Source organism: Triticum aestivum, chromosome 5B (genome assembly GCF_018294505.1).
Source record: "Triticum aestivum cultivar Chinese Spring chromosome 5B, IWGSC CS RefSeq v2.1, whole genome shotgun sequence".
In the NCBI taxonomy this organism is placed as follows: Eukaryota; Viridiplantae; Streptophyta; class Magnoliopsida; order Poales; family Poaceae; genus Triticum; species Triticum aestivum.
Window position 1 is genome coordinate 701,528,051 of NC_057807.1, and position 72,089 is coordinate 701,600,139.

The following is a 72,089-nucleotide window of genomic DNA, read 5'->3' on the forward strand; positions in this document are numbered from 1 at the left end:
AAAGTGCAAAAACGATTGCGGAATATGGACCATGATGATAGTAATTTCCAAATATAACAAAGTAAATTTAAATAAGCTAACCTATATATTAGGTAATAATTAGAAGAAGAGTGTATGACACTGAATAATATATAGTTTTATGTCTTGTTGGTTTTAATCTACATGTCATATTCAATGTGGATCAAAGGATGAAATGGCAATTATCCGGATTGTTAATGAGGCTGAAATGTACTTAGAGCCATCTGACATTTTGACATATCACTAGTAGAAAAGAGGGCTTTGGTCCAGGCCGGGTTAGCCCTTTAGTCCCGGTTCAGTCTAGAACCGGGACTAATGGGGGCATTAGTCTCGGTTCGTGCGCCCAGGGGCCACATGGGCCATTTGTCCCGGTTCGTCTGGACCTTTTAGTCCCGGTTGGTGCCACGAACCGGGACTAAAGGGTGCGATGCCCATTAGTCCCGGTTCGTGGCACCAACCGGGACTAAAAGGTTAGACTTTTAGTCCCGGTTCGAGCCACCAACCGGTACTAATGGGGTTTGAGGCATTAGTACCGGTTCATGGCACGAACCGATACTAAAGGTCCCGTTTTCAAACTCCACCCCCCCCCCCCACCCCTCCGGTGGATCACCTTTTCAGTTTAAAAAAATAAAAGAAAATGATGAAAATGTAAAAAAAAGTTTCATATGTGATATGTGGTCTAGTTGTTGGGAAAATTTGCAAATGTGAATTTCGACTTTATTTACAAAATCTCTCAAGAATTTAGTAAAATGGGCATAACTTTTGCATACTAACTCGAATGAAAAAGTTTTTTTATATGAAAAATCATCTACTCGAAAAGTTATATCCAAATTTAACTGGGGGAACCCCGTTAAACACTTTCAAAATCCTCAAAAACCTAACCGAAAAATGGTTACGGGGCTTTTAAGATCTAGACTGGAAAAAATCAGAAAAATTTCAAACTGTGGTCAAACAATGGTAAAACTAATTATTCTAGAATATTAGTGTTACTAAATAATTATTTCAGTTATTTTGAATTTTGGTCAAATTTGGTCAAACTGTGGTCAAACAATGGTCAAACTAATTATTCAAGAAATATTAGTGTTACTAAATAATTATTGTTTTTTAAAACAATAGTTTCAAACTCAAACAGTGAAATGTGTCACTTCATGCTCAAGCAAAATTCCTGAAGGTTAATAGGATTAACATCTTACTATTGTCAGGAAAAAAACGAGGGAGAATAGAACCCGGAAGTTAAGCGTGCTCAGGCTGGGGGAGTGGGAGGATGGGTGACCGTTCGGGAAGTTAGATGATTTGAAATGATGAGGGATGATTAGAGATTAGAGGATAAGTTGAGCAGTGATGAGAGGTGGTGATTAGAGATTAGAGGTTAAAATAATTCAGAAATTTAAAAATAAAAAAAATAAAAAAAATTCAAAAAAAAAACTCATAAAATTTCCTTTAGTCCCGGTTGGTGTTACCAACCGGGACTAAAGGTGGAGCTCCACGTGGCCGCGGCCTTTAGTCCCGGTTCGTTTAAGAACCGGGACTAAAGGGGAGAGGCATTAGTAACGACCCTTTAGTCCCGGTTCAAAAACCGAGACTAAAGGGCCTTACCAACCGGGACTAGTGGGGGTTTTTCTACTAGTGTATCAAGGCAAGCAAAAAAAAATACTTCATAATACTCCCTTTGTTTCTATTTACTTCGCATATTAGGTTTGTCTTAAGTCAAATTTAGTAAAGTTTGACCAACTTTTTATAAAAAAGTAGCAACATCTACAATACCAAATAGGTATAGTATGAAAATATATTCTATGAAGGATCTAATGACATTGATTTGGTATTCTAATTGTTGATGTCTTTTTTCCATAAACTTGACGAAACTTTTTTTTGACTTAAAACAAAATCTATATGCGAAGTTAATAAAAATAGAGGAATTACTTGTGATACCACAAGCGTAAAAGTTGTAGGCTTACACTACCACCAACTTGTGTGAATAATGCATACTCCTACTTACACTTCTATAAATCAGGACGGAAACCTGATAAATGTACATACATATATGTACTTAACAAACTGCTTACCTCAAACAAAATTTCGTAGTTTCAAATAATATCAACCATGGATGAATGAACTGAAGGGTTTTGCAGAACTAAGACCATTATAGATGAACCTGAAATAGACGGCCATGTGTGTAGAGCTAGATAGACATTATTCCGATTAAGTTGAATCTTCTAAAACACCTTTAGTAATTACTTGGATGGTTCAGGCAGATATATGAAGGTATTTCATGCAGCGCACCATCTATTTAGATAGGTTATTCAGATTGTCTAGTACATTTCTATACATGCCTGCATTGGTCAAAATTAGCTTGGTTTGATGATAACGGGTCTTCTTTAGGGAGTATATTTTGACAAGGAATAAAGAAGGATGATCCCAATCAATGTGAAGATGCAGATGGCAGGGAGATGTGCCGGTTGTAGAGCTGCATCAAGAAGCCAACCAAAAATTGTAGGCCATAACAAATAGATAGATAGTCAATATATACCCTCAACATATTTGGATTAAGCAAAGTGATGTGTGCAGAATGCAAAATAATATTCATGGAAGTCACCACAAATTGCAGGATATCAGTTCAGCAAGTGCCCATCTAAAAAAAAGTCCAGCAAGTACAGGCTGTAATGATATTAGTCCTAGAATCATCATATATAAGGAATTTTGTTACATTTCGTAAAAAGGACTACTGAAGAACAATGAAACAAAGTAAGACGTTCTCTTATCTGGAGTAAATGATACAGAACATACATGGTTCACTATTTCATATTACCAATTTCTTCTATTCTGCGAATGGAAGGTCTTAAAATCATAGTATAGTGGCTCCCAAATAATGCTTATTGTATCAACAAAAAAGAGTTCTTCAATCAAACATATGCAATATAACTACTATATAGATTATTGAATATTGCTAAATGATGATCGGCTCAGAAATTTATAATTCAAAAGATCAGTATGCTTGTACTATTACCTCTCTTGGCAGAAAGAAGTAAAACAGTTTCTGCACTTGTCTCTTCGTTGTTGGATACGTGCAATACTTCATCTCCCATAGTCCCATTGCTAGAACCATTATATGTACCCAAATGTTACAAAAACGCATCAGGGCACATCAAGCAGGGGAGAAAGACTTCCCTAGTGATGAGAACCTAGGGAAAGAACGACATCACCTTGCAGCCCGCCAAATAGGCAACATGGATCGGTAGAATATCCGAGTAAGTAGGAAGGGTAGATGGAACGTGAGATCTCACGGAATCCACAATCACAGACGTCGACGAGCGGGATGACGGGTGTCCTTGAAAAAGAAGTTGGAAGGTCAACGTAGAGAAGAGAGGATGTGGGACAAAGGAAGGACGTGCAAATCAATGTGTGGTGCGTCGACGACGGATGGCGGAGCTTCGAGCGCAGTTTGTCGACGGCGGGTTAACTGCGAACGACGTCACCTCCTATTTGCCACCCCGCATGCAAAGGCAAGCTGCCTGTCCGAACTTGGTCATCGGACGGATGGTCTTCCGCTCCGCGAGGAGTCCCGAGCAGGAGGGAATGGCGGCGACATCTAGGGTTCGCCTCGCTGCATCCTCACGCGTGCCGCTCCCCTCCGATCCCCTCGTGCGAACGGTTTTCAGCGCATCGTTGGACTGGCCTGTACCCTAAATGGGCTTGCACAGCAGCCTGCAGAAGCCCAATTAACCACATGCCTTCAAAAAGGTCTCCAGAATAGCGGCCTTTTAGAACAGCCAGCCCATATCGCGGTAATGCACTGCTTAGAGGATGATCTGACGGCCAGAAACTAATCAAGTGCGAAATCTGACGGCCAGAAATGTTGAGGGCGTGGGAGAGCTCGCTTTAGGCTCGGTTTTACACACCGGAACCTTATTCTGCACCCCTTAAGACCTTATTCTGCACACCGGAACCTTATTTTGCTAACACCTTCTTCCCTCGGCCAAACACCTCCCCCACCGCCAGGAACCAGGCGCCTCCCCCGCCACCCATCCCCCCGAAACCACCTTCTCTCCTTTGCCCCTTCCCACCCTAGCGCCGCCACACCCCCACCCCTAGTGCCGCCGCCCCCTAACCTACCTCCGCAGGCTCCCTCCCCGCACCTTGCCGGCAAACTGCCCATCCTCCCTGAGCCTTGGCGGTGCCCCGACCTTCCTCCCTGTCTGCCGCACCACGGGAACGAATCCCGTCGTCTGTGGTTCGAATCTTGCCCATCCTATCCCTCCACCTACAAGCTCTGTCGGACCGGCCCGCCGTCAGCCAGGGCGCCACATTCCCCGTCCGGATCTACGCGGACACCCCCGGCCAGCCCGACCTCCCTCCCCAGCTATTTCCTTCATCAAGGACGCACATGGTCGCGGCCGCAGTGCACCTCGAGGGCCGCTGCACTGGACTGCCAAACGCCGTGAGGTCAGGGTCCCCACCGCCACCGACTGTGTTGTGCAGCTCCTCGGTCATCGGGCGTACCACGTGTGACTGCAGTCCATTGAAGGGGCGCCTGCAGCTCTCTCTCCGCCTTGAGGAAGTACATCGCCAACAAAGGCAGCTGGAGGTGAGCTCGCCATCGACCCAGTGCAAGGACTGCTCTCCTCGCCATCGACCCAATGAAGGGGTGCCCGTGTGCAGTTCTGATAACCTCTTTTTGCTCCCCTTTTTTGTAGATTTTGGATTGTGCACTTCATATCATGCGGATTCAGTGTTGCAGTGCGGTGGTGCACGACTTGCGGCTCTTCTTTGTTTTATACACCTTTTTTCTAACATCATATACGAGCTTGCAGTCTGCCCACAACGGAGTGCAGCTCGACCAAACGGGGGTGTGCAGTTCGGCGACCTTCTCTTTTCCATGCTTTCTGCTCCCCAGTTTCTCCTCTGTATCCCACTGGTAGCCAAAAAACCTTCTGAATGTGATTAGGTAGCGGAGACAACAACACATTACCACTGGATCTGGAAAGTGAAGCCCTCCTTGTGCCATTCGCACAGAGCACGGGTGAATCCCCCCTTGCAGTGCACAACCGCTGCGTTGCAGCCCACCTCCCATGTGCTTGGGTCTCCCGGCGAGGGCCTCCATCGGCAGTGGTCGTAGTAGCTACGGGAGCACAGTTGTAGCTGCCGGTGTGGCATCATTGCTTCTGCTACTAACTGCAGCTTTGCCTCCTGCCCGTGACCAAGTGTTAGTTTTTTCCTCTGAACCGAATCCTCTCTGCTGTAGACCACTTCGTTGCAGCTTGCAGCCCACATCAGGGGAGTGAGCAGCTCCCATGGGGGAGTTCAGGGTCGGCAGTGCACTCTGGTCATGGTGCAGTGCACCCCGTTTCAGTATGCCATATCAACACATATTTGGCGTTGGGATTTCTATCAGCTAGTGAAAATAGCTTGCTTATGGCCAGCTGGTGTGTGCTTAAAGCAGTCGTGTGTGTGTGTGTGGATATGCAGTGCAGTCAAGCGATGTGTGCAGGTTGGGCGGGGGGGGGGGGGTGTTACAGTTTGGCAACCTGAAACGATGTAGTTTCAGAACGTGCATGCATGTCCGTGTGGTCTCTGTTGTTCACCGAGTCCAACCTTTCTTTTTTTTTGTACCGTAACAATATTGCAGTGCACTTCTCTCTTAATTTTTGTGAACCATAAATACTCTAAAATTCTCAATGTATATGCAAGTATGAGTAGTATACAACAAGTCAGTATATATAGTGTTATTGGTGTTTGATGCATCAGTAACATGTGTTTCTTCTCCTCTATGTGCTGGCATCAATTTGGTCAGCATGTTCTTTAATGTGAAGAAATCAATCACTTGGTGCACTTCCAGACTTCTCTTTCCTTCATACACTACTTACTACATATATCAGTACATGGTCAAAAATATCCAATACCTGTATGCGTGTCTCAGCCACAGTAATTTGTCCAAGGAAGCACCATCTATTTTTCCATGCAGTGCATTGCCATGTTTTTGCAGCTCTCTCCTCCACTCCTTGTTGTTCGCTCGTGAGAAGCAGGGGACAAGCGCACTGCACTAGGGGTGGCCGATGTCATACTTTTTTAAGTAGTTCATCTTGTTATGTCTTTTTTTAGTAGTCATCTTTCTGTATGTTTCAATTTGACCATGTTAATGCATGCAGCTCTTTGCTGGTTTGGATGGAGCTAGCAGGCATTTGTGTATGCAGTAAGCACTGAAACTTGTTCACTCATTAGCTATGGGGAGGTTCACTACACCACTCACCACAGGATACTGTTCGGTTTTGTTGTTTGCAGGAGGTTTTCTTGTCTAGAGGGAATCGGCAGTACCCGGATTTTGCGTGTGACTGCAGTCCACGGTACAGGGACCTACAGCTCTTCTCCCTCTCGTGGAAGTACATCACGAGCAAAAGGTGCCTGGAGGTGGGCGAGGTCCTGGCCTCCGAACTCCCTGCGCCTCCTCCCTTCTGCTAAAGTCGTTGGTCGCCGGTGTGACGCTGGACCAGGCGACGAGGGCGCTGGATGGGTCGTGCAGCGGTGCGGGGCGCGCATCGTGCTCTTCTGCAGTTGAGGGCATGTTGGGGGCATATGGATGGCCAGTTGGGGGCATGGTGTTTGGCCAAGATGGCTGCTGACAGTGGTCAGAGGTAGTCCATGGCGAAGTCTATGTCCAAACAGACCGAATAATATTCGTTTTCATTTTAGGTCCTTTTTTGCAATTCATCCTGGTATATAGAAGTTCATTTCAGTGGTCTTTGATGTACACACCCGTGAGAAAAAAAAGCAATGAAGTTTGTTAGGTGGGCCTTAGAGGTTCAACCCATAAAAAAATGCGCCTCAGTCTGTCCTAATACATAGTTTTTTGGTTTTTTTGAGAGGTTCGCTCCTCTGTCCTATGCAGTTTTTTTGTTTTGAACAAAATAAACAAGCGAAAAAATGCAGCTCCAGAAAAAAAATTAACATTGCAAGAAGTTCACTTCCTTTTATTTCTGCCTTGTGGTTCACTTTCTCCAACCGAAAAATGCAGTTCCTTAACATCGATCATGTAGTCCTCATGCAATTTTAAAAAGTTAGAAAAAGGAAAAAAAATCATGTCATTCACTTAGACTCGTGCTGTGCTTCACTTATCCCCTGATGTGGTTCACTTGCCTCGTCTTTGAGGTCCACTCGTTCGTAAAAAAGACGACAAAACTCACAAAAACTCGTTTGAGAAAATGTACGTCCGACAACAAAAATTGTGAAGTTCACTTGACTCTCTGATGCAGTGCGATTTTCAATTGAAGCAGTGTGGTTTTCTGTCGGATGAAGTTCACTCATCAATTTGGATGCCGCTTAAAACAGAGTGTCCGCGTGTCGGTAAATTTAAAACTGCTCTTAAACCGTAAAGAATTAGAGAGAGTGTTCTACATGAAAAAGTTGCGCCTCGTCGAAACCTTTCCAACGGCGTATCGTTTGAATCATTCCGAGCAGTGGTCTGTAAAAATTTCGAGAAAAACAGCAGCTGCCACTCGTTGTCCGCCACACGATTTTCAAAATTAACTTAAAACCGTAAGGAATCTCAAAAAGATTGCAACATATGAAAGTTGCGCCTCGTCCATAGCTTTTCAACGATATATTACACGCCTCGTTTCGACAAACGATTAAAAAATTAGAGCGAAAACAGTACCAAAAAATTGAAAATTTTTAAAAAACAGAATTCCGCGATTTAGTAAATTTGAAACTGCTCTTAAACCGTAAGGAAGTAGCGAAACATTTATATATGAGAAAGATGCGCCTCGACGATATCTATCCAACGGCGTATCGTTTGCTTCATTCCGACGAGCGGTTTAGAAGAAATCACGAAAAAACGCTCGCTGCCACTCGTCATGGGCCGCACCATTTTCAAAACTGCTCTTAAACCGTGTGGAATCTCGAAAAGTGTTCAACATGTCAAAGTTGCGGCTAATCCATAGATTTTCAACGGTATATTACACTCCTCATTCCGATAAACGGTTAAAAAATTAGAGCGAAAATAGTACCGAAAAAATAACGTGTGCAGTTTTATTCGACGAGAAGTTCACTCGTGTGAGTGCTGCAGCACACTTGGTTCAAAGAATGACGTGCACTTGCGTTCAGCATGCAGTGTGGAAGTGGTGTGCAGAATAGTTATTCTGCTAATATTAGCAGAATAAACCGTCTGTATATGTGTGTGTGTGTGCGTGCGTGCGTGAGTGCGTGCGTGTGCGTGTGTGTGTGTGTGTGTCTTACTGTGCGGCTTGGCCGCTTGTTTCTATTTCTATCAACCTTGTCTGTAATTTGTTTATTTCATATTTTCAAAGATCCGATGATAAACATGCAACTTGTGCGCCCTAGAATTTTCTACTTGCTTACAACTGTGATAGACAGTTCTACAAGCTCTAAAGACTGATCAATATATTTATTAGATGACAAACTATTATATCTCTTACTTGTGATATATAAGGAACCTAAAATTGAGTTTATAGCATACTTACACACTGTAAAAAATTTGAGTGGAAAAAATATAATTTCTATGTGCGTGCCATTGTTTATCATTCCAAATATATGGCTTGGGTTAGTGAATATGTTTTAAGCGATAGCGTCTAGAAGTAACATAAAATCTTTTGTAGGATAATGTCGGAATTCAATATAAGTGTTTTTATAATGATTGGCGTCGGAATTGTATGTGACTAATATTTTGGTGAAAGTAAATTGTAATTATTTTTTCTATTTTTCAATATTAAATATCTTGCTACAAAGTAAAAATGTTTAGCATAAACAATAATAACCACTTATTTTAATTTATCCATAGTCCAGGATTGTTTGATTCTTTGTGGATTTGTAATTAATTTATCTGGCAGAATGACTAGCCGATATCACCTTATTAAACTCACACTCATGAGTCGTATGAGATTTATTGCAATTTGTCAACTGAAGACCCAACCTACCAGCCATGGATCGGCGACAAGAAATCAGCGCACCGGTCGCATTCTGTCGTCTTGTCGAGCCCTGGACTAGCGTACAAGGCGCTGGAGGACTGTGTCGCATAGGCCACGCGAGAGTTACTTTGAGTGTATCAATAGCTACAGTGCGGGGTATGGCATAGATGGGTGTGGGTTTATCTTTTCTGTCAATATTCTTGAGTTCTACATCATCAATGTGTATAGCTAGATCAAGCCTACAACAAAGTTTTATTGATTTGCATAATAGACAGTGACCGATATAGTCTGTAGTTCACCCTCGGGGCTGAGGGTATGTACCAGTAGATATGTGCTTGATCTCTCTCTCTCTCTCTCTCTCTCTCGTGTTCTTGATTTGGCATGATCTTGATGTATCGCGAGCTTTGATATTATTGTTGGATCTTATGATGTTTCTCCCCCTCTACCTTCTCGTCATGGATTGAGTTTTCCCTTTGAAGTTATCTTATCAGAATGAGTCTTTAAGGATTTCAGAAGACTTGATGTATGTCTTGCGTGGGATACCCGTTGTGACAATGGGGTATTCTATTGATTCACTTGATGTATGTTTTGGTGATCAACTTGCGAGTTATGTGACCTTATTAACTTATTCATAGGGGTTGGCACACGTTTTTGTCTTGACTCTCCGGTAAAAACTTTGGGGCACTCTTTGAAGTTGTTTGTGTTGGTTGAATAGATGAATCTGGGATAGTGTGATGCATATCGTATAATCATACCCACGGATACTTGAGGTGACATTAGAGTATCTAGGTGACTTTAGGGTTTTGGTTGATATGTGTCTTAAGGTGTTATTTTACTATGAACTCTAGGGCTGTTTGTGACACTTATAGGAATAGCCCAATGGATTGACCGGAAAGAATAACTTTGAGGTGGTTTCGTACCCTACAATAATCTCTTTGTTTGTTCTCCGCTATTAGTGACTTTGGAGTGACTCTTTGTTGCATGTTGAGGGATTGTTATATGATCTAATTATGTTATCATTATTGAGAGAATTTGCACTAGTGAAAGTATGAACCCCTAGGCCTTGTTTTAAAGCATTGCAATACAGTTTTCGCTCACTTTTACCACTTGCTACCTTGCTGTTTTTATAATTTCAGATTACGAAAACCTATATCTACCATCCATATTGCACTTATATCACCATCTCTTCGCCAAACTAGTGCACCTATACAATTTACCATGGTATCGGGTGTGTTGGGGACACAAGAAACTCTTTGTTATTTGGTTGCAAGGTTGTTTGAGAGAGACCATCTTCATCATATGCCTTCCACGGATTGATAAACCTTAGGTCATCCACTTCAGGGAAATTTGCTACTGTCCTACAAACCTCTGCACTTGGAGGCCCAACAACGTCTACAGGAAGAAGGTTGCGTTGCAGACATCAAGCTCTTTTCTGGCGCCGTTGCCGGGGAGGTTAGTGCTTGAAGGTATATCTTTAGATCTTGCAATCGAATCTTTTAGTTTCTTGTTTTATTACTAGTTTATAAAAGAAAACTACAAAAAATTAAATTGAGGTTGCCTCATATGCTTCATCTATTTATGTCTTTCGTGAAAATGATGGAAAGGAAAATTGTGCTCAAATGTTATAAGAAGAAGTCTATAAAATCTTTGGCATAAAATGTTTGTATGATGAGCATGATTGCAATGTTGTTAGTATGAATTCTTTGAATATCCATGATGCTAATGATATGCAAAGCCACAAGCTTGAGGATGCTATGTTTTATGAAGATGATATTTTTTGTCCCCCAAGTTTTGATGAGCAAATTTATTATGATGATAGCATGCCTCCTAATTATGATAATTATATTGATGAAAGTGGATTTGGAGAGGTCGTGGCTTTATTTAGTGATGAATCCACTATTTCAGAAGAGGTTCCAATTGATTATGAGAACAAAGTTGCTATCTATGATGATTATTGTGATGACATGTATGCTATAAAAAATAATGATAACCATGAAACTTTTCATCATGATTTTAATTTTCAATTGGATTATGCCTCTCATGATAATTATTTTGTTGAGTTTGCTCCCACTATTATGAAGGAGAATAATTTTGCTTATGTGGAGAGTAATAAAATTTTGTATGCTTGTGGATCATGAAAAGAATGCTTTATGTGATGGTTATATTGTCAAATTCATTCATGATGCTACTGAAAATTATTATGAGGGAGGAATATATGCTTGTAGGAATTGCAATAATATCAGGTTTTTCCTCTCTATGTGTTGAAAATCTTGCTGGAAGAACATGATCGGCAACTGCGGTATCCCCCTCTCGACGGGCAAGGCCTAATCTGGCCATATGATGCGCTGGCATATTAGCCTCGCGCTTACAATGGGCAAACACACACGAGGAGAACCATAACCTGGATTGCACCTTAATGTCTTTAATCGCCTGTGCTTGATGCGAGCAGTCAGGGGTTCGCCTGTTTAGGGCTTGTTCAAGCATTAGGGCGTCCATCTCGACCGTCAGGCGCACCACCCCCAGCTCTGCAGCAAGGTCCAAAGCTTGCTCCACTGCTCTCAGCTCGGTACTGAGGGCATCGACGGCATGATCCATTCGCCCCACCCATGCGGCCACAACGTCGCCTGTGCTATCCCGAACAACCACTCCCCAGGCTCCCTGCCCGCCATCCTCGATGAAAGCACCATCAACATTCAATTTTAGCATATCCTGTGGTGGCGGGTTCCAGCGAGGCATGCAAACCGGCGACGGCGGGGGGCGGGGGGCGGGGCTCATTTTGCAGAAACACGCCTGGAATTCTTCGACTGTGCATGCAGCTCTAATAGCGAACTGCGCGTGCTCCATTGGTTTTTCTCCCTCTCTAACCTTGTTGCGTTGAGTCCACCACTGCCACCACATGATTATGATCATCATCCGTTCCTTTTCAGATAGCTGCCACAAATATTCCAAGGTTGTATGCACACTATCACACTCGGACAGCCGTTGTCTGGCATGCTCGAGCTCGAGGCCCCGCCACACCTGCTTAACTTGTGACATTCCACAAACAGGTGTTTTGCCGACTCGTTCCTCATGTTGCACAAGAAGCACTTGTGATCCTCAATTACCATTCCTCTTCGACACAGAGTGTCCTTAGTAGCTAGTGTGTTATGCGCTTCTTTACTTAGCAATGGATTGTTCTCGAACAGCAGTCGAACTAAAATCCGCACAACATTGGGAAGGTCAAACCGTAGACAGCACCAATCGGAAACCTGTCTGGTGTCGGCCGTCCCTCTCGTGGATGATGAATAAATACGAACCCAGCAGACGACGCACTGCAACCTGAAACCTTGGCGTGGATTCGATTGAACTGCAGATCAATCCATGCAGCCGGCCATGGCGAATCAGGGGCATACCGACGACGAGCATCCGTAAGTTTTCTATATGCATATATACTCCTGCAAATTTCGTCTCTTTCGAGCGCGCAGCCGCCGGTTCTGGCAAGGCAGGCGAGAGAGGCTCGCATGGCATGGCGCCCCCCCCCCCCCCTCGACCCGCTGCCTGCTATGCACGCGTCATCTCTGGCGATGGCTCCCGTTCCCTCTAGCTGTTCTGATATACGAATATGAATTTCCTCTAGCCCTGTTTGGTTGGGTTCGTTTCGAACTAGGCCATTACGTTTTGAACAACAAATTCTTTCTGTTCCAAAATTTGCTGAGATTACAAGTTTATCCGACAACAAATTCTTGGCACTGAAATTAGACAGATTCTACTTTCATTGTGTTGTTTGCTTATTTTGATGAATCTATGAGTAGTATAGGAGGGTATGAACCATGGAGAAGTTGGCATACTGTAGATATAACACCAATATGAATTTAGAATGAGTTCACAACAGTACAAAAGTGGTGATTTTATTTTCTTATACTAACGAAGTTTACGAGTTTTCTGTTGAGTTTTGTGTCGTGAAGTTTTCAAGTTTTGGGTGAAGTTTCGACGGACTATGTAATTGATAAGAGCCTAAGCTTGGGGATGCCCAAGGCACCACAAGGTAATATTCAAGGACAACCAAGAGCCTAAGCTTGGGGATGTCCCAGATGGCATCCCCTCTTTCGTCTTCGTTCATCGGTAACCTTACTTTGAGCTATATTTTTATTCACCACATGATATGTCTTTTGCTTGGAGTGTCATTTTTTTATTTGCTTGCTGTCATTCAGAGACATGTTTCATATCTTTTAGTTCAATAGAAAGTCAAGTATAGCCTTAACCATGCTTATTTTACAAATCTATATGTTGATGTTTTGAAATCAGTAAGTTTGTTGTTATGTTTTTAATATTTGTGAATAGGCAGAACCTGATAAAATCTTGAAATTTTGAAACAATAAGTAACAATAAATTTTCTACAGTGTGGTAATTTTTCAGAATTTTGGAGTTAGGGAAGTATGATTCCTCTCGCATTCTTTACAGACTGTCCTGTTTAGACATATTGCTGTTATGTTTGCATATGTTTGGGTGTTTAATGATTCTATTTGTGGATAGGGGTATTAAATATGCAGAGGAATTTAGTAGGCAATATCAAATAATAATTTTAGTGATTTGCTACTATAGAGAATGATAAGGTTATTGCGTTGATTTATACTAACCTATCTCACAAGTTCTTGTTAAGTTTTGTGTGGATGAAGTTCTTAATATTTAGGGAAACCGTGATATAAAAGGAATTAAGGAGACACAAAAGCTCAAGCTTGGGGATGCCCAAGGCATCCCTAATTAATATTTCAAGAATTCGCAAGCATCTAAGCTTGGGGATTCCCCGGTTGGCATCTCATCTTTCTTCTTCAATAACTATCGGTCAGTTTTGGTGGGCCTAAGTTTTTGCTTCTTCACATGATATGTGTTATCCTTGCAATGGCATTTTTTTTCTTGTTGTTTGAATAATATCTCAAGATCTGAAATTCTTAAATGTTAGAGAGTCTTCATATAGTTGCATAATTATTCAACTACTCATTGATCTTCACTTATATCTTTTGGAGTAGTTTGTCATTTGCTCTAGTGCTTCACTTATATATTTTTAGAGCATAGCGGTGGCTTTATTTTGAAGAAATAGATAAACTCTCATGCTTCACTCATATTATTTTGAGAGTCTTAAACAACATGGTAATTTGCTTTGGTTATGATTTTAGTCCTAATATGATGGGCAACCAAGAGGGATATAATAAAAACTTTCATATAAAGTGCATTGAAACTATGAGAAGTGTGATTCTTTATGATCGTTTTGAGATATGAAGATGGTGATATTAGAGTCATGCTAGTGGAGTGATTGTGAATTTGAGAAATACTTGTGTTGAGGTTTGTGATTCCCGTAGCATGCATGTATGGTGAACCGTTATGTGATAAAGTCGGAGCATGATTTATTTATTTATTGTCTTCCTTATGAGTGGCAGTCGGGGACGAGCGATTGTTTTTTCTTACCAACCTATCCCCCTAGGAGCATGCGCGTAGTACTTCGTTTTGATAACTAATAGATTTTTGCAACAAGGATGTGAGTTCTTTTTTACTAATGCTGAGTCCATGGATTATACGTATCCTCACCCTTCCACCATTGCTAGCCTCTCTAGTGCCGCGCAACTTTTGCCGGTACCATACACCCACCATGTACCTTCCTCAAAACAGTCATCATACCTACATATTATGGCATTTTCATAGTCATTCCGAGATATATTGACATGCAACTTTCCACTGTTCTGTTTATTATGACACACTTCATCATTGTCATATTGCTTTGCATGATCATGTAGTTGACATCGTATTTGTGGCAAAGCCACCGTTCATAATTCTTTCATACATGTCACTCTTGATTCATTGCACATCCCGGTACACCATCAGAGGCATTCATGTAGTGTCATATTTTGTTCTAAGCATTGAGTTGTAATTTTTAAGTTGTAAGTAAATAAAACTCGGGCGCTGGTCAAGGGCCCTTGTCATCCCCTTTGTTTGCCTCTTTTTTATTTTTTATTTTTCTCTCTCGGTGTTACAAAACTCACGGCTTGGATGTGAATATATATACACAGCCAACGCAGCCGACCCAAGCAAACCTAAACCTGTTCGTACAATGACTTTAAGTTGTAACCGGACTCTACAAATCCTAAACTACCTAGTACAGCTTAGTCAAACTAACACGGACACAACACGCATGGACAGCCAAGTAAACTCCTAGCCGATATTTAACTACTACTTGCTCCACACGTGCACAGACAAGAGACCCCCTAGCAGGACTAATCAATTTAGCTAGAAACTAACTAATCTACTAAACAAGATTATCTCTAACAACTAAGTTCATTCCAATAACCCTGAAGAACAATTATCTTTTGTAATTGAACTTTGGTTTTGCAAAATAGCGTATTCTTGAGAATCAATAAACTTAGCATGCCTAGAAATTTACCTTACTGGTTTAGATAGTAGTTGTGCATTTCTTACAAGCTAAAACTACAAAACTGGTAAAGAGAAATCCGTGTTTTAGTATTTGAGCGATTCCTTTCATATGCATGTTTCAGGAAAGTACAGTGTAGGATGACGTAATATGTTTTCACCAAACAAGACACACAAGCTTAAATTACAGAAGGGGTAAAGAGAAATCTACGTATTGGTACTTAGCAAATTCCTTCCATATGCATGATTCAGAAAAATACAATGTGGGATGCCATCTGCAGGGAAATGTCGGTTGATTCTATTGTTAACAAACAAGGTACTGGAGTAAGCAAGAGCAAGGAAGTTAAAAGATACTCCGTCTGTTTTTATTTACTCCGCATATTAGCTTTGACTGAAGTCAAACTTTATAATGTTTGACCAAGTTTATAGAAAACAATATGAACATTTACAGTAACAAATTTATATGATGTGAAAATATATGTAAAGAGAATTCCGTGTTTTAGTATTTGAGAGATTCCTTTAATATGCATGTTTCAGGAAAGTACAATGTAGGATGACGTAATATGTTTTCAGCAAACAAGACACACAAGCTTAAATTACAAAAGGGGTAAATCGAAATCTATGTATTAGTATTTAACAAATTCCTTCCATATGCATGATTCAGAAAAATACAGTGTGGGATGCCATCTACAGGGGAATGTCGGTTGATTCCATTGTTAACAAACAAGGTACTGGAGTAAGCAAGAGCAAGGAAGCTAAAAGATACTCCATTTGTTTTTATTTACTCCACATATTAGCTTTGATTGAAGTCAAACTTTATAATGTTTGACCAAGTTTGTAGAAAACAATATGAACATTTACAGTAAAATTTATATGATGTGAAAATATTTGCAATGATGAATCCAATGATATATTTGATGGTGTATATATGAGTTAATTGCATAAAACCACCACATCTTGAGCTTCTTCTGCAGAAAACCACATGGTCCCTAATCATTTGCAAAAATCATCGCGCATTCAGTAAACTTTTTGCAAAAAGCACTGATCAAGTGATTTAGTCCATTTAATCACTTTCTAACAAGTGGGGCCGGAATGTAAGGCGGATTTAGCAAAAAATTGACATATACCTCCCTGGATCTTAAGAAAAGCAACAGCAAAAACTTTACACACACACACCCCTGGATCTCAAATAGAAAAGCAATCAACCCCTCCTCCGCGCACGCAGACCCCACCACCTGGAGTTCGTCCCGACCTCGGCCAGGACAGAAGCTCGGTCCCTCATCACCGACGGTGAGGTGAGCGCGCGGCCGGCGACCAGGAGCTCGGCGGCGAGGTGCGTGTGCAGAACTGGCCAGCCAAGGCCGAGCCCTGCACCACCTGGGTCGGAGTCGCCTGGGCGTGCGCACGCGGGACTAGCAGGCTCCGGCCCCCTTTGCTCGTCGTCCAAGCCACGTGGCCGGCGCCGGCATGGGGAGACGACCATGGTGTCCCAGGCGACCAGGAGCGGGCGATGTCGATGCGCGCCGGAGGCTCGGGCTTGCACCTGGAGTTCGTTCCCGACTTCCACCCTCCTTGTCATGGATCAATGTAGCAAAGGAGACGGAGGTGGCGTGCACCTGTGAGTGGCGGGTAGCACGTTGGAGAGCGGTGGGGGCTGCGGACCGCCGCGGAATTCGTCGTCATGAACATGGTCGCGGTTGGAAGTAGCTAGGCTAGGCAGGGCCGAGGTGTGCGTCGTCCCAAAGGAGAAGGAAAGAAAAGGGAGGAGGAAGGAGATGGTACACGGGGCAGCGATGGTCGCTGGCTCTTCACCGAACCTGTCCTGGATGCCGAGCTCTTCACCGAAGCCGCTGGGACGTCAGAGCCGAGCGAGGAGCTGGACATGCAGGTGGCGGATCGACGCGCACTCGCTTTGACGTGGCCCGGCCATCTGCCGGAAGCAGTGCGGCTGCTGCCCGTGGCCTTGAAGTCTGGCGGCGCGCCCAGGCCCTGTCGTGGTATCCACAAGGGGAGGGCCTGATTGCATTTTTCTTTTAGATGTAGGGGTATGTGTGTTAATATGTTGCGAAATCAGCTCCTTACATCCCGGTCCCACTTATCAAAAAGTGATTAAACGAGCTAAATCATCTGATTAGTGCTTTTTGCAAAAAAAAAATAGTGAATGCGCGGTGATTTTATCAAATGATTAGGGACCATGTGGTTTTCTGCAGAAAAAGCCTGAAATGTGGCGGTTTTATGTAATTAACTCGTGTACATGTTAATATATTTTTCTACAAACTTGTTGGAAGTATATAAAATTTGACTTTAGACAAGCCTAATATGCAGAGTAAATAAAAACGAATGGCGTGACTCGTATATTACTTCCTCCTAGAAGTATTTTGTATAAAATTGACTCATACAAAAATCATAGATGCTTTGTCTTAGATGGGATTGCGTAGCAAGATAGCACTGGTCCTCCATGGGTCCAGGGTGAGACACGGCTCTGGAGGAAAACGAGGAGAAGGTCGGGCTGAGCTCCTCCACGGTTCCGGCAGCGACCACCTTGGCCACCTCTCACTGGCATCGTCGGTGGTGGCCGTGGAATCTACGTCGGTTGTTACCGTGGACAGATCCGTAGAGCACGACAACGGGAGGTCGGGGAGGGAGAAAAATGGCGACGATGGAGGTCCACCTCAGTCAATTTAGCGACGTAGACGGATCCATCCTGGAGGAGATCGTTGGAGGTTGAGAGACGACGACGTGGAGGTGAGGGCTGGCCGGTGCCGATGGATAGGAGGGCGTCGGTCATGGCCATGGCTAAATCATGAAGGAGGGGAGGCTACCGTAACGACTTTAGGAGGAGAACGGCATGGATTGGGGTGTGCTGGCGGCTACGGCTGGAGACGCGAGACGAGGTAGGGCAAGCGAGGGATCAAGGGAGGGAGTGTGGTTGGATTTTTCTTTGGATTTTGCTGTCATTATGTGTGCGGTGATAAAACCGCGTACGGGGTGATGGGAGGTGGGACGTGAAAAAATCGGTGCACTAGGCTACCAACTCCCTGTTTAGGAGTAGAGATGTACTTTTTAAGATGGTGAGAAGGAGTTCGAAGACGGCGGCATTGGAGAACTTCTTTGTTGGTGGTGCTCCTCGGAGTACCGATTCATGATTTTCAGGGTGAAAACCCAAGGCCTGGCCTTTATTGGTTGTGACTGGCAATGGCCTTGTCGAAATCATTGTTTTTTGGGAACAAGGTCTTTCTCCAGGGTGAAAACCAACTATCTTTGATCAGGAAACGACAATGCTTATGCATTATTTCCTTCCCGGAGGCGTTGTTTTTGGAGAACCTTCGTTGTACTCCGAGTGTTGTCTTTGATGGTGATTAGAGTGCTTCTACTGTGGATGATTGATCACCATGGCAGGGTCGTTTTTTCTCTTCTTCTTTTTTTTTTTTTGACTGTGTGCCTCCTGAATGTTTTTACGCATCTTGTTGGTGCAAAGGCTGGGTGTAATTGGTATCTACTTGATATTAATATATATTCCCCTTTAATTTTCAAAACAAAAAGGAATTTGTAGTCTCTTTGTATTGTAATTTTCCTATATTAGTTCTATCAGTCTCTTGCAGTTTGCTAAAATTTGTAGGCAGTAAGTATATATGGAGCATTTCTAATTTTAAAAGAGAAACACCACCACCCACAGTCAATAATCCTGAATTCCTGATCATGATGAACGTCATTCAGACGTTGGACGTACTAATATTGACAACTATAATGTCCCATTTAGGTGAGGTTACAACAAAAAACTATAGACATGTTAGTTAATGCGAGTTACATAGTTATTAAAAAACTATAGACATGTTAGTTCATGCAAGTACATATTTTTGTTATATACTCCATCATCGACGATGATGGCAAAGAGAAGTGGCATCACAGATGGGTCGCGTCACGATTTTTTTTTCTTCCGTTGCCATGCGCGGCCATTTTTTCCGCTCTTAAAAAAAATTCACACGTTTGTACTTCTGACAGTAGGAATCTGGAACCGATTTCTGCACTTCTTTACTTTTTTAATAATATAATATACGGGTCTGCACTTCTTTACTTTTTTTTAGGGCAAGCAATAAGCTTTATTACGAAACGAGCTGGGCAATATCGCCCATTACAAACTCAGCAACATTTGCTGGAAGAACATGATCGGCAACTGGGGTATCCCCCTCTCGACGGGCACGGCCTAATCTGGCCATATGATGCGCTGGCATATTAGCCTCGCGCTTACAATGGGCAAACACACACGAGGAGAACCATAACCTAGATTGCACCTTAATGTCTTTAATCGCCTATGCTTGACGCGAGCAGTCAGGGGTTCGCCTGTTTAGGGCTTGTTCAAGCATTAGGGCGTCCATCTCGACCGTCAGGCGCACCACCCCCAGCTCTGCAGCAAGGTCCAAAGCTTGCTCCACTGCTCTCAGCTCGGTACTGAGGGCATCGACGGCATGATCCATTCGCCCCGCCCGTGCGGCCACAACGTCGCCTGTGCTATCCCGAACAACCACTCCCCAGGCTCCCTGCCCGCCATCCTCGATGAAAGCACCATCAACATTGAATTTTAGCATATCCTGTGGTGGCGGGTTCCAGCGAGGCATGCAAACCGGCGGCGGCGGGGAGCGGGGGGGGGGGGGGGGGGGGGGGGCTCATTTTGCAGAAACACGCCTGGCATTCTTCGGCCGTGCATGCAGCTCTAATAGCGAACTGCGCGTGCTCCATTGGTTTTTCTCCCTCTCTAACCTTGTTGCGTTGAGTCCACCACTGCCACCACATGATTATGATCATCATCCGTTCCTTTTCAGATAGCTGCCACAAATATTCCAAGGTTGTATGCACACTATCACACTCGGACAGCCGCTGTCTGGCATGCTCGAGCTCGAGGCCCCGCCACACCTGCTTAACCTCGTGACATTCCACAAACAGGTGTTTTGCCGACTCGTTCCTCATGTTGCACAAGAAGCACTTGTGATCCTCAATTACCATTCCTCTTCGACACATAGTGTCCTTAGTAGCTAGTGTGTTATGCGCTTCTTTACTTAGCAATGGATTGTTCTCGAACAGCAGTCGAACTAAAATCCGCACAACATTGGGAAGGTCAAACCGTAGACAGCACCAATCGGAAACCTGTCTGGTGTCGGCCGTCCCTCTCATGGATGATGAATAAATACGAACCTAGCAGACGACGCACTGCAACCTGAAACCTTGGCGTGGATTCGATAGAACTGCAGATCAATCCATGCAGCCGGCCATGGCAAATCAGGGGCATACCGACGACGAGCATCCGTAAGTTTTCTATATGCATATATACTCCTGCAAATTCCGTCTCTTTCGAGAGCGCAGCCGCCGGTTCTGGCAAGGCAGGCGAAAGAGGGCTCGCATGGCATGGCGTCCCCCCTCGACCCGCTGCCTGCTATGCACGTCATCTCTGGCGATGGCTCCCGTTCCCTCTAGCTGTTCTGATATACGAATATGAATTTCCTCTAGCCCTGTTTGGTTGGGTTCGTTTCGAACTAGGCCATTATGTTTTGAACAACAGATTCTTTCTGTTCCAAAATTTGCTGAGATTACAAGTTTATCCAACAACAAATTCTTGGCACTGAAATTAGAAATTCTCGTGGTTCTAAAATTTGTGAAATTATATATGTGTATCTGAGAACATATTCTTCTGGTCCTAAAGTTTACTGAAAGTATAAATGTATCCTAGAAGAAATTCTTATGGTTCTGCATCTTGCTGAACTACATAAGGCGAGAGCAAATTATTACGATTCTGGAAGTTGCTGAAATTATAATGTCAAATATATTGTATTGACGACTCTGCTGAGTGTTACTATGATGCTGAATAACTAAATCATATGTTATGGTTCAAGGTATTATAAGGGGAATTCGCTGCCTGTCTTTCCGGAGGAGGCAAAGCAACACCAACTCACAGTTTCACTTGCCGCTTCAAAGGGGAGATATGCAAGGTAATAAAACTCCTATAATCAACACCACTGTCCACTGTGCATGTCCATTCCTCATTCTGAAATATAAAAACTCTGGTTTTCATTGTTAAGTTGTCCATTTTTTTTATAGTGCAAACTGTTAAATGTATCATATATAATTCCCCTGTATACGATTAGCTAATTCTTTTATTCTCGAAAAAAACTGAATTTCGTTGTAAAAAAATTCTACACTTGTAGTGAAAAGGGTAGCACAATGCTATCGGTTAAAAAATATTTTCTGGTTCTAAAATTTGCTGAAAATTTAGAATAATATTATCAGATTTGACAACTTACCTTCCTTTTACTATAATTATATTTAAGTCATATGTTCTGGTTCAGGTTCAAAGACAATTTGAATGCCAAGCCAGAGGAGACAGTGCAACACCACCATCAAGTTAGCGTCTCATGCGCCGCTTTAAAAGGGAGGTATGCAAGTTGAACACCCCTAACATCTTACTTTTTCTTATTGCTCTGTGTTCAACACCATTGTGCATGTTCCTTTGGCATTCTGAAATGTCATTGCAAGATGCCCAAATCCTCTGGTTCCAGTATTAAGTCGTCCCTATCGTCTGCTTATATCACAAAGAGAAAAGTATGTTTTTGGTCCCTCAAGTTTCCCGGAAGTGTAGACTTGGTCCCTTAAGATTTTTTGATACACATTTAGTCCTTCCAAGTCTCAAAACCGGGTAAGTTTAGTCCAAAACCAGATTTCGACCACTTTGACTGGTTTGACCGCCCAGATTTTGACCGGATGAACAGTACTTTGTTTTGTGTGTTTTTTTAATTTACTGTTCATACGGTCAAACCCTGTCAAAATCTACACGGTCAAACCTGTTCAAAGTGGTCAAAATCTGGTTTTGGACTAAACTTACTTGGTATTGAAACTTGAAGGACCAAATGTGTACCAGAAAATCTTGAGGGACCAAGTCTATACTTTTAGAAAACCCAAGGAACCAAAAACATACTTTTTTTCTATTACAAACTGTTTTTCCAGTTAAATGTTAACACAACTCCTCCCGTTAATACTCGACACAGCAAGTTGCATCTGCGATGGGCTTGGAACTTTGCTCAAACATTCATTAAAATTAATATCACAACCTAATGTTTTGCTTTCATTGTGTCATGTCATGTACTCCCTCCTCCCCACAATGTCAGACGTTTTTTGACAGATTGTGGGATTGAGGGAGTAGTTCTCAGCCCGTTTCTGCTATGTAATTGTTTATATCTGGCATCCCCATCTGACAACTCTTCATTCCATCATGGCAAATTTTAATTCCAAACAATCTTGACAAGTTTCAAGAACTCTGCATGCACCTTCATCATAAATGAAACTAAAATGGGTAAATCTGTCAAGTTTTAATTCTGAACAAACTCGATGAGTTTTTAATCATGTTTCGAGAACTCTGCATGCACCTTCATCACAAAATAAATAAATGACACACTTAATATTTTTCATATTATGGCATGGACATGTGATTTGTTTTTGTTTTTTGGCATAACAATTTGTTCACAATATTGAATCAGGAGTCGAGCTTGTTGGATGTCCAAGGAGAGGAGCACTCCTGAAGGTATCAACATGGAGGAACATGCTTGGAGGTTTCGGCCTCTGCCCCGACCCAAACCGCGTGGCTTTGACCGGGCTTCCATCGGAATTCCAGTTGTAATGCGAAAGAGAAAACCTCCGGAGGTGAGGAACGCACTACGGGAAAAAAGAGTCGCGGCCAAACAGGAGGATGCACGTTACTACGCGGAGGTGGCCCTGCGTAAATACAACAGAGCCAACAACACCAAGGTCTTTATCTATTTCTCTCTTATCTCCGTGTATGTGAGGTTGTGCTAATCAGGATGGCTTTTGCGACTGATTAATATCCATGTTAAATATGCATTTCCATTTTATTTTTCAGTTTGAGCTGGTGGAAGTAAAAGTGATATCTATATTTTACGAGTTTGGAGGGGGCGGCGCCCATTATAACTTCACAGCTAAGCAGCCTGAGGAGCAACATTCTGCTGATGCCGATAGTACCAAGCTATTCTTCTCTGAAGTCCAGCTCGATTTTCGGAGTGAGAATAATGTGATCATGTGCTGTATAGTTGGGGAAAATGACGCAGGTACCTTGTTGGTTTTCTTGACAGTTGTTCCTATTGCTTCTTTCCTGATTCTTGGCATGTTTCCTTGTTGTTCATGAGGTTTGCATCAGGTGCAATCAGTTGTGTTGTTAACACATGCCTTGTCTTTATTTGTTCTATTGACGTTGCAGGGCGTTGCTATGGCTGCGAAAACTACCAGCCTGTTGTTCACCAAACAGCCAAGCATACGGCGGTGGTAGTAGTACTTGTATTGACTATCCTGGTTCGGATGGCGATAGCGACAGTGACTAGCAACGTAGTACTTGAGGCCTGGTGGCTAGGGCTGGCTTGTGTGGCCAGTCTTCTCTGGTGTGTATTGACTTTCTTGACTTTTTGGGAGAATACCCATTGCATGGAGTAGATCGATGCACTTGAGAAATGTGTCATGTGGGATGGAGGTACTGAACGTTGTTGTGTGTTACCAATATCTGATAATGACATTTCCTGTGGTGGTTCGTGTCTTGGCTTGGAAAATATGCACTGCGGTGAGTAAATGGAGTCGAGTGATGTGCACATGGAATGAGAACCTCAAGAATGTTGTTTTATTAAATTGTTTTCTTATAATGTCATATTTGCTCTTGTAATTAGAGGAATTTATATGAGATTTTACATACTGGTTTGTGTTTGATTACTCGAGATAGTCTTGAAATTTGTCTTCCTTGCCGGCGCATTGCCCACTTCGTTGCCATATATAACCTGTTCGGGCATCAGTCAGCTAGCCCACCACCTCATCTTCGACCGATTATTTTTTGCTTCACCCTTCTCCTTTCTTGCCTGCTGAGCATGGAGCTAAAGTTTGGCGTCGAGGTTTTGTTTTCTGTGTCTATCATCCTTCTATTTCATCATATTTTTAGCCTATAAAAACCATTATGTTTTTTAAGTAGTCATGGCAACTTTATTGAGCTTAAACAAACTGTTACATGGACCGTGAGATAAAATATAAGATAGAATAAAACTAGCCAGGGGATTGTCCTGCCACACATCTGGCTGATGGATCGACACATACTTAATTATAGCAAACTCATGAACCACAACGTATGCCTCTCTCAGACAATGATCAACGATAATCTTTCCAAAATCCTTCAGAAGATCAATACAATTAATCTATGTGTAAAGATGAGACCAGTGCCGAGACATCATGGTTCATATCTTTGATCAAATCAACACGGTCTGAATGAACGAGTATCTAAAAAAAAACTACCACAGGGGTTTCGGTCTTGCAGAACTAACACTTTTTTTACCGTCAACAAAAAACCAGCACTTCAAGCTAATTGTGTGGCAAAAAACAACCACTTTCACGTAGTGACCGGTTTAGGTGATTTAAACATGTGTATGACAGGTGGGACCCACCTGTCAGGGTTGACATGGCGGAATGTCAACTTTGTTTACTTTGACCGTTATTTTTACCGTTACTACAGGTGGGACTCACACGTCAGCATCAACCTCCCCCCCCCCCTCTCTTTCTCTATTTGGTATTTCAACAAACAACTCATGTGCATCGCGCAACACCAGGTGCCGAGACCTAGCCGGAGCCAGCCCTTGGTGTTGATAAGCAACAGTGCAGTCGAATTCACTGTTATGACCCTTTTCGCATAGTTTAGCACGATCTGACCCCAGCTGGAATTTTTTTCAGATCGGATCATTTTCCTACCCCCACATATTCTTTCTTAGCACTTATGAGAACGTACCTCGGTGTGTGGATCCAATCCTTATAGTTTCCACCATTTGTAGCTAACTTTTCTTTCTCAATCAAAAGAGATAAATTCAAATTATTGCGAGCCATTGATCTACAACAATAAACACAATATTCACTTTAGACATTGTTCATAATTATGTTGCACTAGTGTTTAAACAAACTTGATATAAAGTGCGCTCCCACTCAAGTCAATATCTCTCATAATTGAAAGTGAGTGATTCAAGACCCTGATCTCATTCACAGTCATTGTGTGGACATCACGAATGACGTGAATTTTGACCGGTAGGCAATCTTTTGCCAATCGTATCTTCAGATGACTCTTGTTCATCTTTCTATGCTTCGTGCTCCATGCTCACAGTAGTAGAGAACGGGGCATCAGTCCCCGTTCCAGAGGCCTTTTATTCTCGGTTCAACATCCGGGACAAAACGGACGGGACTAATGCCCAGAACTTTTAGTCCTGGTTGGCTTATGAACCGGGACTAAAGGAGCTCCACGTGGTCCAAGGAAGGGCAGCACCCAAGCACCGGTCCACCCACATGTCAAACTATCAAAATAACGAACGTGAATCATATGTGCATGATGAAAACTAACTTGACAGTAATTCTCATGTGTCCTCCGGAGCGCTTTGCTTTATATAAAGAGTTTGTCCAGGCTTGTACTTTGCTACAAAAGGATTGGACCACCTTGTTGCTTTTGTTACTTGTTACCTGTTACGAATTATCTTATGACAAAACAATCTGTTACCGATAATTTCAGTGCTTGCAGAGAATACCTTGCTGAAAACCGCTTGTCATTTCCTTCTGCTCCTCGTTGGGTTCGTATTTCTTACTTATCGAAAGGACTACGATAGATCCCCTATACTTGTAGGTCATCAAGATGCCCTTAGAGAAATAAAATAAAATCGGTTTTGCTCCTCTAAGTCGCACTCTGCTGATCCCTTACAACGTTAGAGGAGTAAGAAAATTAATCTGTGGCCGCCCCGACTCTCAAATATACTCGGATGTCCACCTGTAAAGTAAAACTTTTTCCCTACACCCCACATGCACCCACTCCGCCCCTTGTCACATCGTCGCCAACGTTGCCTCCGGCGATCACCATTTTCCTTCACAGCCATCCCTCTGACTCCACCGCACGCTTGCTCCGCTCTAAGACACTTGCCAGTTGCTGCCGTCGTCGAAATCAAGCTCTATCGCCGTCGCCATTGTGTTGATCCCGTCGCCGAAAGCACGCACCACACCTTCTACATCTGAGCCCCTCCGTTAGCTGCCAACCATCTCGAAGCTTCGCTAAGCACTAGCAGCTTGGGCATCGGCTCAACGTCATCGGCCAACCGTGACACCTCATTTGCCCTTCAAGTGTTTCACGGATTGCCTAGTGAGTTTCTTTGTGCTTTTCATCTCATTTTTTCTTTTGGCAATTGAATTGAACCTAGTCATTTCTAGTGTAGATGAAGAGGCTGAGGGAGATGATCTTTGATGACTCTTTGTCGTCGGAGGATGAAGAAGACGATGACGGTTGGGAAATGACCATTGCCATGATCTTCAATGAGGATTTTTAGTGGCCAAGAGTAGAATCACATTTCACCCTTATGCAGATCAATCGAGATAGAGCGGAGGACCATGCCAAGACATGAGAGATTACTTCAATCCCAATGCAACCTATCAGGAGAAGTATTTTTGCCAGCGATTCTGGATGCACACAGGTCTCTTCCGCACCATTGCAAAAGTTTTGGAGAATCATGATGAATAGTTCAAACTCAGGAGGAGTTCATCATGGAATATAAGCGCGGACCCTTTAATGAAGTCTATTGCAGCTGCTCGAGTGCTTTCCTATGGGGCTGACACCATTGGCCCATAGGCGACTATGTCCACAATGGAGAAGATATAATCTTGGAGGTCATTTGAAGGTACACAAAAATCATGATTGAGATCTTTGGGCCAGAGTATTTGAGGGCACCCACCAATGAAAGACACCGAGAGGTTCTTGGATTGAATGAAGAACTAGGATGGCATGGTATGTTTGGATCAATTGATTGCACCCACTGGACATGGACGAATTGTCCCATGGGATGGAAAGGTCAGTACAAAAGCCATTGCAAAGATTCAACAATCATTTTTTAGGCCGTTGCATTGGAGGATCTATGGATTTAACATTCATTCTTTGGATTGGGTCTATGGATTTAACATTCTTCATTCTTTGGATTGTCTGACTCTCATAATTAATGACATGAATGTGTTCTCGAGCACTGTTCGCAAGAGGCTTGTTGCAATTGATGCTCCTCCTTGCAACTATGTTATCAATGGTCATCAGTACATGTTGGGTTACTAGCTTGCATATGCCATCTATCCTTCATGGCCCACATTTGTCAAGACAATCCAGCGTCCTGAAGGGAACAAGAGATCTCACGTTGCAATGCGCCAAGCGTCGATGAGGAAGGATGTGGAGAGAGCTTTCGGTGTGCTTTAAAAGAACTTTGGCATTATTAGGGGCCCTGCTGAGTATTGGAACCCCAAGGTCCTATCGAAAATAATGACATGTTGCATCATCTTGCATTACATGATCATTGGACATGAGAGAGACATGGCAGAGAACTTTCAATACATCTCCAATGAGGATTCTATTGACCCGGAGCAAGATGCTCCAAGATGATCTTGTTGAGCATTAGTGGCTACTCTATAGCACTTCATAGTTGTGCTTTTATCATGCTCTTTACTTCATTTGAACCCTTTCGTGTGTTTGACTTTGAATAATTTGGTTTGTAAACTTAATTCTTTTAATATTCACGAGTTTTGTGAACTTTAAATATTATCTTTGGATTTAATATGTGTGCAAATATGTAGTTGAAATATAGTATGTAAACTATAAATTTAGAAAGATTTGATGAAAAAAATTAGAGTTAAATTTAGGGGTTCGGTTAAGAACTGTTTTTATTTAGTAGAGAAAATATAAGGTCACTAAAGGATAAAAGACCAGGTGAGGGCCTATGCTCTTACTCATAAGGTCGCGTCAAGTGGGCAAATAATATGTACGAGGCGACAGAAAAACGACCTCCAGTAAAAGCGGATCATAGCAGGGCAAGAAGGAGGCGACCGCGGCTTCCCTTTGTGCTCCATCAGTGCCTCCGTTGGTTCCATCTCCCTCCGGCGGGTGCTCCGGTGGTGGAAGGGAAGGGGAGTCTCGGATCTGTGCGTCTATTGTGTTCGTGGTAAGGTTAGGGCTGATGGAGGCATTGCCGAGTCCGTTGCGGCGACATCGCGTATGAATAAGTTTCTTCAGGCCTCGTACACGGTCAGGCGGGGCTCTTGCCTCCGTCTAGGAGGGGATCCCTAGATTTCATTGCGGTCGCGGGCTATGGTGTCTCAAGATCGACCGACACTGGTTGGGGAAGTCCTCGGGGGGTTGGTGTTTTTGCTGAGATGGAACTTCTTCTTCCTCCTCGTCGGGATGATCTAATGTTGTTGTTTATCCTTTTTTTTTCCTTTGTGTTGCTGCTGAAGAGATGTCCTACTTTGCCCAAGCGGTTGGCCCAGCTGCGGCGTCGAAACCGGATCCTAGTTCTCTTCCAACTGGAAAGGACACATATGGCAGCACTCAAAGTCACAAATGGTGAAGGCTGGTGCAATCTTGTTGGATACACAAGTGTGCCCTTGTTCTTTGGGCGCCGGCGCAAAGGAAAGACGGGGCAGTGTGGGTGTGGCGTGATGATGCCGTGGTTGAAGATGATGTTTTGTTTAGGTCTAGTTATAGATTCTTTTGTTGCAGGGTCTTTCGCAAGATTCGCAGGTGATGACACAGAGCATGCATGCTGATCCTCTAGCATTTAGCACTGCTTATACGAGGTGAATCGGTACGTGTCAATGGTAGGTGGTCGATCGGTGAGTTCTTCCGCATTGCAGCGCGTGAACGTTTGCGCCCGACAGTCTTTGTATGGATGAGGTCGGTTCCCAGGAGAGGTCGGCACGAGTCAGTAATGTAGCAGGGCGGCGGTAGCAATAATAAGGGTACTCAAAATAAGCAAGATAACGTGTAGCGCGACCAGTCTGGGTTAGCATCGAATCCGTACGTGTTACGCGTGCGTGTACGTACGTGTCATTTCTTCGTTGTTCTCTTTCTACGTACCATATACACCCATGACTGTCCATCCATCATGCACATCAACAAGGCGTTGTGGAAGGCTCTACTATACACATCAACGTCTGGCTCTTCTAGACATCGACGATGTAGCACTTACGGATGCTGTCGCCGAAGATGAAACCGCAGCCATCGACGCCGTGCCCGGAGCTGTAGCTGTTTAGGTACTTGAAGTACCTCTCGGGTGTGCTCAACTCGGCCTCCGTGTCGCACTCCTCCGGCGCCTTGTAGGCTAGGCCAGGCCCCGTCAGCACGACGCAGTGGGACACGTGCGAAGGCTTCTTGTCGCCCGTCCACGGCTGGCAAGCTGGATCCTCAGATGGCACGTATCGGTAGATCTCGTGCGGCAACAGGACCCTGTATCTAGGAGTAACTCGAAAGCTTGTGAGCACCATCTTCGCGTCATCCTGCAACATACAAGGGATGCTCCGCATCTGATCCGCCGACAGCTCCGTGTAAGAGAGAATATAATAGCGAATTGCCTACAAAGCATTAAATGACCGTTATTAATACTAGTATTATTTCGCATCTTCTGAAAAACTGCTAAGGCTGGTCATAGTGGGAGTAACATAGGTAGTAACATAGATGCCACATAAGCAAAAATATTGATGTGGCAAGTAGTTAATGAGGAGAGAGGCAAATAGAGTAACATAATATGTTACCATCACATAGCGCTTTTCAATGCAAAATGAGTCTACAAGACAATAAATGAACATGTGTATGTTACTACACATATGACACTTCCCACTATAAGGGTAGTAACATAGAGTAGTAACATATGTATGTTACTACTCTAAGTTACTCCCCACTATGACCAGCCTAATAATACTTATACCCCATGTACAATATTTGTATCTTAATTACCTTTTCTAAGCGCCCGTTGTCGTAGTCCTTCTCACTGATCACACCGTGCCGCATGGCCATCCGAAGGCAAATGAGCAGAAGATCTCGAGGCTTAGATCCTTTCCCTTCTTTGGATGTGAGATAGTCATGCACCAGCAACTTTAAATGCTTATGTGACAGCTTGATGTTGAACTCTCGAGGTCCGACAAGACGATTGGCGTACATGACCTTGAACCCACACTCTATAAGAGCGAGTGTCGCATGATACGCACAATCATCTGTATATTACTTAAACTAGTCAGTTTTTATTTATTACAAACCCATAAAGAAAATCCAAAGATGGGGGAAAAGAACCACCATTCAGTGGACCAGAGAATGTGAGGGCATACTCTAACCTCTAAGATATGAATTCGGACGGAGGCACTTTTTGTTTATCCAAAAGACCAAATGGTCATACAACTTGTGTATGTGTGGTGTGTGTGCCAATAAAAAGACATTATTTTTTGAGTAGAAACTATATATCAACTAAAATAAAACATGGAGCAGTCAACATTACTAGAGTGCATTCAGAATAAATATATAAAGAAAAATACAATAAATATATTACAAACGTGTAAAAAGTAAAAACAATGTGCAGAAAACTAATGTCAAATTAAAATAATACATGGAGCAGTATCTAGAGAATGCAATCATGTACTATAGAAAAGTGTAAAATTAGGTAGAAAGGATTAGTAAAAAGTAAACATCATGTGAAATAAATGCATGGAACAGTACAAGGGTTCAAAACAAAATGTTTCATGGGGTCCAGCGAATACAGAGTTTGGAATGGTCCTGCATGCCTCCTTTTCTAGCCGCATGCATGCCTCCTTTTCTAGCCGCATGCATGCATGCCTTTTACTCGTAGCAATTGTCGTGCAAGATTCATTGGCCCGCAATGCCAATATTTGCATATGCAAGAGCTATCTAGTAGTGTAATTAGATAGGTTGTAAGGTTGGCTAGAAGATTAGTTTTTTTTAGGCTATAAGATTGACTAGAAGATTGTTATAGGAATTTTGGAGGATTAGACTGCTTAGGATTTTGAATACATTGTTGTTTGACATATACTTGCTCTTAAGGGTATATATTGTATATCCAAATGGAGAGATTATACAAAATCCTAGTCCTCTTGTCTCTCCCATGACAAAGATAGTTAAAAGATCAAGTAAATAAAACATAATAAAAAGACAAAATAGTGAAGGAGATAGTACAAGTACGTAAGATCAAAAAGAACAATTACATAACTACAAAAATAATTTAGAATAATATGAATAGGGTGAAATAAATGGAATGATTTATTACAATCTGTAATGTCATATTATTACAGGCACATTACCATGCTGGTAATGAGTAAAAATAGAATAAACTTAAAATTGCTTAAATTATTACAACCCGAACTGTTACAACTTTCACTGCATTGCACTAATCAAACCTATTAATCTAACTTCTCCCAACTTGCATGTAGCCTCACTGCCTTGTGAAAGTGGGCACTTCAATTTAAGACGCTAGTGGACTGCATTCCCAAATAACCGTCACAGTTAGCTTTGCCACATTGTAGAAACCAAAGCAAATATCATGAGTGATACTCGCTTGCACCACCAATAAAGGTGTGATGAGGCGCGGTTGGCTAGAAGGTGGCTTATCAGAAGAGGCAAACGAGGCTGGAAGGTGGCTTAAGCATCAGTGAGCTAGTGGTGAGCAGGGGATCTGACATGGTGCCTTGTCTGTTCATGTTGGTTAAGTCGTTGATGAGGCGTGGTTGCAAGAGTCTACATAGGTTGTACGGACATCTCTTTGCGGCAAGTGGCCTAGGCAAGAAGCTGGGTGGCGGCATAGGAATGCGATATAGAGACGACTCTATATGGCAGGGTCATGGTTCAGCATGGCAGGCAACACAATCTTGTGAAGTGAGGGTGGCAGCTTTTGTTGGCCCAGATGAGGTGAACTAATGACGTCGGTTTAGCTAGCATTGTAGCATCGGTGTTTGTGGGATGGCTGTGAGCTACGGCGGTCGTCCTGCATGGTGGCCGTGAGCTATGACATCACATATGATTACAGGTAGTAACATGATAGCATTGTTAGTGCATAAGGCTTACCTGGTTCCTGCCTCCGGGGCGGCGGCAGAATATGCAAGCCACGGAAAAACCTTTTGCGCCAGCTCACTATGAAATTGAACGGGGCTCGCTCAAAATTCTTGTATACTACACAAGTGTTTGCAATGTATGTGTTAGGAACATATTAACAACATTTACAATAACAAGCAAAGTTAAAATAAAAGAACCATACTGTATGATCCTATGTTGCTTAAGGTATCATATATGCAGTCCAAATCAGCTCCCAGAAATTCCTAAAGGTGTCATAAAAATATCGGTCAATAAGAATAACATACTCAGCAGGAACTTGGCCAGTGCTCAATGCCTTATCACAGTGACAAACAAGATTATAGGGTGCTTCAAACTGTACAATGTGCACACGGCATGTTACCTTTTCAAGCCTGGTAAGTTCATCGAGTGGCTGAGAGTTCACGATAGCAGCCTACAAATGAAAGAACTTGTTAAACACAAATTCACAGCCAGATATATAAAGGAAAACAGAGGATACTGACATTTTCGACATGACCTAAGATACAGAATTGAGAACAAAGGATGCATCAGTAACTGGGATGAGCATGAACATCATGGTGAAACTAAAAGATATAAATATCAAGTCCACACCAAACATGCCAGTAAATGATCTGACCATATTTATTCCCTGAATGCAACAGTCAAGTAATAGGGGTTCAACTCAACTTGCAATAACGACATGAACAGGCTGTGCCCATATTAGCGACGGGATTTCTGTGCATATCCACAACTTCTAAAAAACTTCATGATAAAATAATTATGGCATGGTATAAATCAATAACTCCTAGTTTCAATCAAATAAGGAGGAACACACTGCAAATATCAGTACCTCTTGAATCAGGGCGCTTTCATCAGTTTGCTTCTGCTCATCAGCCCCATCCTCCTGGTCCTGACCGTCTGTCTCCATCTTCTCAGCTTCAGCTTCCTCGGACGCTTGGGCCATGTTGGTGTCAGGCTTGGGGAGCGCAAATTGAGCAGGAACTTGGCCAGTGCTCAACGCCTGATCACGGTGACAAACAAGAGTATGCCAGTACATAGCATAGGGTGCCTCAAACTGCACAAAGCGCAAGAGATAATCACACGGCTTGTTACCTTTTCGAGCCTTGCAACTTCATCAAGTGTCTGAGAATTCAAGATAATAGCCTACAGATGAAAAACTTGTTAAACACAAATTCACGGCCAGATGTATTACAAAGGAGAATAGAAGATGCTGACATGAACATCATGGTAACACTAAAACAAGTGCATATCAAGCCCATACCAAACATGCCAGTAAAAGACCTTGCCACATTTTTGTTCCTGAATGCAACAGTCAAATAATAGGGGTTCTACTCAACTTGCAATAATGACATGAACAGGTTGTGTCCAAAACAGAAAGAGGGAGTCAAGTACCTTGATAGCTGTGATTTGTGCAGGCGTTGGAGCAACTACTTTAGCGCCCTGGTCCTTCGTAGTACCATGAGAATCCACCACCTGTCCTAGAGTATAAGCTTTTGTAGCAGCCCTCTTTGCCCCCTCCTCTGTTTCCTTTGAGTGGAATTTTTGTGCTGCTTCACATTTCTCCTGCAGAAACAAAAAATCTCATACAAAATTTCAGAAACATACACAAAACCAGGCACAGCAAATAATGCTACTGAACATGCCAGCCAAAAAACAGTCAATGGCATTCATGCATCTAATTCACAGATAATCAGTTAAAAAACTTGCTCCTTTCCCCCTTTATCTGCCAGCACTACTGTGGTCAATTGCAAAATCATTTTAGGAATCATTCCGAAGGAAATGAATTAACCTGTAGGGAATAAATCAACAAATCAAGCAGTGAGGGGATTTCTGTGCATATCCACAACTTCTAAAAAACTTCATGATAAAATGACTATGGCATGGTATAAATCAAAAACTCCTAGCTCCATTCAAAAAAGAAATCGAGAAAATGATTAGAAGAAAAGCGTATTAACTGCTGACAGTACTCATAAACTGCCAATTAATGGCAGTTACCCTTTTCTTTAAGAATTACCCCTTTAATTAAAATAAATATGACTTAAAAGCAGACATAGTTTATTCATTAGCTTAAAGCCGTAAACCACATAAGCCTGCAATGCTGCTAATCGTTTGAACTAACTCATATCTTAGATAAGCAAAACATATATTGACAGATGTATGTGGGCCATAGATGCAAGAAATATGTTATGTACGGACATTATATCACTAGATTTTGGGTTCACTAACAAAGAAAATTCATAAACAGTTGGTTTCCCAACAAAGAAAAAAAAAGCATATGAAGAACCAAGCGAAGTTTAATACAGCACAGTGGCACACAAATGGTAAATGATGTTTCATCATTAAAGAAAATGCAAACATAGGATGTTGACTTTAGAAACTATGATTAGCTATCAAATGAGAGAAAACTGCAGCGAAATTAAACAGATGTCATTCAGAACAAAATATAATTGGCACTATGAAGAAGTATATTTGGACAACATGACAATCAAGAAATCAAGCCTGACTACAGATGATTCAAATATCAAACAAAATTGTACTATCAAGAATTTGGTGGTTGCTAACCTGCTGTTTCACTATCTTGAAGTCCAGCAAACGCAGATGCTTCAGCTTGTGGATCACATATAACCGGTAATCTAGTTGCTTAGTTACGGTATTATCCAGTAAGCTGAGAAATTGCAGCTTTGGAAGAGAGGCCAGGGGGTCAATCTCCGCAAGACTTGTGAGGCGATTGTTCGTCAGCACCAAAGTATGCATCTTGTGTAAAAACTCTACATGACAGCAAAGCAAAGAGAATTGAAGAAACAGACAAGCTATGGAGCAAATTATGCAAGTGACAGAAGCACATGGCAACAAGACAAGATGTTGTTCATCTTACCACCAAGGTTGGGATTGATACGTGTAATTCTGTTGTTATTGATTAACAGGGTGCCAAGGCGATTCATGAAAGGGAAGTTCTCAAGCTTGACAATCTCATCGTCCGACAAATCAATCATGTCAAACTTGTCCTGTTATCAAACAAAGGAACAGAGAGTTACACAGCTAGAGAAGGAACTGGAGCAACTACAAACAATTCAAAATGAGATAAAGAAAACCCTATGATTTCAATTTCAAATCAAGCTAAACATTTCAAATATTAAGTCATTGCTAATATAAAAAACGTCAAGAGGTGTGTCACTCATGGTAGCGTCATTCCAGAAAGTAGGCTGGTAACACAACAACAAGCCTCATATAGAACGGTTATGTCCTGGACAACCACATAGAAGAAAGCAAAAGTAACCAAAACACTAGAGCTGAGGTGATCAAGTATATAAACACTCCTAGCAGCAAATTCTACAAGGGCGCTGCTCATAGTGAAGAGTAAATTATTTTTATGGGGAAGGAAAGGCCTCCAGCTTCACCACCCCTTCAATATGCACGTTTAATAAAATTACTACACAATGCACTCCAATACTTCATTCCTATCAACTTTAGCTGGTATAGCAGTGCATGAAAAGACTATTCTGAACCGTAACAACAAAATCACCACTCTTGGGTGGGGACACTACACAAAATATGCTCAAACAGTACTCACATCACGCCTTGCCCCCAGCATAACATTACATAGTATGGACTGATACAGGTAAAACTCCCTGCTTATAACATGGTCAAGTATTATGAACCCACCAGCAGAGATGTTAATCGGCTAGCATCGAATGACCAATAGAAACATTCCCATCACTAACTCCTGCTAACTTGACAGGGCACCAACAGCATAACATTACATAGGTGATCAGGTATATAAACACTCGTAACAGCAATTTCTACATGCACACTGCTCCACAGTGAAGAGCACTTTATTTTTATGGAGAAAGGTCTCCAACTTCACCACTCCTGTAATTGTACATCTTCTAAAATTACCACAATACAGTCCAATACTTCATTACTCTCAATCTTAGCTGATATAGCAGTGTATAAAACCAACTATTCTGAACTGTAACGGCAAGATAACCAGTCATTGGCGGACACAACACAAAAAAGGGTCAAACAGTACCCACGTCACGCCTTGCAACCCCAGCATAACATTGCATAGCATGCACTAATAAAGGTAAAACTGCATGCTTATTGCATGGCCAAGGATTATGAACCCACCAGCAGAAATGTTACTCGGCTAGCATCGAATGACCAACAGAAACATTCCCATCACTAGCGTCAGCTAACTTGATATGGCAACCACAACTTTACCCCTCCCAGCCTCTGTGGCCACATCAATTGCAGCGAAGCATATCGGTAACCAAAGCACTAAAGGTGTGGTGATCAAGTATATAAACACTCCTAGCAGCAACTTCTACATGCACCACTCCTAATATATGTATCTCTTGTAAAATTACTATTCTGAACAATAACCAGAGCACTAAAGGCTTCATTCCTCTCAACCTTAGCTGGTATATCAGGGTATAAAAAACACTATTCTGAACAATAACAACAAAATCATCACTCTTAGGCGCAACACGGATAGCAACCCCAGCATAACATTGCATAATACGCACTCATAAAGGTTGAATTTCCTACTTACATGGCCAAGGATTACAAATCCATGAGAACAGATGCCACTCGCTAGCATCAAACTTGAAATAGACTGCAGCATTATTAACTGGACTGGAAAAGGGACGCCAAGCAAATCGATAGGCGTGCATACTAAATTTTCCTGCATCACTAACTATCTAGCGCATAACAGCTTCTGCCTCTGCACCCGTTCTAAGTAAGTAGTACCAATTTTTCCAGATGCAGATTCCGCCGGGGAGGTGGAGCTCACCTCGGTGGCGCCGATGTTCTCGATGAAGGCGATCTTGTTGCCTGCCGCCGCGAAGGAGGAGAAGACCAAACGAACCGCCGGTTAGACACGGAGGGGGAAGGCAGAACCCTAGATCTGCCTGACGGGCGAAGGGAAGGGAAAGGGGATGGGGAAGGGGGCAGGGACCTCGGAGGTCGAGCTCGCGCTCCTTGACGGCGTTGAAGAAGTGCCATATCAGGTCAGCGCTGAGCCTCACCATGTCGCGGCGGCGGCGGCGGCGGCGGCGGGGGACGGCGGCGGGGGCTTGGGGTTTGAAGCGGGAAGCGGAGCGGAGGGAGAAGACGGCGGGCGGCTTCTCGCTATGGAGCTGCCGGCCGTCCTCCTGACCGTTAAACCGGCGCGTTGCCCGTCGTCGTATGGATGTGTGGGTGGGCGGGCGCTTTGTCTCGCCTACCGCGAGACAGAGCGTGCGCTCGCCTCAGCGCAGCCTGCGCCGGCCCAGCGGGGGCTTCGTTGATGTTCGTTTTTTTTTCTTTGTTTGTATTTTCGAAATATTCTGAATACATATATTTCAGAAAATAAACTAATTAAATTTGTGAAGCATCGTTGTAAAAAATTTTAAAAATCATGTGGTGTAAAAAACTATTTGCACAGCTTTAAAAAAATGTGGATAGCATTCAAAAAAAAAGTTGCTGACATTTAACAAATGTTTACGTGTTTCATAAAAATGTTTCAAACAACCTATTTACAAAGAAGTTACCAGAGCAATATTCCTTTTTCCTCGGATCAAAGTTACCGTGATGTTTGTACGTAATTTATCAGATATGCAGTGTGAAAATTACCGTTTATACTGAAGTTACCGAGGCTTTTTCAACAACTTTCCACAATGAACGATCAAAGATAAATGACCTGGTATCATGAATTCACGATGGTCGGTGGGCTCGGTGCTGGAGGATTTGACCTTGAGGGCAAAGAATGTCCACCCAACGACATACAAGATACTAACACAAGAATATAATGTCTTAAACATAGCATCTATGGTAAAAAAAAATATGACAGTGTACAAAATTATTGGTGCCTTTCTGTTTTTTTTTTGAAGCATGTTCTTTTGAAAGAAAATATATATTACTTCCACTTAATATCTTGATTTTGCCTTACTCAACTTTACGACAGTATGAAAACCAAAATATAGGTTGTATGCCTAAAAGAAATTTCTCAGACTGGCACACAATCACCATTTGTGCCTTGATAATCGATGGCAGTATTATTTCATGGTGTTAATCTTTTCTTCCTGGTGGGAAAAGATTTTATATTGTTGGTCTGGCGGCCATCGCATGGGCTATTTGGAATGCTCGAAATCGAGCTACCTCTGAACACAAATTGTTCTTTTCTTATTTACTGGCGAGGTATTGAGAAGGTGAGTGACGCTAAGGTGCTAAAGATTGGAGCTGAGCTTCTTCACTCCAACACGGTGAATTTGACGAGGATCTGCGGGGTGGCTCGAAGGTCGCCCGAGGGGGAGTGAAGTTTGGCATCTCATGATGCAGATCTATTGTCTGTTTTGTCCTCTGATTTTTTAAGGGTCTCCGTTTGGTTTATTGGACTCGCTCGGGGGCTTGCTTTAGTCTGAGAACATTGTTGAGAACTATCATGTGGCTTGTAATTAGGACCAATAGAGTACGGGCTCCATGGAGCCCGTTTTCAAAATATCATACAACATGTTCAAGAAAAGTTTCGTAACAATATACTTTCATATATGGTGTAGGCAAAAAAAAAACGTCCTGATGACGGGCATATGCAGCAGGTTTCTCAGCAGTGCATTGAACTCGGCTTCGCTTCTTTCCCATCTCCTGTTATTTTTTTGGAACTGTTATATTTCCGTTATGCTTAATGGAACGGTCTTAAAACAAATCCCAAGCCAAGACGCAAACCACAATAGCAAATGTCATTATCGGATATTGGTAACACACAAGAACATTCAGTTGAGACTCAGGTCCTCCATCCCACATGACACATTTCTCAAGTTGATCAACTCCATGCCATGATTGTTCTCGCCAGAGAAGACTGGCCACACAAGCCAGCACTAGCCTCCAGGGTTCGAGTACTAGTCGCTGTCGCTATCGCCGTCCGAACCAGGATAGTCAATACAGGTACTACTACCACCGCCATATGCTTCGCTGCTTGGGTGAACAACAGGCTGGCGGTTTTCGCAGCCATAGCAACGCCCTGCAACGTCGATAGAACAAATAAAAAGTTAGACAAATATCAATATGAGATTGCGATTAAGGCATATGTGTGATGCAAACCTCACGAACAAGAAAACAGGCCAAGAATTAGGAGGAGGAACTGTCAAGAAAACCAACAAGGTACCTGCATCATTTTCTCCAACTATACAACACATGATCACATCATTCTCACTCCGGAAATAGAGGTCGACTTCAGAGAAGAATAGCTTGGTACTGTCGGCATCAGCATTCTGCTGGTCCTCAGGCTGCTTAGCTGTGAAGTTATAATGGGCGCCGCCCCCTCCAAACTCGTAAAATATAGATATCACTTTTACCTCCACCAGCTCAAACTGAAAAATGAAAATGGAAAGACAAGACAAGTTTAAATGGACAATCAGCCTTAAAAGCAATCCCAACTGTCACAGCCTCACACATACACGGAGAGAGAGAGAGAGAGAGACCTTGGTGTTGTTCGCTCGGTTGTATTTACGCAGGGCCACCTCTGCGTGGTAGCGCGCATCCTTTTGCTTGGCAGCGACTCTTCTTTCGCGGAGTGCATTCCTCACCTCCGGAGGTTTCCTCTTTCGAATTACAGGTGGAATTCCGATGGAGGCCAGGTCAAAGTCACCCGTCCATCTGGCTGGGGGCAGAGGCTGAAACCTCAAAGCATGTTCCTCCATATTGATACCTTCAGGAGTGCTCCTCTCATGGGACATCCAACCATTTCGATTCCTGATTCATTATTGCGAATTGATTGTTATGCCCCGCCCAAAAAAATCCACATATATCATGCCGTAATGTGAGAAATGTTAAGTGCATCATTTACCCAGATGCTTTTCTTTCATGATGAAGGTGCATGCAGAGTTCTCAAAACATGATTAAAAACTCATCGCATTTGTTCAGAATTAAAATTTGACAGATTTACCGATTTGATTTTCTTTTATGATGAAGGTGCATGCAGAGTTGTTGAAACATGTTTAAAAACTTGTCAAGATTGTTTAGAATTAAAATTTGACATGGTAAATTGAACAGCTGTCAGGTAGGGATGCCGGAAAGAAACAGCAGCATCGCAGAAACGGGCCAAGAACTACATGACTGACACAACACAATGAGAGCAAAACATGAGGTTGTGATAATTTATTTTTAACGGATTGCTGAGTGTTTCAGCACAGTTCTAAGCCCGTCACAGATGCAGCTTGCATGTAGAATGTTAACGGGAGGGGTTGTGTTAACCAATTTCGTGGAAAAACTGTTTGTAATATAAGCAAAAAATGGACGACTTAATACTGGGAACCAGAGGATTTGGGTTATTGATCTTGCAATGACATTTCAGAATGCCAAGTGAAGATGCACAATGGTGTTGTGCAAAGAGCAATCCAAAATAAATAAATAAGAGGTTAGGAGTGTTCAACTTGCATACCTCCCTTTTGAAGCGGCACATGAGACAGCAACTTGATGGTGGTGTTGCTTCGTCTCCTGTGGCTTGGCATTCAAATTCTCTTTAAACCTGAACCAGGACACATGTGTTAAATAGAATATAGTGAAGGGAACAGAGTTATCGACACATTCTGTATATTTTATTGTAATTTCAGTAAATTTTAGAATCAGAGAATGTTTTTGGAACGGATAGCACTGCTCTGTTTTCAGTACAATTCTTAGCCCATCACTGATGCACTCTGCAGTGTAGAATGTTCATTTTTTAAGAACAAAATCAGGCTAACCATATGGGAACAGGAGAACATAAACAAAAATGGACAAGTTAACACTGGGAACCAGAGTATTTGAGCTATAGATCTGGAAATCACATTTCAGAATGCAAAATGACCATGCACACTGGTGTTGAACAGAGAGCAGCCCAGAAAAAAAAAACTGAAGATGTTAGGAGTTTTATTACCTTGCATATCTCCCCTTTGAAGCGGCGCGTGAAACTGCGACTTGGTGTTGCTTTGGCTCCTCCTCTGGGAAGGCATGCAGCGAACCCCCCTTGTACCTTGAACCATAACATATCGTTTAATCAGCATCACAGTAAAATGAAGCAGAGTCGTCAACACAGTCTATTAGTATTCTCAAATTTCAGCAACCCCTAGAATTCTATTAATAATTTGTTCTCAGACACATTTGCAATTTCAGGAAATTTAGAACCACAAGAATTTGTTGCCGTAAACGTTTATAATTTCAGCCCTAAGGAATTGTTCTTAGATTCATTTCCAATTTCAGCACATTTTAGAAGGGATATAATTTGTTCTTCAAAACAGACACGCCTGGTGGCCTAGTTTAGAAACGACATATCAGAACAGCTAGACGGAACGGGGTCCTTGACGTACTTAGGCAGCGGGTCGAGGGGAGGAGGGGGGCGCCTCGGGGGGACGGCGAGTGGGCGGTTAGGGCTCCGCAGGATGCGCCTGGGGACGCCATGCGAGGCAGAACCGGCGGCCGCGCGGTCGTCCAGATCTAGCTGGGAGAGGCAGGGGTGAGAGCCGCACCGCCAGCGGTCATGGAGTGGGGAGGGGAGCGGGATGAAGCAGTCGTCCATGGACATGGTGGGTCACGGCGTGCCGGCGAGGTGACGCCGGAGGCGGAGGAGGGCGGCGAGCGAGGGTTTAATTTGGGGAATTTTGGAGGGGTCCGCCGGAGTCCGTGCACTACTGCTCCGTTTTTTTTTTTTTTGAGGCGGCCGAGGAGAGGGTTTAATTTGGGAATCGATTTGTACCCCTTCTTTCTTTTTGGATTTTTCGAGTATCACGCCACAAATCGATTTATAGTTCTATTCTACAATAAAACGACCATCTGTATAAAGAAATACAAGATCGTTTGGATCACTACATTAGAATAAAACGGTACTATCTTTGTAAAGAAATATAAGATCGTTTAGATCACTACATTAGGAAGATAAAATAGGGTATCGACCCATTTTTCTAACTGTGAAATGTGAAGGAGCCAAAGACGATAAGGAGCACAGAAGTGGCGTGATGGGCAAAAATCGCGGCAAAATCGGAGCAAAACTAGGGTCAGTGGGCAAAGTTGGATAGATGGAGTGATGAGTTAGCTGAGGAGTGCAATAAAGAGGAACATAGCTAAAAATGTGCACGGGCGCCATTATCACAAAGGAGAAGACATGGGACAAGCATTAATCAGTCATACCTTATCTAATCTTCCTTTTCCTCCTCTGCATCCCCTTTACCCCCCCCCCCACCCCCCATACATACGGTTATGAGTACATTGTGGTTGTTTATGACCTCTTATCTTTAAATAAAAATGTAATCACTTGTGTTAAGAGGTTTGGGGTTCAACGTGATCTCTCTGCATTGCACTATGCAAGGGACTCTATAGGTGTGGGAGCTTCTAACACCAGGTTCGATAAGGGCACGCAGTGATTCAAATTTAAAAGCCAGAAGAAATATGATCGGTGGTCCAATATATCCTTCATCCCACAATATAAGACGTTATTAATCCAATATACATGGTGGATGTAATAACGCCTTATATTATGGGACGGAAGAAGTATCTTATAGGACGGCACTTAATGCAATAGGAAAACACTATTTACACAACATTTTATATCTCGAGTCTTGCCTATTTTCACTAATGAGTCGGGCGTGTCCTTCATGAATTAAACAAAATGCAAGAGTTTAACGTCATATCTTGTGAATATAGACAAAAACTAAAACCACAAGAATACATAGTTGTTTCGATGATTCACACAAATTCGCAGAAATTTACCTTTAGAGAGAGAGGGGGGGGGGGGGGGGGGGCTTCAATAAGACTTTCTAAAACCAATCCTTCACTAAAAATATCATTAGATATTTTTTTCTCCAAATGTACACCGATGGAGGGGGAGTTTCCGCAGCCAGAATTTCAATGGAAAAGTGGGCAAGCCCAAGGATTACAGCACCAGTTACGGTAGGGGACAACTGTCCATATTACAGCAATTTGGGAGAGACTAGACTAGGCGGCAGATCACCAAGGGGAAAGGACAACACAGCAGACAACGTATCGGACGATGTGATCATCGACTACGCATACATACAAGAGATAAATTTGCACGAGTGCAGAAAAACTTACGAGTCCTCCTGCTGGTCAGTAGGGCCCTGATCCGCCATGGCCGGCTGCGTGGTCTGATCCTATCCAATCCGCGCGCGCCAAGGGGTGAGGTCGCAGTGCGTAGTGATCTGCTGGGCGAAAGATTGGTGCGGTCGTGTGTATTTATATATCAGCAATCGAGAGAGAGAGAGAGGGGCGGCCAACGCGTTTCCGATTGGTGCGGTCGACGGACTGACCTTCCTAATGTTCTGCGGATTTTAATTCGACTGCCGTTCCAAAACAAGCCATTGCCATTGCTAAGGAAACAGACGCACAAATCGGGTACCAGCTTCTAACTGTCACAAGTATAAACGTGTGTGTTAGGGCATCTTCGAGGCTGACCCGCAAATCTCCCGCATGCGTCTGGGCCGCGGAAGTCATCTATCGCGGTCTTGTATTGGTCTGTCAGGCTGTTCGGACAAGCTTTCTTCCGCAAATCAGAGACAAAGGCCGGGATCATCATCTCCTCCGGTGACGAGGAGGATCAGCTGCCGCCACAGCAATAGCAGTCCGCGTCGGCGATGGCGGGCCAGGTGTACGCCACCACTGATGCGGAGTACGAGGAGCAGATGGAGCTTATGTTCCATCGCCCCGTGCTCCACCTCAACGGCCTGGCTCCGCCACCGGGGACGATGCGTGAAGGAGGAGCAGCTCTCTCCGCTGCCCCGACGCGTCAAGGAGGAGCGGCTCTCTCTGCTCTGATACATCTCCAACGTATGTATAATTTTTTATTATTTCATGCTATTGTAGTATATAAGCAATTATATATTATTTCTAGGACTAACCTATTAACCCGTATCAAGTAACTTATTGTCTTCATAATCAATCATGAACTTACTGTAGCAACATGAACACTCAATAAATATTAGTAGGTTTTTTTCTCTCGATAAAGGGCGATTTTATTAATTCAAAATGTAGCATCAAGTGGATACAAAGCATTATGAGTAACACCCGGCCTCTGCATAACTAGGATGCACACAGCCAAATCTGAAAGTCCAACCAAAAAAACATCAAACAAAAACCGACAAAACGGCAATAGTAGAGTCCTATAGACCGACACTATGCCTATGTCGAAGGAGGTGGTGGGTCGATCCGAAGATTATGCTGCCACCCATGTCGGGAAAAAACCTCCATAGCCACCTGCTCCAATCGCGTACACACCGCCTTGAACAGCGGTTGGTACTCCGGTCGTTGTAGAATAGACCACGGACGTAGCGAGTGCGTACACCAGAAAATAACCTGCAAAGAAGAAGCATTTTTTCATTGAAAATCAAATCATTTCTACATAGCCAAAGCGACCAAATTAAGGCATACGCTCCCACCCTTATTAGCGTTTTGAAACTATTTGGAATACCGTCCAACCAATGACCAAAAATATTGGCAACACTTGAGGGTGGATGCAAATTTGACGTTGTTTGGATGACTGACCACGTAGAACGTGCAAACTTGCATTGAAAAAAGAGGTGTTTGATTGTCTCGTCATGAGTACAAAAACAACACTTCTTACTCCCTTGCCAGTTGTGTCGTGCGAGGTTGTCTTTAGTTAACACAACCCCCCTATGAAGATACCACATGAAAATTTTCACTTTTAGTGGAATCTTGGATTTCCAAATTTTCTTATTATTACTAACAGGTACCTCAGAATGTGTGAGCGCACGGTACATAGAGTCTACAGTGAAAGACCCAGATGTAGTAAGGTTCCAGCTACACATCACGGCCTTCTGTTAGGTTAATTGAATCCAACCTGGATAAAAGATTATGCCATGACACAAGTCGAGGGCCAATCAAATCCCGCCTAACCAAAATATTCGGTGGGGATGAATTGAGCACCTGCGCAAATAGTATTATTCTTATCGCGAGCAATGTTGTATAAGGCTGGATATTGTTCTTATCGCGAGCAATAAATATTAGTAGTGCACACAGAAATACATATCACATACACTTGCCATCTCACACACACATGATGATCACGTATTGTTGCTTCTGATCACAGACAGTCCTCTCCCTCAAACAAATGCCTCTTTATATATGAATTTGGCTGCACGTAGCAAAATGAATAGTCAATACATCTTAGTAGTGCACACAGAAATACATATCACATACTCTTGTCATCTCTCACACACATGATGATCACATATTGTTGCTTCTAATCATAGACAGTCCTCTCCCTCAAACAAATACATCTTTACCGGTTTGGGCTTCATATAATTAGGAGAACGTTATGGACCTCAAGGTGGATGTAGACATTTATGAGCTCAGTCTACCTTCCATCATTGGTAAGACAGAAGAAAAAATTGCTTAGCTGTGAATTTCATGGAGCATCTACCAAATAATTCAGAGTAAAACTTGAGAACGCAACATCATGTAATCAAATCGTACAGGGGACCAAGATGACAATCGTGGATCAGGAATATAGTAGTGAGGGGACCAAGATGACATTTGTGGCCTCACACGGCCGGTGATGGTGATATTTGAACCCCACTCATGGGGGCGTGCAATGCAACCACAACACTGCAGCCAGCGTGTTCAGCACGATCGGATCAGGTCGGAACATATGGAATCGAATCGAATTGAAGTGTGGGGATGGATTAGCAAACGTGCAAAAGAAATAATGTGGTCTTTCAAGGCGGATAAAGAAAGAGGTCTGTGTTGCGTCACTGCCATGTGCCGTTGCAGATTAGAGAGAGGGAGCAGGATCGAGAGACAGGAGAAGAACATGGTCAAGTGTCGCGTAGCACATGGTCTACACAGTACAATTTCGGCCAAAATATTCTCTTTTTAATTATTATTTTTGCAGACTCAAGTGTTTTTAAAAAATATTCATATCTTTCAAACCCCGACTCTAAATTTAGCATGCTATATATGAAAATCACTCAGAAAAATTTGTAGATTCTAAATATGATATTATCTTGCATATTAAATATTTTAGAACTAATTTTATGTTGCACCCTTAATTAGTACTTTCCTTTTTCTATTAAAGGCACGAACATCTCTTACTCCCGTTTTTTCGTACGTCCCTTATTACCAGATTTCCGTCCATCATTTGGTGCGTCCATTTGCATATAAAATAAAATAAGGAAATAAAAACACATCCGTCAATCGACTTCGATTTTTGTGGCTCATCGGTCGCATGGTTTGCACGTGGGCAATGGGCCCGGCACTCCGTCCCAGTGCGATTAAGTATTTTCCTGTAGGGGCCGGCCCAAGGTTATTGTCTGATAAAGAATTCCACCGCATAAAAAATTAATTTATTCATGTGGTCTTGAACCCGAGTTCTCCACCACCGTTTAGAAGGTGGCAACCAATGGAGCTGGGAAATGCTAGTGCGAGAACCTCGGGTTCACTATCCAATAAAATAGTCTCACCTTGGTTTTTTGCATCAAATTCCACAAGTTTTACGTACGTGTATGAGTTGTCTGGAAAATAAGCAAGCCGGTCCTCTAAAAAGAAAAACACCTCGAGAATAAGAAAACAAAGGTGGGCTTACATGTGCCTTATATTAATTTCATGTGAGGTTTTGGCGCTAAATTAAGTATGAATGATCGGTTTCAATGGACATATATAATAAAGCTAAACTGCGCGCATGCCTGGCAGGCCTTTATATCGGTATCACTCTTCACCAGTCCATTATTTTGGAGACCGATTGTGCTTTTGTTCTTTTTTCCTTGCAAATGAGAAACTTGACAGGTATCCTCTCGTTGATCTGAAGAAAGAAGCCTTAAGTATTTCTAGGATGATCAAGAATTTTAAAATTGCGAAAAGCAATCGGCTAGCCAATGGGGTGGCTCACGAAACTGCGAAGTTTAGCTTTATTAGTAGATCTGATGGGATTCTTCTTAATAGTGTTCCGCCCTGCATGGCCAATTTTGTAATGAACGATTATAATAACCTTTTACTTAATTAATATATTGGGGTTTTTCAGAAAAATGATGAAGAGAATAACACGAAGGAATTGGTACTAATACCAAGGGCGTGGCATGCATCAAATAACAAAAAGGAATTGGTACCGAGGGACATGGGAGGTACACACATATAAGTGTTGCTGCGGAGCGTGCGGCCGTGATGTGCAGCAAAAATAATGCAACCACGAAGGTGAGAGGCACCACGTAAGCGTCGAGTTGCATGCAACAAACTCAGGTTGTTTCCCTCATACGCAAACAATTTTTTTATTGATCTTCAAGCGTTTGTAGAGATGGCCTAAAACACATTTTACAGAACTCTTTTATTGCGATTTTTTCATGACTTGACGCAAAATTCAAACATTGCTTCAACTTACAAATAATATCTTTGGTATAAAATATTTTAAAATTAGGCTCTTTAAGATCAGAATCATCGTACAAAGCTCATACCAAAAGTATTGTATGTGTAGCATGCTTCTTAATGTATAATTTATAAGAATTTATATTAGACCTCAGTGTGCACCTCTCTACCGTAGGCGGTGACATCATTGGAATGTTGTTGGGTTGTGCTCATGAATATTATAATGGACGCATCATCTCTCCCGTTACAATGCACAGGCATATGTGCTAGTAATAATAAAGCACATAACGCTTCTGTTCGTCCGTCGCGTCTTTTTGTAGAAAACCCCCTACCTTTTTTCATTAATTGACCAACAGTCCATACTTAAGAGAGAATGAATCATTTTTCACATTTTACACAAAAACCCATGCCTTTTACGCTAATTAACCGCAGTCCATATTTAAGTCACAATGAATCGCTATTTTGCAGTTTTACATAAACCCCCTGATATATGTGTTGATCACCCCGCAGTCTATTGAAAATAAATATATATTTTTAAATAATCATATCTTTTAAACCGTAACTCCAATTTTAACATGTTATATATGAAATTTGATTAGAAAAATGTGTAGATTTTGAATATGATGTTATTGTACATGTTAGATATATTTAAAATGCTATTTAGGGTGCAATGTTAATCAATGACGCACAATCTGTGTTTATTTCGTACTGGCGATCTGTATTGCAACATGTAAAATAAAACGTTAATATTTGGGAAAGGTTATAATCCTTGGGTATGTTGTACTTGCACCAGGTTCTCTCTTTGTACATGTTCCATGGTCTAAGATCCTATGTACGTACCTTTTCTTGGCGAAATCCACACGTGTACTTACCAACGAACTATACAATTTTTTTTGTAGTGAATACACAAACAATTTTATAGGATGTACATACACTTATAAAATTCATGAACATCAAAAGTACATGAAGGTTTATTTTGAAAACATCTCAACTTTCCGTGTGATAGTCATGAATATTATTATGGAATCCGAAGGTTTTGGGCTACAATGTGGATTGTAGAGGGGACTGTGCGGCACGGTGCACCCACTCTTGGGTTAGGTTTTAGTGTGTTGTTCTGCATTATTACCGTGAACAACTAAAGAAGTTCAGACAACACACTGTTTTTTTTGCATCGGTTATTCAAAACCGAGCAGATTTGTATAGATGGATGTAATCCCTCTTGGCGTGTTACAAGGCTCAATGACCGAGTTTATCATGAAAAATGTACATCTACAACATCGTATAAATCCAGTATGAAATGCACTTCATGACTCATCTAGTGATATTGATTTTCTACTATAGATGTTAATATTTCCCCCAAAAAACTCAGTCAAACTTAATTAATGTTTGGGTTTACTTCTAGTATAAATAAAAGATAATTGCTAGAATTGTACCAGTTGATAATTAATGACAACTAATAATTTAAAAGTAGATGAAATGGTATAATCATAATCACTCCCGGCACACGGCACAAATAGCTCAAGTAAAGAAGATCAAACAGACCCAGGATACCGCATGAGTCATGGTCTATTACAATCCACTCGCTAGGTACCATGATTCTTTTCTAGTAGTGCCATCCCAGAGCTAGAATCGGGCACGACGCAAGCGGCTGCAACACTAGGACACCGCCTAGTGCCAGCATGCTCGACACCGGGCATGCACTCGACAAGGCGCGACGTGCACAGCTCGCACGCTGACGCTCTTTTATTGAACCAAAGCACACAAGTTTAGAAACCAATATCACACTCAACTCAAAAATAGGAAAAGGAGTGAAGTGAAAATCAACACAGCAGGAACAGGAGGACACACCAGTTGATTTGAGCAATCAACCGAAATACTCGCTCTGTTCCATATAAAATATAATGTGTATAGATTTTTTGAAAAGCCAAACATTGCAAACTTTGACCAAGTTTATAAAGAGAAACTATTTATATCTACAATACCAAATATATAAAATATGGAACTGCTTATAGTAAATCTAATAATATGTGTTTTGTTTTCTAGATAAAAATGTTTTCTCCAAAAAATTGGTCAAATTTTGTAAGGTTTAATTCTTGTAAAATATCTATGTGCGCTACATTATGGAATGGAGAATTAAACCAGGAGAACTCGGTTACGCGTGCCTGTGCAACAAGTCTTTTATTTCAAAGACCTCGGCGCCGGGGGGCCTGCGCGACGCGGGGGCTTGCGCACCGCCGGAGAGTAATCCATCCCGAGCATGTCTTGCATCACGGTGGCCGTGTCGCCCCGGTGCCTTGACGCCACACACGCCTCAGCCGTTCCCGGCCAGAAGCCGCCACTGTCGCTCGTGACAGGGCCAGCCTTCCCCGCGTCAGTGACCACCACATGATGTAGTCCTCCGGTGTCGTTGAGGCCATCTTTTGCGTTAAGCACCGCAGCTGCTGGAGCTGCATGCCAATGGGACTCGGGGTAAGTAACAACACAAACTAGGACACATGATCTATATAGATCGGAGAGGAACTCACCATGGCGAGCACAGGCAGCAGTGGGAAGCAGAAGCGTGAGCACCAAGGAGAAGAGCAAGACAACAAGGATAATAATGTTGGCACTAGCCATGTTGCAGCTCGTGGGTGAACTTATCTTTTGTGTGCTATATATGATCAAGCACGCAGAAGTAGGGTTGATGAAGTAAGAACTACGAGGGGCCGTGCTTTTATAGGCAACATGATGGTAGCTGGATCAAGGTTGTTGTTTGGTCGCATCACCTTTTTCACAGAAAACAAATACACACAGCAAAATGTGCTCGCACCTACCGAGCGCCAGCCCATGGTCGGCGAACCCACGGTGGCATTTCTATCATCCAACAGCACCCAGAGGGGAACATCGGTTCTCTCCGTACCAGCCTGCTAGCTTTCTTTGAGAAACCAAGCCTTGGAATTGTTTATGGTTGATCTAGTATGTCCTGATTGTGAGTGGAGAGTACCAACCCAAGCATCCACAGAGTAGATGACTGGAGGAGAGTGGATTTATGGCACGCAGGGTCAGGGGGCACGCTGACTGTGTGCGCAGATCTGCGCCAAGATTCAGAAATCTATTTATGTACGTAGTGTTTTCGTTTTGTAAAAGATTTGGTATATGTGTGTAATGCCATTGTATATCGAAGCCGTATACCTGTTCTTGTAGGGTCGTATCTCTCCCTAATAATAAAGTACGGATTGAGTCTCCGGGTTCACCGTCGCAGCGTTTTTGCAGAAAAGCCCCTTGAAGTTTTAGGCAATTAACCGCAGTTCTTTTTTAAGTGGATAATGGTAGAACATGTAACGATTCGTTTCTTTCCTCCCCCGTCCATAGCCTCGAACGCACATCGGTCATCCCCATCGAGAAACACACCCCGTCCCGACTCCACAAATCAGTCTCCGGCGAGATCCCATCGATCTCCGGCGTGCGGCGCCGTCTCCCTCGTCCGGGGGAGGAAAGGAATCGTTCGCTGCCCCCGCACGCACCAGTCGTCTTGTAGGGTCGTATAACTGTTCGTGTGGGGTAGCGTAATATACGATAAGTGAATCTAAGATCCAGTGACAAGCAAAACGATTCATTCGGACAATTCATTCTGCTTTGCTTCTTGCTTTCTGTTTGTCCTCCTAGTTCGCTCTTATCCTAGAAGAAATATATTCCATCTACCGACTGAGAGAGATGCCTGAACTAAGTTTAAACTGGTAATCAAAACCGGCATTGCATTAGTATATGCTGGAATATTCTATATATGAGGTGCAGTTTGGTTTGTTCATATTAGGAAATTGCTACTCATGTCCCAACATCCAAATAATTCATTATATTTTTTTTGGATCGTTGTGGGCTTGTGGTTAGTGGGTCTTGGTGGACGCGCAAACATAGCCATGGAGTACTCTTTTTTTTTTTTTGCGGGGTATAGCTATGGAGTACTTAATTTCATATTCAAACGGGGCAGATAACTATCAGTACGTCACATCTGACTTGGACTGGTAACAGACAAAAGTAAAGGTGTAGTTTGCGCTCCCGGTCCACATGGGAAACCCATCGATGGCATGCATGCACCGCCGCATATTGATTCCCTTTAAAATTTGGAAGGTGGGTGTAGCCGTGAAGGAGATATTGAATTCAACGATGATCCACACAAATGAATTTGTCTATCTGAAGTTGCAAAGTTCTTCAAGGGAACGGCAAAACATCCCTACATGGTCTTGATTCTATGTCATCCATTTCCCACCCACCTAAAGAAGATATTATGCAACTGTAAGTACTACATTTGTGAACCATAAAAAAATCACAATAAATCGAAAGTCAAACAACCAATAGTTCCAACACAATACGATCGGCAATTCGGCACACATAATTTGATAACAAAAAGAAACTTAAAATGAATACGGCAGCTAATAGCTTTACTTGACAGCTGGAACCATGAGCAAAAGTCTAGGCATCCAAATGCTCACTCAGAACAGTCAAAAGAGACCCTACAGGATTTAAAACAACAAGAATCAGTAATTCATAGTTGTAAATTTTCTCATAGAGTTTTAAACAGTTATTTGCATTAGAAATCATGGAACATACCAATAAAACTCTAATGATGCCTGAGCTTGTCCTATATATGTATTGTTTGAACCCCAAAAGTGTTGTTTAGTATTAATATGGATGTCAAGGTTTGTGAGCCCTTATACATGAAAGCGATAGCCTATGGTTTTATGATGAAGTCTGAGCATGATTTATTTTTGATTGACTACCTTATGTGTGTCGCTCGGGAATGAGGAATGGTGTATTCCTCCCAATCTATTTCCCTAGGGGCATGCGAGTTATGCTTTGCTTCAAGGGCTACTGAAAATTTAACAATAAGTATTTGAGTTTTTTATCACTAGTGTGAGTATATTGGAATGACTTGGCTACAGTATTATGACTAGCCAAAATATAAGTTGATTATCCTTTCTCATATTTTAGGTGGGAAGTGGGCAAATAAACCTTTTGGCTTGCGGGCTGCAGCGAGTCGTCGGCGATCGCTCCTGGCTCCTGCTGCTTCTGGATTGTGCTCGTCGTCAGCATTCGTGTCGCTGCAAACGGTAGCAATGCAGAAATCAGATTTGTGGCTTCCCGCGAACTCCCTGTGGCTTCTGACCTTCTATGGGTCTGTGCGACCGCAGAGCCGAAGGCCCAGGGAGCAGCTTAATGTGAAAAATGATGAAAATTGGCCCTTTTGGCAAAGTTCAGCACAAAATGAACCCATTTTCAAAAACAAAACAAAAAATCATGACCCTTCCTGCATGACGCCTGCCCCCGGGGCGCCAAGCTAGACTACATAACGCCTTGGTCAAGGGCGCCATACTAGTCAGCGCTGACTGCCACGTCAGGTTGGTCTTCGATGTATGACGCCCCGGTCTAGTGCGCCATGGTCAGAAGCACGACGACCTGACATAGGGCGCCATACCTTTTTTTTAGAACGAAGGCGCCGGAGGCGTCCGGCTTTAAATTAATAAAGCCCACAAACAGGCATAATCCAACAAGTTCAACACAGAACAACAGAAAGTAAAGCGGCTGTAGCCAAGGTATATTACATGCCACATGCCAAAGCCTCCAAGATAAGGGAAATAAGCAGCAGCTCGCAAACGGCCAATCCAAAAGATTGCATCCAGCGGCAAGCTAGTGGCGGGCGCCAACTGGATCAAACGGATCCGCTCCATAGCCTCCGTCATCCGGTCCGCATCACGCCGTTTCCCCAATGGTGTGTCCATGTCTGAAAGAACAAGTGGCATTTGAAAATAATGTCAGCCGGATGAGAAGGAAATTTGTGCTCAATAGTCATCTTGTTGCGTGTAGTCCAGATGGCCCACAGCAAGGCACCCACGCATCTCCACAGCACATGCCCAAAACCGCCCCTATGAGCGACAAGAATAACACGAAGATCCGAAGCCGAGAGCAGGTTCCAATTCTGATCAAAAGCCTCCCCAACCGCACTCCAAGCAACCCTTTCCCATAAGGCCACCACTAGCCAGCCCGAGCGGACTATTCTTCTTCATCCTCTCCATTTCTTTCCCCATCCAAGGCACCCCTCATTTCACCCCTCCCTCTCCCCACTCAAATATTACGGATCTGAGCCGAAGACCGGTGGATTATGTTCTCCTCTGAATCCCCAAATAACAGTTTTTAAAAAATGTTCACGAAAAAATCAATAAATTAAAAAATAATAAAAGAAAAAGAAGGAAATAAGATAGCCAAAAAACCGAAAGAAAAATATATAGAAAAGAAAAAATAATTTAGGGAAGGTTCTAAAACCATCCCAAAACCGCGGGAGGACACAAGAAAAGCGCATATGGGCCGGCCCATATGCTATGCTATACGGCTGGGGGAGCGCTCGAGGGGTGTGCATTTGCATGCTATCACCCGACCTGCACAGGGACTAGGAACCACCGAGGGTGATGTGAGTCTGGCTGTTAGTAGCACACCTCTCACAGGGATCTATTGCTCATCAATTGGGATTACAAGCAATGGATTCACCAAGTTCTAGCCATTACAGGAGAGGAGAGGAGCACGAGAGGAAGAAGAGACATGAGCACTGGAGGCTGAAGCCATACGGTTCCTAGTCAAGTTGTTCGTTGACACATCCTGTGTATTTGTAGTTGCTCCCTCTCGAGGCCTCAGTTCAGCCCATGGCCAAGCCCAGACGAGAATAGTGTAGAACTGCAGGCACCAGCCAGTGCTTCGGATGCACAAGGGCTTGTGGAAGGCTGCACGGCCTCAACAACCACCTCTGCAGCCTGCAGATGATGTGAGCCTGGGTCTGTGCCATGGACGAACAAAGGCTTGTCGAAGGCTGCACGGACTCAATCACCATGGACGTTGCATTAGTCTGGTCAAGAACCGACGGGCTGCAGCACCGTCGGGATGAGCCACCATGCCAGCCGCTGACCTGTAAGAAATAGCAACATCAGCCTACCGCAAGCACAGAAAATTGGAAAAGAGATGACACTCACTGACAACTTTACCTATTCTGAATTTGAAAAGCAAATATTTGCGCCGTAGCGGTGCTCCATATCAAAACAACAACGGCCAAGATGAGTGAATTGCAAAAAACATCGACACTTCAGGCAAGGTTTACAGGAACCACACATTTACGGAATTGTGCCAAAAAACACTAATTTTTTCATAATGTTTTTGCAAAAAACACTGGTTGCTCGTGTGGACCGTTTTAAGTGCGTTTATGGCATGGGGGGCCCGCATCCGTCGACGTGGCAGCACTGTTCAGACGGCGTTACACGGCGCGCGCTCACCGGTTCGAGCCGGACCACTAGTCTTCGAGTCGTTCCCCGCCCGGTCCGCTCCTTTCCCTCTCTTTTCCTCCCCCGCACTCTCTCCTCTCAGTCATGGCGACGGCTGGCGGCGCAGGCGGCGACTGCGGCGGGTCTGCCGGCGTTGGAGACGATGGTCCACCGGTGGGAGATATATGCGGGAGCTCAAACCCTAGCGGGCCGTCGGATACGAGCAGCCCCAGCCACAGCCCCCAGCACTGTCTCGAATATGCGGCGGCAAGATCTTGGGCCAGGGCAGTGAAGGAGAATCCGACGGAGAGCCACCGGATTGCCTCGTCATTTGGCGGCGTTTAGTGAGTTCCCTCTTCCCTCTTCCCTCTTCCTGTAGATCGATAATAGGGTTAGGGTTAGGTTTTTTGGCACTGTTAATTGGTGCTCTCTTAATTGTGATTTAGTTGTGGTTGATTTGTCGTCACTATTAATGATGTAGTTTAGTGATCTGTTGATTACACTATTTGAGTGCTCCGTTTTAGGAATTAGGCATTTTTATTTATAGTACATTGGTGCTCTGTTATTTACAGTACTTAGTGCTCTATTAATTAAAGCTATTATAATTATTTGTGTGTAGTTTGAATGATGATGTTTGGGAAGTTAGAATGCACTTCCATGACAGAGACAACTTGGAGAGATCAGTATGCATTTCAGACATAACATATTATAATTTAGTAGCCCTAATAGAGACAGAGGGGTAAGGTAGATAAAATGCTTGACCATATTGCTAACAAAGATCAGAATGTAGTGAACTTGACAGTGGTTAGGGGCACTGATCCAAGACCTGCATATTTGAACTCAGGCTATTTGTATGTGGAGCAGGTTCCTTTGAGCCAATTAGGAGAGAAACCTGTGTATGTAGTAAATCCTTCTGGTGTTCTCTTAAGATCACCACCAAAAAGTAAAATACAGAGTCAGGCAGAGCCACTGCAATTCTACCCCACACAACAGAGCACAAATCATGGTATGGATACAGATGCTGCCATGGATCAATGCAATGCAGCAGATCAGGATGAACTGGAGACATTAATGGAGGTGAAGAGGAGAACAAAGATTGCCAAATTTAGGAAACATAAGATTGCAGCTGAGCATGTAAATAAGGTTAAGCAGAAGCTACCAATTCTTCTAACTGAAGATGATTCAGATCTGGATGCAGATGAGGACTATCTTCATAGGTTTAATGAGATGAAGAGGCAAAGATAGGATCCACTCATTCATTTTGATGGAGACATTGATGTGGATGAAGTGTATGAGGAAGATGAGGAAGGGCAACATGTGGAGGTGGAGCAAGAGGAGCAGGTGCACCAAGAGGAGCAGGTGGAGCAAGATGAGCAGGTGGGGCAGCAAGAGGAGCCTACAAAGAAGAAGAAAGCTAGAAAAGGGCCAGCATAGAGGTCACATTCTAGCTTGGAACAGAGATTTGAGGATGTTTGGGCACCATCATCAGATGAGGAGGCCGATCTTGGTATTTTGAAGCAGGAATATGATGATGGAGCTGTGGAACTATATTTTGTTCTGCCCAATGGAAGGAAGAGCAGATCAGTGAGATCTTTGCCAAGGAACTGGTACAATGAGGAGAGAGAGAACCCAGAGGAGCAGTTTTGCAGAAAACTTTGTTTCTCAATGTGTATCAGTTTAGGAGAGCAATTCAGACATTGCACATAACTCAAAATAGGAATTATGAGTTCCACAGAAAGTGCAATGACAGCATCATAGTTTTGTGCACAAATGCAAAATGCCCTTTCTTTATTGCAGCTTCTGTTGTTGCAAATGAGACTACTTTTTGCATAAGGAAGGAAAAATTTGTGCACACATGCCCAGCAGTAGGAGAGAACACCAGTGCAAGGCAATGATGAGAGTTGATATTGGCACACCAGTTATCACAATAATGCAGACACTGAAGAAGAAATATGGAGTAGAGATCTCCACCCATATGGCCTACAGGGCTAGGAAGCAAGCATTGAAGGTTGTCCAAGGAGATCAGAGAGGACAATACACTAGAATAAGAGATTATTTGCAGGCTGTGTTGGATACAAACCCAGGCTCTAGATGTGTTGTGACTACTAGGCATCTACCAGAGCACCCAAGAAAAAAACCCTAGGTTTCATGGCCTCTTTTTCTGTCTAAGTGCTTGCAAAGAAGGGTTTTTGAATGGATGCAGGCCATTTATAGGTACATTGTATTTACTAACTTGTGAATTGTTTATGTGCTCACATTACATACACTATCTTCTCACAATTGTAAGCTTTGCAGGGGTAGATGGTTGTTTTATCAAGCTATCAACAGGTCAACAAGATCCTTGCTGCAACAAGAAGGGATGGAAACAATAATATCTACCCTATAGCATTTGGAGTTGTTGACAAAGAGGACAAAGACAGCTGGACCTGGTTCTTAACACAGCTTAAAGATGCACTTGGTGGAGAAAGTGGGAAGTTTGGTTATTATACCATCATCTCTGATAGGCAGAAGGTAAACTTCTCTTCTCATAGTTATACACTATTGCCATTGTTTCATATGCACATTGCTCTAGCTTTATTTCATAGGACCACTACTTAGCTTTATTTCCTATTGATTCAAACAGGGGCTTTTAAGTGCAATAAACCATGTTTTCCCCTATTGTCCACAAAGATTCTGCCTTAGACATATCTATCAGAATTTCCAAACTGCTGGTTTTAGAGGTGATGAATTAAAGAAACACATGGATGCAGCTAGCTACTCTTATACTGAGAATGAATACCTTGATGCAATGAATGCTTTGAAAAGAGATTGTAAGGCTGCTTGGACATGGCTTCACAAAATACCTGTTCATATTTGGGCTAGGCATGCTATGGATTTTACTTGCAAAACTGACCTGGTTGTGAACAACATCAGTGAGGTATTTAACAAAATGATATTAGATGTCAGAGGCAAGCCAATAGTGACCATGATAGAAGGAATTAGGACAAAACTGATGGTTAAATTTAACAAGAATAGAAGTAAGACAGAGACAGCAAATTGGGAGATTGTCCTACCTATGCTGAAATGTTAGAGGAGACAAAGTACTACTAAAGGTGGTGCCAGACTTTGATGGCTGGTCCTAACATTTACCAAGTTACTAGTGGATAAAACACCTACTCAGTGAACTTGCTGGACATAACATGTGGATGCAGGAAATGGGATATGACTGCTATGCCTTGCAATCATGCAGTTTCTGCAATAGCGAAAGCTAAGATGCAGCCTGAGGACTTTGTGGCTGATTTCTTCAAAAAGAAAATGTATAAAAAAGCATTTGCACATATCATATTTCTTGTTCCTGGTCCAAACCTGTGGCCAAGGACAAGAACTCAGGACATAGAGCCTCTAGTATTCAAAGACAAGGTTGGGAAGCAACAAACAAAAAGGAGGAAAAACCAATTTGAGAAGCCAGCACTAAGAGACACATCTAGGATGGCATCTATTACTTGCAACAACTGCAAACTTGTAGGGCATAGATACAATGTTTGCTCCAAGCCCCTCAAGCCAGCTCTTGCTATGAGAATAAACCAGCATCAGGTTAGTTAGTGTAGCACCTCAATTCATTTTATCTCCATTGTAACTCACAATCCATAATTGTTTTTGAAATGCAGCCAAATAGGTCACAGGCTTCTACTTCAACAACAAATGCATCTACAGCTGCTGCACCACCAAGGAAGAGGTCATCTTCATCTACTGCTGCACCACCAAGGAAGAGGCCATCTCCATCAACTACTGCTCCTACACCTGCTGCCACTACACCTTCTGTTCCTCCAAGGAGGTCTCCTAGGAAGAAAGCTACACCTGTTGCCACTACACCTGCTGCTCCTCCAAGGAGGTCTCCCAGGAAGAAAGCTACCACTGCTGGTACAACCTCTACCTCTACTGCAGGAAACAGGTCAACTTTTCAAGCTCCAAGACAGAGTGGAAGAAAAAGGACTGTTTCATACAAGTTGAAAGAGTACTTCTATGCTTATGGTAACTAGATGCATTTGTCTTTGTTGGCTTTTTTGGAAATATGCCCTAGAGGCAATAATAAATTAGTTATTATTATTATATTTCCTTGTTCATGATAATCGTTTATTATCCATGCTATAATTGTATTGATAGGAAACTCAGATACATGTGTGGGTACATAGACAACACCAAGTCCCTAGTAAGCCTCTAGATGACTAGCTCGTTGATCAATAGATGGTTACGGTTTCCTGACCATGGACGTTGGATGTCGTTGATAACGGGATCACATCATTAGGAGAATGATGTGATGGACAAGACCCAATCCTAAGCCTAGCACAAAGATCGTATAGTTCGTATGCTAAAGCTTTTCTAATGTCAAGTATCATTTCCTTAGACCATGAGATTGTGCAACTCCCGGATACTGTAGGAATGCTTTGGGTGTACCAAACATCACAACATAACTGGGTGGCTATAAAGGTGCACTACAGGTATCTCCGAAAGTGTCTGTTGGGTTGGCACGAATCGAGACTGGAATTTGTCACTCCGGTTGACGGAAAGGTATCTCTGGGCCCACTCGGTAGGACATCATCATAATGTGCACAATGTGACCAAGGGGTTGATCACGGGATGATGTGTTACGGAACGAGTAAAGAGACTTGCCGGTAACGAGATTGAACAAGGTATTGGCATACCGACGATCGAATCTCGGGCAAGTACAATACCGCTAGACAAAGGGAATTGTATACGGGATTGCTTGAATCCTTGACATCGCGGTTCATCCGATGAGATCATCGTGGAACATGTGGGGAGCCAACATGGGTATCCAGATCCCGCTGTTGGTTATTGGCCAGAGAGCTGTCTCGGTCATGTCTGCATGATTCCCGAACCCGTAGGGTCTACACACTTAAGGTTCGGTGACGCTAGAGTTGTTATGGGAATTGGTGTGCAGTTACCGAATGTTGTTAGGAGTCCCGGATGAGATCCTGGACGTCACGAGCAGTTCCGGAATGGTCCGGAGGTAAAGATTTATATATGAGAAGTCCTATTTTGGCCACCGGAAAATGTTCATGATTTTTCGGTATTATACCGGGAAGGTTCTAGAAGGTTCCGAAGTGGGGCCCACCAGCATGGGGGGACCCACATGAACGTGGGTAGTGGGGGCAAGGCCCCACACCCTTGGTCAAGGCGCATCAAGATCCCCCCTTAGAAGGAATAAGATCATATCCCGAAGGGATAAGATCAAGATCCCTAAAAAGGGGGATAACAATCGGTGGGGAAGGAAATGATGGGATTTCTTTCCTCCCACCTTTGCCAACGCCCCAATGGACTTGGAGGGCAAGAAACCAGCCCCCTCCACCCCTATATATAGTGGGAGGCGCATGGGAGCTTCACCCTTGCCCCTGGCGCAGCCCTCTCCCTCCCCAACACCTCCTCCTCCTCCGTAGTGCTTGGCGAAGCCCTGCCGGAGAACTGCAAGCTCCACCACCACGCCGTCATGCTGCCGGAGCTCTCCCTCAACTTCTCCTCTCCCCTTGCTGGATCAAGAAGGAGGAGACGTCCCCGGGCTGTACGTGTGTTGAACGCGAAGGTGACGTCCGTCCGTCACTAGGATCTCCGGTGATTTGGATCACGATGAGTACGACTCCTTCAACCCCGTTCTCTTGAACACTTCCGCTTAGCGATCTACAAGGGTATGTAGATGCACTCCCCTCTCTCTCGTTGCTAGTTTCTCCATAGATAGATCTTGGTGACTCGTAGGAAAATTTTGAATTTCTGCTACGTTCCCCAACAGTGGCATCATGAGCTAGGTCTATTGCGTAGATTCTTTGCACGAGTAGAACACAAAGTAGTTGTGGGCGTTGATTTTGTTCAATATGCTTACCGTTACTAGTCCAATCTTGTTTCGACGGTATTGTGGGATGAAGCGGCCCGGACCGACCTTACACGTACACTTACGTGAGACAGGTTCCACCGACTGACATGCACTTGTTGCATAAGGTGGCTAGCGGGTGCCAGTCTCTCCCACTTTAGTCGGATCGGATTCGATGAAAAGGGTCCTTATGAAGGGTAAATAGCAATTGACATATCACGTTGTGGTTTTTGCGTAGGTAAGAAACGTTCTTGCTAGAAACCCATAGCAGCCACGTAAAACATGCAAACAACAATTAGAGGACGTCTAACTTGTTTTTGCAGGGTATGCTATGTGATGTGATATGGCCAAAAAGAATGTGATGAATGATATGTGATGTATGAGATTGATCATGTTCTTGTAATAGGAATCACGACTTGCATGTCGATGAGTATGACAACCGGCAGGAGCCATAGGAGTTGTCTTAATTTATTGTATGACCTGCGTGTCATTGAACAACGCCATGTAATTACTTTACTTTATTGCTAAACCGGTAGCCATAGTAGTAGAAGTAATAGTTGGCGAGACAACTTCATGGAGACACGATGATGGAGATCATGGTGTCATGCCGGTGACGATGATGATCGTGGAGCCCCGAAGATGGAGATCAAAAGGAGCAAAATGATATTGGCCATATCATGTCACTTTTTGATTGCATGTGATGTTTATCATGTTTATGCATCTTATTTGCTTAGAACGACGGTAGTAAATAAGATGATCCCTCATTAAAATTTCAAGAAAGTGTTCCCCCTAACTGTGCACCGTTGCGAAAGTTCGTCGTTTCGAAGCACCACGTGATGATCGGGTGTGATAGATTCTAACGTTCACATACAACGGGTGTAAGCCAGATTTACACACGCAAAACACTTAGGTTGACTTGACGAGCCTAGCATGTACAGACATGGCCTCGGAACACAAGAGACCGAAAGGTCGAGCATGAGTCGTATAGTAGATACGATCAACATGAAGATGTTCACCGATGATGACTAGTCCGTCTCACGTGATGATCGGACACGGCCTAGTTGACTCGGATCATGTAATCACTTAGATGACTAGAGGGATGTCTATCTGAGTGGGAGTTCATAAGATGAACTTGTTTATCCTGAACATAGTCAAAAGGTTTTTGCAAATTATGTCGTAGCTCACGCTTTAGTTGTACTGTTTTAGATATGTTCCTAGAGAAAATATAGTTGAAAGTTGACAGTAGCAATTATGCGGACAGTAGAAGGCTTATGTCCTTAATGCACCGCTCGGTGTGCTGGACCTCGAACGTGGTCTGTGGATGTTGCGAACATCTGACATACACGTTTTGATGACTACATGATAGTTCGGTAATGTTAAATGGTTTAGAATTGAGGCACCGAAGACATTTTTGAAATGTCGCAGAACATATGAGATGTTTCGAGGGCTGAAATTGGGATTTCAGGCTCGTGCCCACGTCAAGAGGTATAAGACCTCCGACGATTTTCTTAGCCTGCATAATAAGGGAGAAAAGCTCAATCTTGAGCTTGTGCTCAGATTGTCTGAGTACAACAATCACTTGAATCGAGTGGGAGTTGATCTTCCAGATGAGATAGTGATGTTTCTCCAAAGACATTGCCACCAAGCTACTAGAGCTTCGTGATGAACTATAACATAACAGGGATAGATATAATGATCCTTGATCTATTCGCAATGTTCGACACCGCGAATGTAGAAATCAAGAAGGAGCATCAATTGTTGATGGTTAGTGAAACCACTAGTTTTAAGAAGGGCAAGGGCAAGAAGGGGTACTTCATGAAACGGCAAATCAGTTGCTGCTCCAGTGAAGAAACCCAAGGTTGAACCCAAACCCGAGACTAAGTGCTTCTGTAATAAGGGGAACAACCACTGGAGCAGAATTACCCTAGATACTTGGTAGATGAGAAGGCTGGCGAGGTCGATAGAAGTATATTGGATATACATTATGTTAATGTGTACTTTACTAGTACTCCTAGTAGCACCAGGGTATTAGATACCGGTTCGGTTGCTAAGTGTTAGTAACTCGAAATAAAAGAGCTACGGAATAAACGGAGACTAGCTAAAGGTGAGATGACGATGTGTGTTGGAAGTGTTTCCAAGGTTGATGTGATCAAGCATCGCCTGCTCCGTCTACCATCGAGATTGGTGTTAAACCTAAATAATTGTTATTTGGTGTTTGCGTTGAGCATAGACATGATTGGATTATGTCTATCGCAATACGGTTATTCATGTAAGGAGAATAATGGTTACTCTATTTATTTGAATAATACCTTCAATGGTCTTGCACCTAAAAGAATGGTTCATTGAATCTCGATCGTAGTGATACACATTTTCATGCCAAAAGATATAAGATAGTAATGATAGTACCACTTACTTGTGGCACTGCCATGTAAGTCATATTGGTATAAAACGCATGAAGAAGCTCCATGTTGATGGATCTTTGGACTCACTCGTTTTTGAAAAGTTTGAGACATGCGAGCCATGTCTATTGGTGTATACGCATGAAGAAACTCCATGCAGATGGATCGTTTGGACTCACTTGATTTTGAATCGCTTGAGAAATGCAAATCATACCACATGGGCAAGATGACTGAAAAGCCTCGTTTTCAGTAAAATGGAACAAGATAGCAACTTGTTGGAAGTAACACATTTTGATGTGTGCAGTCCAATGAGTGCTGAGGCATGCAGTGAATATCGTTATGTTCTTACTTCACGGATGATTTAAGTAGATACTGAGTATATTTACTTGATGAAACACAAGTCTGAATTATTGAATGGTTCAAGTAATTTCAGAGTGAAGTTGAAGATCATCGTGACAAGAGGATAAAATGTCTATGATATGATCATAGAGATGAGTATCTGAGTTACGAGCTTTGGCACGCAATTAAGACATTGTGGAAATTGTTTCACAATTAATACCGCCTGGAACACCATAATGTGATGGTGTGTCCGAACATCATATTTGCACCCTATTGGATATAGTGCGTACCATGATGTATCTTATCGAATTACCACTATCGTTCATGGGTTAGGCATTAGAGACAACCGCACTCACTTTAATAGGGCACCACGTAATTCCGTTGAGACGACACCGTTTGAACTATGGTTTGGAGAAACCTAAGTTGTCGTTTCTTAAAAGTTTGGGGCTGCGACGCTTATGTGAAAAAGTTTCAGGTTGATGAGCTCGAACCCAAAGCGGATAAAAATGCATCTTCATAGGACACCCAAAACAGTTGGGTATACCTCCTATCTCAGATCCGAAGCAAAAGTAATTGTTTCTAGAAACGGGTCCTTTCTCGAGGAAAAGTTTCTCTCGAAAGAATTGAGTGGGAGGATGGTGGAGACTTGATGAGGTTATTGAACCATCACTTCAACCAGTGAGTAGCAGGGCACAGGAAGTTGTTCATGTGGCACCTACACCAATTGAAGTGGAAGCTGATGATAGTGATCATGATGCTTCGGATCAAGTCACTACCGGACCTCGTAGGTCGACAAGGACGCGTACTACTTCAGAGTGGTACGCAATCCTGTCTTAGAGGTCATGTTGCTAGACAACAATGAACCTACGAGCTATGGAGAAGCGATGGTGGGCCCGGATTCCGACGAATGGCTCGAGGCCATAAAATCCGAGAGAGGATCCATGACTTTGGAAGAAATACTTGATGGTCGTAAGGCCGTTGGGTACAGATGGATTTTAAAAGGAAGACAGACAATGATGGTAAGTATCGCCATTAAGAAAGCTCGACTTGTCGTTAAGATGTTTTCCGACAAGTTCAAGGAGTTGACTACGATGAGACTTTCTCACTCGTAGCGATGCTAAGAGTCTGTTGGAATTATATTAGCAATTACTGCATGATTTATGAAATCTTGCAGATAGGATGTCAAAACATTGTTTCCTCGACGATATCCTTGAGGAAAGGTTGTATGTGATACAACCAGAAGGTTTTGTCAATCCTGAAGAACGCTAACAAATATGCAAAGCTCCAGCAATCCTTCTAAGGACTGGAGTAAGCATCTCGGAGTTGGAATGTACGCTTTGATGAGATGATCAAAGATTTTGGGTTTATACAAAGTTTATGAGAAACTTGTATTTCCAAAGAAGTGAGTGGGAGCACTATAGAATTTCTGATGAGTATATGTTGTTGACATATTGTTGATCAGAAATGATGTAGAATTTCTGGAAAGCATATAGGGTTATTTGAAAAGTGTTTTTCAATAGAAAACCTGGAATAAGCTGCTTGAACATTGAGCATCAAGATCTATGAGGATAGATCAAAAACGCTAAATGGTACTTTCAAATGAGCACATACCTTGACATGATCTTGAAGGTGTTCAAGATGGATCAGTCAAAGAAGGAGTTCTTGCCTGAGTTGTAAGGTATGAAGTTAAGAGTTAAAGCTCGACCACGGCAGAAGAGAGAGAAAGGACGAAGGTCGTCCCCTATGCTTCAGACGTAGGCTCTATAGTATGCTATGTTGTGTACCGCACCGGAAGTGTGCCTTGCCATGAGTCAGTCAAGGGGTACAAGAATGATCCAGGAATGGATCATTGGACAGCGGTCAAAATTGTCCTTGGAGTAAATAAAGGACATGTTTCTCGATTATGGAGGTGATAAAGAGTTCGGCGTAAAGGGTTACGTCGATGCAAGCTTTAACACCTGTCCGAATGACTCTGAGTAGCAAACCGGATACGTATAGTGGAGCAACCATTTGGAATAGCTCCAAGTGGAGCGTGGAAGCAGCATTTACAATATGACATAGAGAATTGCGAAATACATACGGATCTGAATGTTGCAGACCCGTTGACTAAAACCTCTCTCACAAGCAAAACATGATCAAACCCCAGAACTCATTGAGTCTTAATCACATGGTGATGTGAACTAGTTTAGTAACACTAGTAAACTCTTTGGATGTTGGTCACATGGCGATGTGACCTGTCAATGTTAATCACATGGCGATGTGAACTAGATTATTGACTCTAGTGCAAGTGGGAGACTGTTGGAAATATGCCCTAGAGGCAATAATAAATTAGTTATTATTATTATATTTCCTTGTTCATGATAATCGTTTATTATCCATGCTATAATTGTATTGATAGGAAACTCAGATACATGTGTGGGTACATAGACAACACCAAGTCCCTAGTAAGCCTCTAGATGACTAGCTCGTTGATCAATAGATGGTTACGGTTTCCTGACCATGGACATTGGATGTCGTTGATAACGGGATCACATCATTAGGAGAATGATGTGATGGACAAGACCCAATCCTAAGCCTAGCACAAAGATCGTGTAGTTCGTATGCTAAAGCTTTTCTAATGTCAAGTATCATTTCCTTAGACCATGAGATTGTGCAACTCCCGGATACCGTAGGAATGCTTTGGGTGTACCAAACGTCACAACGTAACTGGGTGGCTATAAAGGTGCACTACAGGTATCTCCGAAAGTGTCTGTTGGGTTGGCACGAATCGAGACTGGGATTTGTCACTCCGGTTGACGGAAAGGTATCTCTGGGCCCACTCGGTAGGACATCATCATAATGTGCACAATGTGACCAAGGGGTTGATCACGGGATGATGTGTTACGGAACGAGTAAAGAGACTTGCCGGTAACGAGATTGAACAAGGTATCGGCATACCGACGATCGAATCTCGGGCAAGTACAATACCGCTAGACAAAGGGAATTGTATACGGGATTGCTTGAATCCTTGACATCGTGGTTCATCCGATGAGATCATCGTGGAACATGTGGGAGCCAACATGGGTATCCAGATCCCGCTGTTGGTTATTGGCCAGAGAGCTGTCTCGGTCATGTCTGCATGATTCCCGAACCCGTAGGGTCTACACACTTAAGGTTCGGTGACGCTAGAGTTGTTATGGGAATTGGTGTGCAGTTACCGAATGTTGTTCGGAGTCCCGGATGAGATCCCGGACGTCACGAGGAGTTCCGGAATGGTCCGGAGGTAAAGATTTATATATGGGAAGTCCTATTTTGGCCACCGGAAAATGTTCGGGATTTTTCGGTATTGTACCGGGAAGGTTCTAGAAGGTTCTGGAGTGGGGCCCACCAGCATGGGGGGACCCACATGAACGTGGGTAGTGGGGGCAAGGCCCCACACCCTTGGTCAAGGCGCACCAAGATCCCCCCTTAGAAGGAATAAGATCATATCCCGAAGGGATAAGATCAAGATCCCTAAAAAGGGGGGATAACAATCGGTGGGGAAGGAAATGATGGGATTTCTTTCCTCCCACCTTTGCCAACGCCCCAATGGACTTGGAGGGCAAGAAACCAGCCCCCTCCACCCCTATATATAGTGGGGAGGCGCATGGGAGCTTCACCCTTGCCCCTGGCGCAGCCCTCTCCCTCCCCAACACCTCCTCCTCCTCCGTAGTGCTTGGCGAAGCCCTGCCGGAGAACTGCAAGCTCCACCACCACGCCGTCGTGCTGCCGGAGCTCTCCCTCAACTTCTCCTCTCCCCTTGCTGGATCAAGAAGGAGGAGACGTCCCCGGGCTGTACGTGTGTTGAACGCGGAGGTGCCGTCCGTTCGGCACTAGGATCTCCGGTGATTTGGATCACGATGAGTACGACTCCTTCAACCCCGTTCTCTTGAACGCTTCCGCTTAGCGATCTACAAGGGTATGTAGATGCACTCCCCTCTCTCTCGTTGCTAGTCTCTCCATAGATAGATCTTGGTGACTCGTAGGAAAATTTTGAATTTCTACTACGTTCCCCAACAGGCTTGTGATGCCTTTGTGTTGGCTGTGAGAACCTGTGATGCCATTGTTGGCTTTGAACTAGATTATGCCATTGTTGGCTTTGAACTAGCTAGATTATGCCTATGTTGGCTTTGTACTACATGTTGCCTTTGTTGGCATTGAACTAGACGATGCCTTTGTTGGCTTTGAACCTATGATGCTTTTGTTGGCTGTGAGAACCTATGTTAAATGTCTTGGATGTTTATCTTAAATGTTGCCTTGGATGGATGTGAGAATCTGACAATGTTGGTTGTCTTGGATGTTTATGTTAAATGTTGTCTTTGGATGGACTAGATGTTGAGTTTGTTGGTTGTGATGCTGGTGATTCTAGTTGTTTATTATGCTACATGGTGATGATGATGCTTACTATGATTCTAGGGTCCCTCAACGTCGAAAAACCCACCAAAGTGATTCTAGGGTCCCTCGATGTTGAAAAACCCACCAAAGTGATTCTAGGGTCCCTCGGCGTCGACAAAACCACCCAAGTGATTCTAGGGTCTCTCGGCGTCCAAAAACCCACCAAAGTGATTCTAGGGTCCCTCGGTGTCGACAAAACCACCAAGTGATTCTAGGGTCTCTTGGCATCGACAAAACCACCCAATTGATTCTAGGGTCTCTCGGCATCGACAAAACCACCCAAGTGAGTCTAGGGTCTCTCGGCATCGACAAAACCAACCAACAACATCAAATTCAGCATAATTGGAAGATCCATACATAACCATAACTAATAAGTACATTATTACACGATAGTGCTTAATGCTAAATAGGTGCATTACATAACCATAATTCAGATATTACTAGATCATTCATCTAATAGTACTCATTACATAATCATAATGATAGTACTCATCATCCCATAACCATGCTGGTGGTACTAAAAAGCAGCATATTACATTATACTGCTCATTCATCTAAGATGGCGTTGATGCCATTCAACTTCACCTTGGTCTGCTCCACAACCTTCTCAAGCTCATTAATGCGGGCATGCAACTTCATCTTCTCTTCAGCAAGCTTCAACTTCATGTTCCTAATGACATTGGCTTGAGCAACTGTCTGGTTCTTGAGCATGTCATACTTCTCCTGCAGCTTGCTCTCATCAGGTTTCTTCTGCATCTGACCTCTCTGCATCTGAGCCCTCTACTCCTGGGCATCCAAGATGCCATTGACATCTTCAACCAACCTCTCATAACTTGCCTGCAGCTTGAAATCGGAGTCATCCATGGTATCAGGGATCTGCAGGTGCAAAGGAAAGCCAACCATTTGTAACAAAACTTCAGATCAAGCTCAACAGAAAAATCCCCAAATCCAAACCCTAACCCTAACCCTAGCTCGAGCTCGAGCAACTCACCTTGATGATGCCCTTGTCTGAAGTTGAGTCAGCGTACTGGTGAGAGTTCTCGCTGCTGTCGTCATCAGACCAGGACACCATGGCGACGCGGCGGCGACGGCGGTCGGAGATGTGGGAGGTGGCGGCGGCGGCGAACGAGCAGGAGCAGAGAGAGGGAGAAGGCCGAGAGAGAATGAGGGCTGGGGGTGGGCCTGCACCGCTTCAGGGGTGTTTGATCCGAGCGGCTTGAACCGGTGCGCGCGCGCCGTGTAACGCCGTCTAACGGCTCTGCCGTCTGAACAATGCTGCCACGTCGACGGATGTGGGCCCCCATGTCATAAACGCACTTAAAACGGTCCAAACGAGCAATTAGTGTTTTTTGCAAAAAAATATGAAAAAAATTAGTGCTTTTTGGCACAATTACGTAGATGTGTGGTTCCTGCGAACCTTGCCTGTGTTTTTTGCAATTCACTCGGCCAAGATAGACAACCTCATGCTCTGCACTGTCAAACAATTATCTGATTATTACAGATAAACAAAACGATCTCCTTGGTAGCTCTTACAGGGAAGTTGAACCGTGCAAAACAGATAGTTTTGATGTTTATCATTCCACAAATACATGTCACAGGAACCACATACATTCAGCGTTCATTCCATGATATATGTTATAGACCGTACGAAACAAATACATCAGGTGTATGGCCCAAGCAAATAGCAAACTACATGAGCACAATCTTGAACATTCGCCATCCAACTCCAGGTGTATCACCCAAGCAAGACCAGATCTGCATACATGTATTTAGTTAGAAATTGGAAGCAACGGCAGTTGATGTAACAGGAATCCTTCCTATGTCAGTTTCTTAGGAAGGAGGCATGTGCTAATTAGCAGAGTACTCTAATATAGCTTAAGAACAAAGTTACGCAAGCTGCTATAGTACATTGCAGCTTGGAGGCAATATACACAAAATCGTAGCAGGATGTAACAAGCGAACTCTATCTGTTTTTGAAAACATATCATGGTAAATAAGGAGTGCTCGTAAATAGAAGGCTCGGGGCCATCAACATCAACTTAGAGGTTCTTATTTTGAATAATTTCATTCAATTGAGTGGATGACGTACAGGTGCAAAGAAGATTACATATGAAGAGCAAGTGCGAAAGCCATTTTCTCTGCCAAGATATGGAGCTATAAATATTAGCTTTCGAAACTACTCCCTCCCTTTTAAATATAAGCATTTTTTTGCGGGGAAATCAGAGAGCTTTTATTCAATATACGCATTCTTGGGACAGTAAGCCATCAGGCTAGTCACCAAGAAGCTGGGAGTTTCATCGAGCCAGCTTTTCGTAACATTCAAGTGCAAGCATGCTTAGCACACAGATGCGCCGGGAGGTTCGCCGACCGATTTACATGCTGAACATCAAAAGAACTAAAGGTATTACATAGCTCTCCTATTTCTAGAAGTAAAGGAGCCACAATAGAACGAGCATTGTGGGGAGTTTGCCAGAGCTTCACTAGCTCCAAACAGTCGACTTCCATAATCACATGCGGGAATCCTCGAAGACAAGCAAACCCGACTCCATCTCGCAGGGACAAGCACTCCATCATCAAGGGGTCTGACACCCCCAAGGGCCGTAGAGGAGCGAGCCACACCGCCCGCACCACCTCGCCCTGCATCAAAATTTAGGGCTTCGTCGGTCGTGATCTTGATTATACCCAAGTCTGGCAGCCGCCAGCTGTGACCTGGAAGAGTCAGGGTGTCTTTCCTTGGCAGCTGTAAGAGGGAAATAGCTTCCTTGATAGATCTCATGGTTGCTGTGGGATCCCTCCCCTCATCTCCATGCTTGACACGGTTCTTGGAGTGCCAGATGGACCACATAGTGGTAGTGATCTTAGCACGATCATCTGAAGTGAACTTTGGGTGACATGTAATGTCTCGCGCCCACGTATCCGAGTGGAGAGGAGGCAGCGAAGACCGAGCCAAGTCCACGCCTCTTCCCAGAAGCGCTGGGCATGTGGACATTGGATTAGCGCAAGCTTCAGATCCTCCTCCATGGAACAGCATACCTTGCATTGTCGAACATCTGCCAGGTGTCTGTAGTTTAAGGTAGCCTCATCTGGGAGAATGCCACGCAAAACTCTCCACCATAATACTCTTACTTTGGGAATAAATTTCAATTTCCACAAGGATTTCCACAACTGTTGATCGTCCGTTGAAGTTTCGGTAGCCGTCCCTTCCTCTTGAGCCAAAAGCTCGTTCTGAGTCACGAGAGCGTGGTACGCCGTCTTTACAGTGTAGTTTCCTGATTTATCAAAAGCCCATGCGAGAAAATCTTCACCTCCACCTTGCCTGATGGGGATGTTTAGGATGGCAGCGGCATCCTGGATGGTGAAGTTTTCCGTAATCACATCATGTTTCCAAGTCCAATGATCAGCATCAACGAGATCCGATACTCGGTCAATGATTGTATCTGCGGGCCTCATAGTAGGTGTCATGGATGCCGTCCCCGGTATCCATTTGTCCTCCCAAACTGAGATGGTGGATCCATCTCCTACCCTGGATATCAGACCCGCCTTTAGGGCACTTCTTCCTGCTACTATTGCCCTCCAAGTGGCCGATGCAGATTTTGGGATTGTAGCATGCATGAAACCAGTATCCGGGAAATACCGTCCCTTTAGAACTCGAGCACACAACGAGTTTGGGTTGGTAGAGAGCAAAGGAACCATGTGGACAGACAAGAGATTCTCTACCCACAACAACTGCATTCAGACGGCAAAGACCAAAGCTCAGATGGCTCAGCTCTTCATGGTAGCCGGTGAGAAGGTCGACGGTGGAGAAGGTCAAGGTTCGTGTGTCCAGCACCATCAAATGGTCACTCCATTTACAAGGCTCTGGCAAAACAGGACATTTCCCTCGATGAGGGGGGGAGCGGAGACTCGAGAATGCACCATTGCATAGTTGTGGACGGGAAGACAAAGAGCATGAGCTTCGTCGCCTATCTGGCTATGCATATCACCTTTGAAGTTGAAGGGCTCTTCCTTGCCGTCGTCGCTGGTGGCGGGAGCAAGCACGTGCTCGAATTCTCAGGTATGGTTGGAAGAATCACATATCTGCCGGACAAGGGGTCACAGACGACGCGGTGGAATCCCGCGGCGTTGCAGCGCTCCCATTTGGCCCACACAAGGCGGGCACCATCGTCATGGCGA

The 72,089-nt window shown here is 43.4% G+C and overlaps 3 protein-coding genes and 1 pseudogene across 6 annotated transcripts; 1 reads left to right on the forward strand and 3 right to left on the reverse strand.

Annotated features, from left to right (window-relative positions):
* Positions 1-20,598: 20,598 nt before the first annotated feature.
* LOC123115336 (uncharacterized) lies at positions 20,599-23,710 on the forward strand (annotated as a pseudogene).
* A 7,697-nt stretch (positions 23,711-31,407) lies between these two features.
* Positions 31,408-37,459, reverse strand: LOC123114359 (U2 small nuclear ribonucleoprotein A'). 4 transcript variants are annotated; one of them, XM_044535799.1, is made up of 11 exons: positions 37,248-37,453; positions 37,082-37,132; positions 35,165-35,294; positions 34,852-35,057; positions 33,682-33,852; positions 33,382-33,432; positions 33,119-33,289; positions 32,651-32,701; positions 32,453-32,513; positions 32,263-32,367; positions 31,408-32,182 (listed from the first exon to the last, which is right to left on the reverse strand). In XM_044535799.1, the coding sequence occupies exons 1-11, from the start codon at positions 37,317-37,319 to the stop codon at positions 32,169-32,171; spliced, it is 1,083 nt and encodes a 360-aa protein (XP_044391734.1). In that variant the 5' UTR covers positions 37,320-37,453; the 3' UTR covers positions 31,408-32,168. The 4 variants fall into 4 exon arrangements, with proteins under 4 accessions (XP_044391734.1, XP_044391735.1, XP_044391733.1 ...); XM_044535800.1 differs by having other exon boundaries at positions 31,408-31,679; positions 37,248-37,452; XM_044535798.1 differs by having other exon boundaries at positions 31,408-32,367; positions 37,082-37,122; positions 37,247-37,459.
* Positions 37,460-38,988: 1,529 nt separating this feature from the next.
* LOC123117807 (uncharacterized) lies at positions 38,989-41,931 on the reverse strand. Its single transcript, XM_044538479.1, has 6 exons — positions 41,610-41,931; positions 41,180-41,275; positions 40,706-40,792; positions 39,747-40,017; positions 39,431-39,635; positions 38,989-39,286 (listed from the first exon to the last, which is right to left on the reverse strand). The coding sequence occupies exons 1-6, from the start codon at positions 41,822-41,824 to the stop codon at positions 39,165-39,167; spliced, it is 996 nt and encodes a 331-aa protein (XP_044394414.1). The 5' UTR covers positions 41,825-41,931; the 3' UTR covers positions 38,989-39,164.
* A 7,018-nt stretch (positions 41,932-48,949) lies between these two features.
* On the reverse strand, positions 48,950-50,315 carry LOC123117808 (uncharacterized). Its single transcript, XM_044538480.1, has 2 exons — positions 50,151-50,315; positions 48,950-50,072 (listed from the first exon to the last, which is right to left on the reverse strand). Exons 1-2 carry the CDS (start codon positions 50,239-50,241, stop codon positions 49,804-49,806), a joined length of 360 nt encoding a protein of 119 aa, XP_044394415.1. The 5' UTR covers positions 50,242-50,315; the 3' UTR covers positions 48,950-49,803.
* Between the last annotated feature and the right edge of the window lie 21,774 nt (positions 50,316-72,089).

Excerpts from the sequence above, each read along its gene's own strand:
- LOC123114359 (XM_044535797.1), bottom strand. The coding sequence starts at position 37,319 with ATGGTGAGGCTCAGCGCTGACCTGATATGGCACTTCTTCAACGCCGTC. Across the intron at positions 35,295-37,081 it reads AGAACATCGGCGCCACCGAG|GACAAGTTTGACATGATTGA; the intron begins GTGAGCTCCACC and ends GTTTGATAACAG. Across the intron at positions 35,058-35,164 it reads TATCAATCCCAACCTTGGTG|AGTTTTTACACAAGATGCAT; the intron begins GTAAGATGAACA and ends GCTGTCATGTAG.
- LOC123117808 (XM_044538480.1), bottom strand. The coding sequence starts at position 50,241 with ATGGCTAGTGCCAACATTATTATCCTTGTTGTCTTGCTCTTCTCCTTG. Across the intron at positions 50,073-50,150 it reads TGCTGCCTGTGCTCGCCATG|CTCCAGCAGCTGCGGTGCTT; the intron begins GTGAGTTCCTCT and ends ATTGGCATGCAG.
- LOC123117807 (XM_044538479.1), bottom strand. The coding sequence starts at position 41,824 with ATGTCCATGGACGACTGCTTCATCCCGCTCCCCTCCCCACTCCATGAC. Across the intron at positions 40,793-41,179 it reads TCAAAGGGGAGATATGCAAG|GTTTAAAGAGAATTTGAATG; the intron begins GTAATAAAACTC and ends GTCCTGGTTCAG. Across the intron at positions 40,018-40,705 it reads TGTGCCGCTTCAAAAGGGAG|GAATCGAAATGGTTGGATGT; the intron begins GTATGCAAGTTG and ends ATAATGAATCAG.